The sequence below is a fragment of the Staurois parvus genome, unplaced genomic scaffold (assembly GCF_062004578.1).
Source record: "Staurois parvus isolate SC_StPar_1 unplaced genomic scaffold, SC_StPar_1.0 ptg000794l, whole genome shotgun sequence".
Lineage (NCBI taxonomy): Eukaryota > Metazoa > Chordata > Amphibia > Anura > Ranidae > Staurois > Staurois parvus.
In genome coordinates this window covers 701,899-773,987 of record NW_028318590.1, presented here as the reverse complement: position 1 = coordinate 773,987, position 72,089 = coordinate 701,899, and the positions used below count along the sequence as shown (strand labels likewise).

Below are 72,089 nucleotides of genomic sequence, written 5' to 3'. Positions count from 1 at the left end.
CTCCAGTATACACCTCACTTCCCAGTACTTGCGTCACCAGTGAGATCTGCACTCCAGTACACACAGCTCACTCTCCAGTACCCATGTCACAAGTGATATCTGCACTCCAGTACACAGAGCTCACTCTCCAGTACCCATGTCACAAGTGATATCTGCACTCCAGTACACAGAGCTCACTCTCCAGTACCCATGTCACCAGTGATATCTGCACTCCAGTACACAGAGCACAGAGCTCACCCTCCAGTACCCATGTCACCAGTGATATCTGCACTCCAGTACACAGAGCTCACCCTCCAGTACCCATGTCACCAGTGATATCTGCACTCCAGTACACACAGCTCACTCTCCAGTACCCATGTCACAAGTGATATCTGCACTCCAGTACACACAGCTCACTCTCCAGTACCCATGTCACAAGTGATATCTGCACTCCAGTACACACAGCACACTCTCCAGTACCCATCTTAAAAGTGATATCTGCACTCCAGTACCGAGATCTCACTCTCCAGTACCCATGTCACCAGTGATATCTGCACTCCAGTACACACAGCTCACTCTCCAGTACCCGTGTCGCCAGTGATATCTGCACTCCAGTACACACAGCACACTCTCCAGTACCCATGTCACAAGTGATATCTGCACTCCAGTACACACACCTCACTCTCCAGTACCCATGTCACAAGTGATATCTGCACTCCAGTACACACAGCACACTCTCCAGTACCCATGGTAAAAGTGATATCTGCACTCCAGTACCGAGATCTCACTCTCCAGTACCCATGTCACAAGCGATACCTGCACTCCAGTACACACAGCTCACTCTCCAGTACCCATGTCACTAGCGATATCTGCACTCCAGTACACAGAGCTCACTCTCCAGTACCCATGTCACAAGCGATACCTGCACTCCAGTACACAGAGCTCACTCTCCAGTACCCATGTCACCAGTGATATCTGCACTCCAGTACCGAGATCTCACTCTCCAGTACCCATGTCACTAGCGATACCTGCACTCCAGTACACACAGCTCACTCTCCAGTACCCATGTCACAAGTGATATCTGCACTCCAGTACACACAGCTCACTCTCCAGTACCCATGTCACCAGTGATATCTGCACTCCAGTACCGAGATCTCACTCTCCAGTACCCATGTCACCAGTGATATCTGCACTTCAGTACACACAGCTCACTCTCCAGTACCCGTGTCGCCAGTGATATCTGCACTTCAGTACCCAGATCTCACTCTCCAGTACCCATGTCACCAGTGATATCTGCACTCCAGTACACACAGCACACTCTCCAGTACCCATGTTACAAGTGATATCTGCACTCCAGTACACACAGCACACTCTCCAGTACCCATGTTAAAAGTGATATCTGCACTCCAGTACCGAGATCTCACTCTCCAGTACCCATGTCACTAGCGATACCTGCACTCCAGTACACAGAGCTCACTCTCCAGTACCCATGTCACCAGCGATATCTGCACTCCAGTACACACAGCTCACTCTCCAGTACCCATGTCACTAGCGATACCTGCACTCCAGTACACAGAGCTCACTCTCCAGTACCCATGTGTAGCACCACGCTGAAAACTTTATTCATTATTATATTTTAAGCAATCTACAGTTGCAGGAAAAAGTATGTGAGGCCCTAGCTTAATGACTTCTCCCAGAGCTAATTGGAGCCAGGAGTGAGCCAACCTTGACTCCAATCAGTGTGATGATATTGTATGTGTTGCTGACAGCTGTCCTGCCCTTAAAACACACACCTGTTTTGGGTTTACTGGTTTGAAGAAGCACTGTCTGATGTGAACCATGCCTCGCAGAAAAGAGCTCTCAGAAGACCTACGATCAAGAACTGTTGACTTGCATGAAGCTGGAAAGGGTTACAAAATATCTCCAAAAGCCTTGATGTTCATGTGTCCACGGTAAGACAGACTGTCTACAAATGGAGAAAGTTTAGCACTGTTGCTACTCTCCCTAGGCGTGGTTGTCCTGTAAAAATGACTGCAAGAGCACAGCGCAGAATGCTGCATGAGGTAAAGAAGAATCCCAGAGTGTCAGCTAAAGACCTACAGAAATCTCTGGCACATGCTAACATTTTTGTTGACACATCTACAATAAGGAAAACATTAAACAAGAATGGAGTACATGGGAGGACACCACGGAGGAAGCCATTGCTGTCCAAAAAGAAGATTGTAGCACCTTTGAAGTTTGCAAAAGAGCACCTGGATGTTCCACAGCGCTACTGGCAAAATATACTGTGGACAGATGAAACCAAGATTGAGTTGTTTGGGAAGAACACACAACACTATGTGTGGAGAAAAAAAGGCACAGCACACCAACATCAAAACCTCATCCCCACTGTGAAACATGGCGGAGGGAGCATCATGGTTTGGGGCTGCTTTGCTGCCTCAGGGCCTGGACGGATTGTTGTCATTGATGGGAAAATGAATTCCAGAGTTTATCCAAACATTTTGCAGGAAAACGTACGACCATCTGTCCGCCAACTGAGGCTCCGCAGAGGATGGGTGATGCAACAGGACAATGACCCAAAGCATACAAGTAATTCAACAAAACAATGGCTGCAACAGCACAGAATACGCCTTCTGGAGTGGCCCAGTCAGAGTCCTGACCTCAACCCGATTGAAATGCTGTGGCATGACCTTAAGAGAGCGATTCACACCAGACATCCCAAGAATATTGCTACACTGAAACAGTTTTGTGGAGAGGAGGGTCCAAAATGACTCCAGATCGTTGTGCAGGTCTGATCTGCAACTACAGGAAACGTTTGGTTGAGGTTATTGCTGCCAAAGGAGGGTCAATCAGTTATTAAGTCCAAAGGTTCACATACTTTTTCCTCCCTGCACTGTGAATGTTTACATGTTATGTGCAATTAAACCATGGCAACATCTAATGTTTGTGTAGTATTATGTTCAGCAGACTGTGTTCTTCTATTGTTGTGACTTAGATGACGTTCAGAGCACATTTTATGCCCAATTCATGCAAAACTCCACGTAATCCCAAGGGGTTCACATACTTTTTCTTGCAACTGTATATATAATATACTTTCCCCAAAATTATTAAAAATATACATTTAAACTCTAAATATTTAGGACAAAACAATCCAGAGTACCTGGGGTCTACCTGTCCCATGTGATTTGGCTCCCAAGAGTCAATATATACTACTTCAAGGACAGATTTCATCTATCAGCACAAGTGACACATTGCGTTGATAGGAAGTCCTCAACCTTGACTCATTTTAGGCTTCAACTCCCCCCCATTCTGCCATGTCTGGTTGCCAGGATGAAGCAGGGCAGAGAATGGAGCCTTTTTACTGTACCATAGAATTTTTCACACTTTGCCGTCTGCCTGTCTGCTAGATGTCCCTGTCAGAGGAAACGTCTCCCTGCCCTGGCTGTGTGCAGCCTGCCTGATACAGATCTGCGTGTTGGGTGTTTGTGAAGGACGATGAAAAAGTTTCCAAGTAGGCGATGAGAAGAGATTCTCCATATACAGACAACCATTTCGCTTCCAACCACAAAGGCGTCTCGCCTGCCGGTATGGAAAAAAAAAAACATTTATTAGAGACTTCATAATACATTGACTTTTTCCTAAATACATTAACTTACAATAAAAAAAAAATAGTTGCTACATTTATTTCTAGAGATATTTGGCCTTTGAGGGAACTCGCACCTATAACCGTGGGGCACATCGCTCAGGACGTTGTATTAGAAGATCTTAGTACTTAAAGTGGAACGAAACGGAATCTGAGCACCACAAACCGAAAATACTTTTTATTAATTTTTAATATTCAAAGCAAACTCCCCCATCCATCCCTGTCTCCATGCTTTATTTTGCTGAGAAATCACCTCCCTAGCATTTCTAGTTGCGGCCATCTTGAGTAAGGGCAGATGACTTGTGTAGCATTTACAGTTGTGGCCAAAATTATTCAACCCCCACTGAAATTGAGTGTTTTGGCCAGTTTGACATTGCTTTTGATCATTCAGTCATCTTGCTTACATTTACATTAAAGAGGCACTTGTAGGTCAGACAAATATAACATAACAGTTATAATGAAATAACCACAAATGTCTTTTCTGTGCTCACAGCATTATCAGTTTTATTCAACCCCCAAGTGACATTCAATCTTAGTACTTAGTACAGCATCCTTTTACAGTTATAACAGCTTTTAAACGTGAAGCATAGCTTGACACAAGTGTCTTGCAGCGATCTACGGGTATCTTCGCCCATTCTTCATGGGCAAAGGCCTCCAGTTCAGTCACATTCTTAGGCTTGCGCACTGCAACTGCTTTCTTTAAGTCCCACCAGAGGTTCTCAATCGGATTTAAGTCTGGTGACTGCGATGGCCACTCCAAAATGTTCCAGCCTTTCCTCTGCAACCATGCTCTAGTGGACTTGGAGGTATGCTTGGGATCATTGTCCTGTTGAAAGGTCCAACGTCTCCCAAGCCTCAGGTGTGTGACGGACTGCATCACGTTTCCATCCAATATCTCCTGGTACTGAAGAGAATTCATGGTACCTTGCACACGCTGAAGCTTCCCTGTACCTGCAGAAGCAAAACAGCCCCAAAGCATGATTGACCCTCCACCATGCTTCACAGTAGGCAAGGTGTTCTTTTCATCATAGGCCTTGTTCTTCCTCCTCCAAACATAGCGTTGATCCATGGGCCCAAACAGTTCTAATTTTGTTTCATCAGTCCACAGAACACTATCCCACAACTTTTGTGGTTTGTCCACATGGCTTTTGGCATACTGCAGTCGACTCTTCTTATTCTTTGGAGACAGCAAGGGGGTACGCCTGGGAGTTCTGGCACGGAGGCCTTCATTACGCAGTGTGCGTCTTATTGTCTGGGCTGAAACTTCTGTACCCACATCTGACAAATCTTTTCTCAGTTCCTCAGCAGTCACACGGGGACTTCTCTCCACTCTACGCTTCAGGTAGCGCACAGCAGTCGAAGTCAGCATCTTCTTTCTGCCACGACCAGGTAGCGTTTCAACAGTGCCCTTTGCCTTGAATTTGCGAATGATGCTTCCTAAGGTGTCTCTTGGTATGTTTAACATCTTTGCAATCTTCTTATAGCCATTGCCCTTCCTGTGAAGAGAAATCACCTCTTCTCTTGTCTTCCTGGACCATTCTCTTGCCTTCACCATGTTTGTAACCACACCAGTAAATGTCTAGAAGGAGCTGAGTATCACAGTCATTTTAAAGCTGCCTAATTGGTGCTTATTATGCTTGATTGCTGCTCGGTGACATCCACAGGTGTTTTCAATACCTGATGGAAAGCACCTGTATGAACCTCTGTTCTTCAGAGTGGTAGTCTTTAAGGGGTTGAATAATTGTGGCAATGAAGAAACCACATAAGAACCATTTACTACTGTATTACATAAACAATTGATGTCATTTTAGTTGCATTTGGGTAGTTACAACGTCCTTGTAGGATTTGATTCTGAATACAATTCCAAATGTACACTATAGTCCCTAAACCCCTTTACAGCATTGGGGGTTGAATAATTTTGGCCACAACTGTAGTTCCTGGAATCCATCTGCTCTTAGCTCAGGCACGCAGGTAGGAGGGTGTATTCTCCAACAGCAGGCAAAAACAAACAATAAGTTTAGTGACACAGATCTCACTCTCCAGTACCCAGGTCACTAGTGATATCTGCACTCCAGTACACACAGCTCACTCTCCAGTACCCATGTCACCAGTGATATCTGCACTCCAGTACACACAGCTCACTCTCCAGTACCCATGTCACAAGTGATATCTGCACTTCAGTACTTAGATCTCACTCTCCAGTACCCATGTCACTAGTGATATCTGCACTTCAGTACTTAGATCTCACTCTCCAGTACCCATGTCAGTGATATCTACACTCCAGTTTCCTGATCTCACTCTCCAGTTCTCCAGTACCCATGTCACAAGTGATATCTGCACTTCAGTACTTTGATCTCACTCTCCAGTACTCATGTCACAAGTGATATCTGCACTTCAGTGCCCAGATCTCACTCTCCAGTACCCATGTCACTAGTGATATCTACACTCCAGTACCCCCATCTCACTCTCCAGTACCCATGTCACCAGTGATATCTGCACTCCAGTACACAAAGCTCACTCTCCAGTACCCATGTCACCAGTGATATCTGCTCTCCAGTACACACAGCTCACTCTCCAGTACCCATGTCACTAGTGATACCTGCACTCCAGTACCCAGATCTCACTCTCCAGTACCCATGTCACTAGTGATATCTGCACTCCAGTACCGAGATCTCACTCTCCAGTACCCATGTCACTAGTGATATCTGCACTCCAGTACCGAGATCTCACTCTCCAGTACCCATGTCACCAGTGATATCTGCACTCCAGTACACACAGATCACTCTCCAGTACCCATGTCACTAGTGATATCTGCACTCCAGTACACACAGATCACTCTCCAGTACCCATGTCACCAGTGATATCTGCACTCCAGTACCCAGATCTCACTCTCCAGTACCCATGTCACTAGTGATATCTGCACTCCAGTACCGAGATCTCACTCTCCAGTACCCATGTCACTAGTGATATCTGCACTCCAGTACACACAGATCACTCTCCAGTACCCATGTCACCAGTGATATCTGCACTCCAGTACTCAGATCTCACTCTCCAGTACCCATGTCACTAGTGATATCTGCACTCCAGTACACACACCTCACTCTCCAGCAAGAGTCGGGCTCTGCATACACCATCAAGCAGCCCACAGCCTCTCTCAGATCCCACCTGGTCCCTGTGGTGCATGTGTTCCTTCTTCCATCCTTTTTTCAGGGGGTAGTGCTACCCCCCTGAAAAATGCTGCTGCCCCCCTGCAAAATGCCACCCTAGGCAAATGTCTTGTTTGCCTTGTGGTAAATACACCCCTGACCATGACCTAGTTCTAGCTTGCTGCAAGTCCATCGCCACCATCAGGGGCCCTGGTGAAGAAGCAGGCTGGGGCTTAGACTCCACGCTCTGGGGAACCCCAGGCTGACATTCTGCAAGGGTTCACTACCACAGAAACCTGAAACTCTGAAACAATTGGTCACAGACCTTTGGAGTAAGAGGCAAACATTCAAAAACAAAATGCCCCGGGTACCATGATGGAGCCCCAGATAGGAGTAAAACCCTACAACAGTTCTTATCTCTCTAAGCTCTATCCCAAACTAGAAAATATTTATTTTTTGCCTTGATTTAGACCTATATTTACAAATGGAAGATTTACTAACTTTTAGAACACATCCAGAAATTTACCTGAACAGCACCCTGAATAAATGTGAACTCTGAGAATTAGATAATACCCTTAGGTAGCACCCTCTAGTATTGTAGAGTATTATAGGCAAAATCATTGTATGTGACTCTTGGTAGTTGTGTGAGTCTGTGACTGAGGTCGGGTTAGTGCAGATCAGCTGGATGACTCAACAGGTTGTGGCTCTATCGCCTCCTCCTGACTCTGGAGGACCATAGAACCTTCCAGAAGTCAGTAAGAAGGAAGGGGTGGAGGCCTAATCTGCATATTCATTAGGGGTCCTGCCAATCCCAGGTTTGGAGGCCCTGGTAGTGTGGTGGACTGGCCTATAAATATGGGAGAGTCAGGCTGACAGAGGAGTTGGGTGGAAGATGTAGTGCGGAGGAGACTGTCTAGGAGGGGTCCCCTAGGTCTGGGGGGGCAGCCTCTGGGCTGGGCTCAGGCTGGTTCAGCAGGATACATTCTGTGGAGAAGCACGGATGGGATCAAGGCCTGGAGCAGTAGGGAGCAAGAGGACAGAGTGAGTACAGCAGCACTCCCTGGGAGCTACAAGGGGAAAGACTGCCAAACGTAGCAAGCTTTCTAAGGGCAGCATTGAGCTCAATCCTTAATCCTTGTCCCGGGAGATCTTCGGAGAAGCCAGGAGGGCTGGTAGTACTTGCAGGTTGTGGAGCTGGGAGCAGTTCTGTAAGGAGGAGAAAGAAGACGTCTCTGCATGTAGCTACTAGAAGTAAAGTGATTTTTGGGGGGCTGCTAGTTCCTCCCCCTGTAAAGGGCAGCTGCTACTGATCTGCAACGACTGACGGCTTTCAGGAAGAGAACAGCCCAGGATCTCATTGGTACATAGAAGGGAAGTGTCCCCCTTCCATTGTTTCAAGTCAAATTGGGCATTCCATGATCCCTATTTCCCCACCCAAGTTGAATTTCCTTAATAAAACAAAAAAAACCAAGCTCATGGACTGGTCATTATCTCTGGATGCAAGTCTTTGTGAAAAATGCCTGATGCCTGGCTGTGCAGAGGGAAGCTCAGGGATACCCACAAAACAGTGTCCCTCACGAGGGTATCGCTACACTTATTTAGTATAGGGGTGCAGGGATGAGATGTATGACCTACCTTACTCCAGGTCTCCTCCATCCATGCAATTGTTTCCTATAGCATCCTGCAGGCCATGGCAGAGGTGTAACTAGAACCTTCTAGACCAGGGGTGGGCAAACTTTTTGACTTGAGGGCCGCAATGGGTTCATATATTGGACCCGGGGGCCGGACCAAGAGTAGATGAATGATGTGTATGTGTCATCCATAGTAAGCATAGTAATTAATCCCCCATATAGTAATTCATCCCCCATAGTAATTCATCCCCCATATAGTAATTCATCCCCCATAGTAATTCGTCCCCCATAGTAATTTGTCCCCCATATAGTAATTCGTCCCCCATATAGTAATTCGTCCCCCATATAGTAATTCATCCCCCATATAGCAATTCATCCCCCATATAGTAATTCATCCCCCACATAGTAATTCATCCCCCATAGTAATTCATCCCCCATATAGTAAGTCCCCCATATAGTAATTCATTCCCCATATAGTAAGTCCCCCATATAGTAATTCATTCCCCATATAGTAAGTCCCCCATATAGTAAGTCCCCCATATAGTAATTCATTCCCCATATAGTAAGTCCCCCATATAGTAATTATATCACTTATCCTGGGGCCCTTTAATCTTTAAATCTTTTAAAGACCCTTTAATTGACAAAAGTTGCAAACAAGTCTCAAGGAGATCGAAAGCAAGTCACAAAGAAGTTGCAAGTATGAGCCGAGCCTTACAGTCCCACAGCAGGCCCCTTTCCTGCCGCCTTAGGGCCACCACACAGTGGCGGAACGTGAGGGCTCAGTCACAAGTGTGACCTTTGCAACCCCGGTAGATCCGCCACTGGGACATGGTCATATTCCTGTCTCCTCATATACAATGCAGGGTTAGTAGTCCTGTACTTCACATCATGACACACTCCATGGTCCCACTGTGTGTAGGAAGGTTGCCACCCTCCCAAAGCTCACATTACATTGTAAGGCACACAATTAACCCCTTGATTGCCCCTAATTGTTAACCCCTTCCCATCCAGTGTCACTAGTACAGTGTACAGTATTAGCACTGATTACTGTATTAGTGTCACTGTTGATGTCATTGTCAGTTAGTGTACCTTTCAGCCAGTATCTGTTAGTACGAGATTGCCCCCCACACTATCACAGTCCCACTATAAGTCACTGAGTGCCACCTGTAATGTCAGTATAGCTGCGTAACGTCCAGGGGCGGACTGACCATTGGGGAACTCGGGCACTGCCCGAGGGCCCGGGGTCAGTAAGGGGCCCCATGAGATGTCCCTGGTACCTTTCATAGGCTTTTTTTGGTGTGGTTTGAGTGTGGGCGAGGACACAGGGGCCCCATGATCCCCTATTGCTCGGGGGCCCCATGAGTTCTCAGTCTGCCCCTGGTAACGTCTATAGCTGCGTACATTTCAGTACATATAACAGTTTGTAGACGCTACAACTTTCACACAAACCGATTAATATACACTTATTGTTTTGTTTTTTTACCAAAGACTGAATACATTTTGGCCTAAATTTATGAACAAATTTGATGTTTTGACTTTTTTTTTATTGGATATATTTTCTAATTGAAAGTAGAGAATATTTTTTTTTTCCAGAATGTTTTGGTGGTTTTTATATACGCTGCTCAAAAAATAAAAGCAACACTTTTTAATCAACATCAAGCCAATGAAACTCCTGGGATATGGATCTGGTCAGGTAAGTAGCAGAGGGGGTTGTTAATCAGTTTTAGCTGCTTTGGTGTTAATGAAATTAACAACAGGTGCACTAGATGGGCAATAATGAGATGACCCCCAAAACAGGAATGGGTTCACAGGTGGAGGCCACTGACATTTTTTTCCCTACTCATCTTTTCTGACTGTTTTTCAGTAGTTTTGCATTTGGTTAGGGTCAGTGTCACTATTGGTAGCCTGAGGCCATACCTGGACCCTACAGAGGTTGCACAGGCAGTCCAACTCCTCCAGGATGGCACATCAATACGTACCATTGCCAGAAGGTTTGCTGTGTCTCCCAGCACAGTCTCAAGAGCATGGAGGAGATTCCAGGAGACAGGCAGTTCCTCTAGGAGAGCTGGACAGGGCCGTAGAAGGTCCTTAACCCATCAGCAGGACCAGTATCTGCTCCTTTGTGCAAGGAGGAACAGGATGAGCCCTGCCAGAGCCCTACAAAATGACCTCCAGCAGGCCACTGGTGTGAATGTCTCTGACCAAACAATCAGAAACAGACTTCATGAGGGTGGCCTGAGGGCCCGACGTCCTCCAGTGGGCCCTGCGCTCACTGCCCGGCATCATAGAACTGGATTGGCATTTGCCATTGAACCCCAGAATTGGCAGGTCCACCACTGGCACCCTGTGCTTTTCACAGATGAGAGCAGGTTCCCCCTGAGCACATGTGACAGACGTGAAAGGGTCTGGAGAAGCCGTGGAGAACGTTCTGCTGCCTGGAACATCGTTCACCATGATGGTTTTGGTGGTGGGTCAGTGATGGTCTGGCACTCTGTTGGGGACCCTGATGTAAGGGGGTACTCTGAAGGGGACCCTTCTCTAACGAGAAGAGAAAAAAGGTGACGGGGGAGAGAGCTTCAGCACATTGACAGCCTCAGCTCTGCTCCTGTGTGCTGTATGAAGGCGGGGGGGTTCTGTCCCTCCAATCAGCTCTCACTGAGCTCTGCAGTGTGTAATTTCCAGGACTGGATCTAGCCTGATGTGGGGGTGCAGTAAAAAAAAAAGACAGGGGGCACAATGTCAACACTGTGGGAGTCACTGACTGTCTGTTACAGAATGTCACAACCTTGTATGAATTAGGCTGTCATTAGATTACGATGATTAAACAGAACCGGTGCCCCCTTAAATCAGGGCCCCCATCAGAGTACCCTCTTACATCAGGGCCCCCATCAGAGTGCCCTCTTACATCAGGGTCCACTTCAGAGTACCCCCTTTCATCAAGGTCCCCATCAGAGTCCCCCTTACATCAGGAAACCCATCAGAGTACCCTAGCAGAGTACCCCTTTACATCAGGGTCCCCATCAGAGTGCCCCCTTACATCAGGGTCCCCATCAGAGTACCCCCATACATCAAGGTCCCCATCAGAGTTCCCCCTTACATCAGGATCCCCATCAGAGTGCCCCCTTACATCAGGGTCCCCTTCAGTGTACCCCTTTCATCAGGGTCCACAACAGAGTGCCCCCTTACATCAGGGTCCTCATCAGAGCACCCCCTTACATCAGGGTCCCCAACAGAGTGTCCCCTTGCATCAGGGTCCCCATCAGAGTGTCCCCCTACATCAGGGTCCCCAACAGAGTTCCCCTTTACATCAATTGAACCTGTGCCCCCTTATATCAGATGTCCCTATTAGAGTGCCCCTTTACATCAGGGCCCCCATCAGAGTACCCCTTTACATCAGGGTCCCCATCAGTGCCCTCTTTCATCAAGGTCCCCATCAGTGTCCCCCTTACATCAGGGACCCCATCACTGCCCCCTTACATCAGGGTCCCCATCAGAGCACTCCCTTACTTCCGGGTCCCCTTCAGAGTACCCCCTTACATCAAGGTCCCCATCAGAGTGCCCCCTTATATCAGGGTCCCCATCAGATCACCCCCTAACATCAGGGTCCCCATCAGAGTGCCCCCTTACATCAGGGTCCCATGAGAGTTCCCCCCTATATCAAGGTCCCCATCAGATCACCCCCTAACATCAGGGTCCCACATCAGAGTGCCCCCTTACATCAGGGTCCCATCAGAGTTCCCCCCTATATCAAGGTCCCCATCAGATCACCCCCTAACATCAGGGTCCCCAACAGAGTTCCCCTTTACATCAATTGCCACTATGCGAGTGCCCCCTTACATATGATCAGTTATCCCCATGATAGTGCCCATCACAGTGCCCCCTTACATGCACTGTCCCCATCAGTACTGTCCCACCTGAGGGTGGTATGACTAAAATCTGGGGGGGGGGGGGGGGCAGAGCCCACCCCAGCACCCCCCTAGATCCGACCCTGGTAATTTCAGCAATCACCCCTCCCTGCTTTTCAGAGCTGAGAGATTCTGTGTAAATTCTGTTCTTTCAATGGATGTACAGGGCAGATGGCTACAGATAAACAGGTACAACTCATGTTGGAGGATTGGTTTCGTCTCTGTGTATCACCTGAGGCCAGTCACTTCGCTGGGTATATGTGAGAGATTTCAACCATGGTACGTAAAAAGGTAATTATACTTGTAACTGCCACTTATACTGGACAGCTTGGTCTGCGACAAGCAAGTGGGAAAATAACGGGCCTGCTGGCAGGATCAATAAATAATAAAAAGAGGTAACAAGGAGGAAGGTAAGCAAAATCTGTCCTCGTGTTATTAGAATCATTTTATTTTGCCCATTGTTCTAATTTAAGGTGATATATATGGACTCGACCCAACACACTGGGGCACCTGTGCTTGAGTCTTTAGTGAACGCGTTTCGTCCAGCCAGACTGGAAGCCAAACCAGCCGCACTCTGACCATCAATTGTAATTCTGCTACATTTCGGCCAACAAGCATGTGACGCCGTTTTTGGCAATTCTTTTAAAAGCTTTACCGTGCTTTTATTGGATTATTCACATTATTTACATGACGCAAATTCTATTCACATTATACGACATATGACTTTATATCGACTACAGATCTTCATCCGTCATTCCATTATGGTCTCCATCCATCCAGGATCCATTGGTGGAAAGTCCAGTTCTCTGCAAGACTCAGAATTCTCCGGAGTGTCTTTGAGGTATTTCTCCATTTATGGTATTAAAATAGTTGTAGTACCGGTGCCGAGGAGAACGCCACTGCAGCTATAAGAAAGCCATTGGCGAGGATTGTAGCGCCAACATTCCGTCCTCCATCCTCATTGGCTGTTCTGGTCTTTATAGGCGGGAAAGTTTGGTTGGTGTGTATCCTCAGCTCACACACTGCTTTGCATCGTCCTACCGACGGGTAAGCCATCGTAGAGCGTGTTAAAGCGAAGGCAGTAATTCTGATCGGCATTATCGTATATCGGCTGCGGAGAAATGAAATAAAATGAAGGCAAATTATGTAAAATTCAATTCTGGAATTTACAAAATTAACAAAATAATTTTAAACATTTGCCTTTACAGGTTAGAACCTCTGTTGCAGAGGCATAACCAAAACCTTCGGAGCTCCAGTGGAAAAAACCACGAAGGTCCCCCCTGACCCCATCCCAAGGACCCTGCCGCTGGGTCTGAGGCCCTTGTCACTGGTCCAGGGTCCTTCCCCATTAATCCGAGGGCCTTTTCCATTGGTCCCAGGGCCCTTCCCTCCAAGCCTGGGGCCCTTCCCTTTGTGTCTAGGGCTCTTCCTACTGATCCTGAAGCCCTTTACTCCCTTTGTGGGGGCCCTTTATTATGGTTCTACAGTGGGACTCCTTCACATGTTCTGCAGTGGGCCCCCTCCTGTTGTCTTGGGCCCCCCCAAGGGGCCTGGTCACAAGTGCGACTTTGGTAGTTCCACCACTTCTCCATTGGGTTTCCAAAGCCAGCAATGCAACTATTGACTGCTTGCTTAGGTCAAGGGCAGGGGTGGACTGACCATTTGAGCACACTGCCCGAGGGCCCGGGGTCAGTAGGGGGCCCCATGAGATGCTCCAGGTACCTTTCATTGGCTTTTTCATAGGTTTTTTTAAGTGTGGGCGAGGACACAGGGGCCCCATAATCCCCTATTGCCCGGGGACCCCATGACTTGTCAGTCCACCCCTGGTCAACGGTTTACTTATATAATCCTCCGCTCTCCCATGTGCCGGAGGCAGACTGTCCTTCAGTGTCCTCATGTCTAGTGCAATGCTATGGACCTGTCATCGGTCTTTATGATGTCAGGACCTTAGACTGTTGGAGCATGGGAGATAAGACACTTAGAGAACTGGTCTAGCAGCATGGAGGAGGGGAGGATCAGATAAGTAAATCAACTTTTTCATTGTTCGGTTTCAAGTGCAACTTTATGATTGACATACTTAGACCCAGCCTGTCTGGAAAGTATGGTCACCTGCTGACTTGGCACCACCCACAGGCAGCTTAACTCTTTAGCAAGACACAGAAATTGAATTCATTGCAATTTGATCATTTCAGTACAGAGGATGTTTTTAAAGTGTTTAAAGGTTAAGAAGACACAGACTTTCCTAAGCCCAGTCTCTGAGAAGCACCAATACTGAAGGAACATGGAAAAAAATGAGGATGGTCTGGCTAAGACTGAACTAACTTGCAGCAAACAAGAGAGGAGGACAAAAGGAAAAACCAAAATCCCATAGTAAACAAGTTGTAGTGGCTCAAAACAATCACTAGATCTCAGCATAATACCGGACATTAATAACGCGATGCAGTTAAATGGAAAACAGAAAAAAATCCAGAGAAGTAGGACAGAACATCCAGTCCTGAACAAGCAGATACCCTTGCAGTGTGGGCACAGACCCACAGGAAGGGAGAATTTTCAAGTTTCCTGGAGTCCAGCTTTAAGACTGTCTTGGGCTCCATTGGAACATTTCCTCCCCTTTCCTGTCCTCATGACATCCTGTATTTTTCTGTCCTTGTTTCAAGGGAGTTGAAGGACTTCTTCAACATAGGCAGCAGCAGCAGAATACTGGAAGGCTACAACATATTGGTTTCTACGTTTCTGCATATAGTCTCCCCCAAAATACATACCAGACCCTTGGTCTACAGAGGTCCACCTAAAGAAACCCATATCAGACCCTTAATCCAAGCATGCAGCCTGGCTGGACAGAAAATGGGCGGGGGGATGAGCATGCAATCCCACTTTCTCATGGACCATACCATGCCAAATGTATTTTTAAAAATATTTTTAATATATTTTGTAATAAAATGACATTTCAACATACATTATATATATATATTGAATACGGCCAAGATTGTATTTCAAACATATGTCAATATATTTTTTAAAATACCTTTCATATATTTTGTAATAAAAACGCATTTCAACATGCAGTGTATATATATATATATTTTTTTTTTTTTTTTTTTTTTTAATATGTTGAATACGTCCAAAATTGTAGTATTTCATACATGTCAATATATTTTTTAAAATATTTTTCATATATTTTGTAATAAAAATGCATTTCAACATACTACCCTGTTTCCCCTAAAATAAGACCTACCCCCAAAATAAGACCTAGTTGTGATCAGGGCTTTTTTTCACGCGGAACGCCATTCTGCCACCTCCGGCACTGGCCTTGCACACACCCATATCTACTGCCTCTTATAAACACAGAAGCGTGGCTGAAGTGAAAGCACCATCCGCTCCCACAGAACCTCCCTACCTCTGTACTCATTGTGGGACAGGGAAGGAAAAGATATCTGCGGGTGCAGTGGTGAAGAGGCGGAGCGGTAAGTGTGCTTGGTGCACTGTTTGGGAAGATAGGACCCGAAACGGGAGTTACTATAGAGAGGGGCCGGCTGCTGACAGCTGTGTTTTGCAAAGCTAACTAACCATATGAGGGCAGTGGAGGGGGAATGTGCAAAGGTGAGCTGCAGTCAGGTGTTGCAGAGGTAAATTGAGTTTGGCGAGTTGCAGACAGTGTGCATAGGTGAGCTGCAGCTGGGGGGGGGGGTGCAGAGGTGAGCTGAGTTGCAACCCACCTTGGCACCCCCCAGCCACAACTCAGCTCTGCACCCCCTGGCTAATGATCGCCTCTGCATTTCACGTCTGCAACTTACCCCTTCACCCTGTCTGTGGCTCATATCTGCACCCTGTCTGAAACTCACCTGTCAAGTCACCCCTGCAACACCTGACTGCAGCTCACAACTGTCATCAACCGGCCCTCTCCATAGTAACCCTCATCCACAACTGCCTGCAGCTCACCTCTGCACCCCGCCACACCTGGATATTTAAAAAATAAGACCTACCCCAAAAATAAGACCTAGTGTGTTTTCTTGAGCCAAAAAGAATATAAGACAGTGTCTTATTTTCGGGGAAACAAGGTATATATACATACATATATATATATATATACACAGTATATATATACTGCATGTTGAAATGCATGTTGTATATTTTACAAAATATATGAAAAATATTTTTAAAGATATATATTTTTTTAATATATAAAAAAGTCATTTTAACATATATTTTTACATATATTTGTAAATGTATTCCAAAAATGTAGATTAAATGTATTCCTAAAGCCATACAGTATATTTGAAAATGTATTTTGAAAAATATTTTTTGTCATATAAAAACGCATTTCAACATACAGTATATATATATATATATATATATATATATATATTTTTTTTTTTTTTTTTTTTTTTTTTTTTGAAATATATTGAATACGTCCAAAATTTTAGTATTTCAAACATATGTCAATATATTTAATATATGTTTTAACATATTTTTCATATATTTTGTAATAAAAATGCATTTCAACATACAGTATATATATATATATATATATATATATATATAAATATAAATATAGTTTGAAATACATTGAATATGGCCCAAATTGTAGTATTTCAAACATATGTCTGTATATGTTTTAAAATATTTTTCATATATTTTGGAATAAAAACGCATTTCAACATACAGTGTATATATATATATACACATACATACATACATACATATACACATATATATACACATATATATACATACACACACACAGTATATATATACTGCATGTTGAAATGCATTTTTTATATTTCACAAAATATATGAAAAATATTTTTAAAAATATATATTTTTTTAACATATAAAAAAGTCATTTTAACATATATTTGTAAATGCATTCCAAAAATGTAGATTAAATGTATTTTTAAAGGCATAAAGTATATTTGAATATTTATTTTTAAAATTAATTTTCATACATGTTGTAATAAAAACGCATTTCAACATATAGTACATATACTGTATATAGTTTGAAACATTTTGAATGCGGCCAAAATTGTAGTATTTCAAACATATGTCAATATATTTTTGAAAATATTTTTCATATATTTTGTAATAAAAATGCATTTCAACATACAGTATGTATATATATATATAGTTTGAAATTTATTGAATACAGCCAAAATTGTAGTATTTCAAACATATGTCCATATATGGATTAAAAAAAAATATATATATATATCTATATATATATAGATATATATAATATAAAATATTTTTCTTCCATGTGGGCAACTTGTCCCTGTTTGAGGGGTCTAGAGGAGGATGATACCAGGTCAAGTCTCTTCCACAGTACCTGAGGTCAATAGTTGTATTGTGCGCACATCATAAGTTTTGCAAAATGTACACCATTGCCTCAATTCCTCAGATGTAATCTAAGAGTAGAGCAAACAGGAACCAGAATGATCCTTTTATCTTGTCTAAAGGAAGTGGTGAATTGCTCTGCCATAGTTCCTGGCTGTACACCCAACCATATGTTATACTTTTTGTGACAAAGAATAAATGAACACATCAAGTAAATCTCCACTGCACTCCAGACCAGAAAAAAATGAAACCCTCAGCAGGGTAGTAGATCCCTGTAATGCAAGGCTGGATACAAACACCGCAGGGGTACAATCACCAGCACTTTCACCATTATTCTACGCTTTGTGAGAGAAATGCAACCAAATGTACAGCTGCCGGCACATCACAGCATCCACTCGGCACCCCAAGAAATAACAGAATCCAACCGCAGTATTCCTGCACTGTCAAATCCTCCACTTATATTATCACACAACACACAGGAGGATATATCATACAGCAATCACAGTCTGCATGATAACACACCAATAGTAATGTGACAATGATAGCATGAAACAAGCACATCTTTTGACAGCGTCACAGCATACCGCGCTTCCCCGAAAACAAGACACTGCCTTATATTAATTGTAGGTTAGAAAAATGCACTAGTGTTTATTTTCCGGTAAGTCTTATTTTTATCGACACCCCCTCCGACGATCCCCGCAGGATGGATGGGATCCGCGGATTGAGCATAATGGATCGGAGTCCGATCCATTATCCTCCCCAATCCGCAGATCCGATCCATCCTGCGGGGATCGTCGGCTTGCAACCTAACTGATCTCTCCACCAGCTCCACAAAAAGGTACATTTTAAAGCAAGCCCCCCTCTCTCTCTCTGCCCCCTCCCTCTCCCCCTCTCTCTCCTCTCCCTCCCCCCTCTCCCCCCCTCTCTCTGCCTTCTCTCTCTGCCTTCTCTCTCTCTCTGCCCCCTCTCTCCCTCCTCTTTCTCTGCCCCCTATCTGTCCTCTCTCTCTCTGCTCTCTCTCTCTCCCTCTCTCTCTGCCCCCTCTCTCTGCCCCCCCCCCCTCTCTGCCCTCTCTCTCTGCCTTCTCTCCCCTCCTATCTCTCTCTGCCCTCTCTCTCTCTGCCTTCTCTCCCCTCCTATCTCTCTCTGCCCTCTCTCCCTGCCCTCTCTCTCTGCCCTCTCTCTCTTCCCCCTCTCCCTCCATCTCTGCTCCCTCTCTCCCTCTCTCTCTGCCCCCCCTCTCCCTCTCTGCCTTCTCTCTCTCTCTCTCTCTCTCTGCCCTCTCGCTCTGCCCTCTCGCTCTGCCCCCCCTCTCTCTGTCCTCTCTTTCTCTACCCTCTCTCTGCCCCCCCCCTCTCTCTGCCCTCTCTCTCCTCTCTCTCTGCCCTCTCTCTCTGCCTTCTCCCCCCTCTCTCCCTCTCTCTCTGTCCTCTCTCTCTCTCTACCCTATCTCTGCCCTCTTTCTCCTCTCTCTCTGCCCTCTCTCTCTCTGCCTCCCCCCTCTCTCTGCCCTCTCTCTGCCTTCTCTTGCTCTCTCCCCCCCTCTCTGCCCTCCCCCCTCTGCCGTCTCTCTATCCCCCCTCTCTCTCTGCCTTCTCCCACTCCTCTCTCTCTCTCTCTCTCTCTGCCCTCTCTCTCTCCCCTCTCTCTGCCTTCTCTCCCCCCCTCTCTGCCTTCTCTCTCTTCTCCCCCCTCTCTCTGCCCTCTCTCTCTTCCCCCTCTCCCCCCATCTCTGCCCCCTCTCTCCCTCTCTCTCTGCCCCCTCTCTCCCTCTCTGCCCTCTCTCTCTCTGCCCTCTCTCTCTGCCCCCTCGCTCTCTGTCCTCTCTTTCTCTACCCTCTCTCTGCCCCCCCTCTCTCTCTCTGCCCTCTCTCTCCTCTCTCTCTGCCCTCTCTCTCTGCCTTCTCCCACCCTCTCTCCCTCTCTCTCTGTCCTCTCTCTCTCTCTCTACCCTATCTCTGCCTCCCCCCTCTCTCTCTGCCCTCTTTCTCCTCTCTCTGCCCTCTCTCTCTCTGCCTTCCCCCGTCTCTCTCTCTGCCCTCTCTCTGCCTTCTCTTGCTCTCCCCCCCTCTCTGCCCTCCCCCTCTGCCGTCTCTCTCCCCCCTCTCTCTATCCCCCCTCTCTCTCTCTGCCTTCTCGCACTCCTCTCTCTCTCTCCGCCCTCTCTCTCTCCCCTCTCTCTGCCTTCTCTCCCCCCCCCCCTCTCTGCCTTCTCTCTCTTCTCCCCCCCTCTCCCCCCCTCTCTCTGCCTTCTCTCTCTTCTCTCCCCCTCTCCCCCCCCCCCCCCTCTGTCTTCTCTCTCTTCTCCCCCCCCTCTCTCTCTCTGCCGTCTCTCTCTTCTCTCCCCCCTCTTTCCCTCCCCTCTCTCTCTGCCTTCTCTCTCTTCTCTCTCCCCCCTCTCTCTCTTTCTCTCTACCGTCTCTCTCTTCTCTCCCCCCTCTTTCCCTCCCCTCTCTCTCTGCCTTCTCTCTCTTCTCTCCCCCCCCCCCCTCTCTCTCTCTCTCTGCCTTCTCTCTCTTCTCTCTCCCCCCCTCTTTCCCTCTTTCTCTCCCCCCTCCTCCTACATGAAGATGTAGTACTGTCACCAGGGTCGGGGGGATTACACTGACCTGCTGCATATTTTGCCCACCCATCCAGCACTCCGTCTTCAGCACCGTGGCAGGGATGTAGACTCGCCCCTCTTCTGAAACTCTGAGGAGGAGAGGTGTCCGAAGTGCCTGCTTCTCTGTCCATCCCCTCAATGCCTGCTTATTACAGAAGCGGCACATACAGGGACGGACTGAGAATCTCATGGGGCCCTGCAATGACCCTGGGTCCTCGGGCAATGCCTTAATGGTCAGTTCTCCCCTGGTGGAGGTAGGTCTTATTTTCGGGGGGCTTATATTAGCAGTATGTCAAAAAGTACCGCTAGGGCTTGCTTTTGGGGTAGGTCTTATTTTCGGGGAAACACGGTAGAATTAACCATTTCCAGACCGGACACTTTCACCCCCTTCCTGACCAGGGTAATTTTCAGCTTTCAGCACTATCACACTTTGAATGACAATTGCGCGGTCATGCAACACTGTACCCAAATTAATTTTTTACCATTTTTTTGAGGCAGATAAAGCTTTATTTTGGTGGTATTTATTCACCGCTTGGATTTTTATTTTTTTTACTATTTAAATGGAAAAGTCCAAAAATTTTGAAAAAAAGTGTTTTTTTTTATAAAATTTTGCAAATAAATAATATTTCATCATAAATCTTTGCCAAAATTTATTCCGTTATCTTTCTAGTAAAAAAAAAAATACAAATTAGTTTATAACTAAAAATTATAATTTTTAAACATTTTGTTTACATTTTTATTTTATTTTTTATATTATTATTATTTTTTTTTTTTTATACATACTGTCACCCTAGCAGTACAGTGTCACCATGGTGACACTGTACTACTTGTGGGGGGTGATGAAGATTTTTTTTTTTTTTTTTTTACACTGATTGCTTTTACATCCATATAGGATGTAAAAGCAATCATTTCTCTTTCTCTCTGTCTGCATTCTTGCACTCATTGAGAAGTACTGAGTGAGTTGTGATTGGTCACAGCTTGTCACATGGTACAAGGCTGTTGTGAATAGCCCTGTACCATGTGATCTCTGTGATCATTCACAGATTTCACACGTAGTAAGCAATGATGTCACAAGTGACATCTTGCTTACTGCTTTGCATGTGATCACTGATTGGCCAATCAGTGATCACATGATCGGGACCTTGTACAGAGGTCCCGTCCGATGATCGGTGTTTCACTGTGTCCGGAGGACACAGCGGGCACCGGATCGCGGTGCTGCGCGCACAAGCAGGGCCACCCGACCCTGCACTGCCACCGTGCGGCCGTTTATATGCAACGGCCGGTTGGGAAGTGGATAATACATTACCTAAGCTACGGGAAGACAGGAAGGAAGAGGCCATATCGGGACCATAATACACAGGGAATCATAGAGAAGCCTCGAAGCACGATTGACCGATGAGCCAATGTAGCCTTGGCAGGAGTCCCAGCATCAGAGCATCCCCTCTCGCATGGGAGGGCTTCTGCCTTTACCGTGTCCAGGCTTTGCTTTTAAATACCCTGTTAAGCACTTCTGGCACTTTCCCGAAATGGGCGGGCGCCATACCCACCTCATGAAGAGTTAGCAGAAAGGTCCCCTGTGGTAAGAGTCACACCCAGTCACTTTACGGGACAAACAACTTCTGATCTTCTCTTAATTTCTAACTTCTCATCTAAATTCACAAACAAGTTCTCAAACAATTCTTATCTATCTTAACCACTTCCAGTCCGGACACTTTCCCCCCCTTCCAGTCCGGACACTTTCCCCCCCTTCCAGTCCGGACACTTTCACCCCCTTCCAGTCCGGACACTTTCTCCCCCTTCCAGTCCGGACACTTTCACCCCCTTCCAGTCCGGACACTTTCACCCCCTTCCAGTCCGGACACTTTCACCCCCTTCCAGTCCAGACACTTTCACCCCCTTCCAGTCCAGACACTTTCACCCCCTTCCAGTCCAGACACTTTCACCCTCTTCCAGTCCGGACACTTTCTCCCCCTTCCAGTCCAGACACTTTCCCCCCCTTCCAGTCCGTACACTTTCCCCCCCTTCCAGTCCAGACACTTTCCCCCCCTTCCAGTCCAGACACTTTCACCCCCTTCCAGTCCGGACACTTTCTCCCCCTTCCAGTCCGGACACTTTCACCCCCTTCCAGTCCGGACACTTTCACCCCCTTCCAGTCCGGACACTTTCACCCTCTTCCAGTCCGGACACTTTCACCCCCTTCCAGTCCAGACACTTTCACCCTCTTCCAGTCCGGACACTTTCACCCCCTTCCTGCCCAGGCCAAATTTCAGCTTTCAGCGCTATCACACTTTGAACGACAATTGCGCGGTCATGCAACACTGCACCCATAGGAAATTTTTACCATTTTTTTGAGACAGATAAAACTTTATTTTGGTGGTGTTTATTCACCACTGGGATTTTTTTTTTTTTTTTGCTATATAAGTGAAAAAGTCCAAACATTTTAAAAAAAAAGTGTTTTTCTTATAAAATTTTGCAAATAAATAATCCTTCATAAATCTTGGCCAAAATGTATTCAGCTATCTTTTTATTAAAAAAACAAAAACAAATTAGTTTAAAACAAAAAATTATAATTTTTCAAAAACATTTTTAAAATTTTTATTTTATTTTTTTATATTATTATTTTATGTTTTTTTTGGGGGGGGGTTTCTGTTAAAATACCATCACCCTAGCAGTACAGTGTCACCATGTAAAAAAAAAAATAACCAAAATTAGTTTATAACCAAAAATTATAATTTTTTAGAAATCTTTTTACATTATTAGTTAATTTTTTTATATTATTATTTGTGTATTTTTTTTTTAGCATACTGTCACCCTAGCAGTACAGTGTCACCATAGTGACACTTTACTACTTGTGGGGGGTGATGAAGATTTTTCTCTCTTTTTTTACACTGATTGCTTTTACACACATAAAGGCTGTAAAAGCAATAATTTCTCCTTCTCTCTGGCTGAATTCTTGCAGTCATTGAGAAATACTGTGAGAGCTGCGATTGGTCACAGCTTGTCACATGTGAATAGCCCTTTACCATGTGACCTCTGTGATCATTCACAGATTTCACAAGTAGTAAGCAATGATGTCAGAAAGTGACAGCTTGTTTACTACTACTATTCATCTGATCACTGATTGGCCAATCAGGGATCACATGAATCAGGACCTCACACAAAGGTCCCATACAGTGATCGGTGTTCTGCTGTATCCTCCGGACACAGCCCGCACTGGATCGCGGTGCCGGCGCGCACAGGCAATGAATGCGGGGACGGTTTATAAACAGCGACCAGCTTCGGCACTGCTCCCGCCTGGCCGTTTATGTACATGGGTCGGACGGGAAGTGGTTAAGCACTCTAATGTAACATTTCTAAATCTCACAAACACTTCTTATCTGCTTTAAGCCGTCTAATGTCTTGTGACTCTGTTCCTTCAGCCTAGAGAAATGACATCAATGTCCTTTCTTGTACTTCTGGCATATGGCCAACGATGCTTTATTGTAAAAATTCCCCAAGAAACAAAAGGTCCAAGGCCAACACATTTCTTAGGCATTACAAAACCTTTACAGTGGCAGTGAACTTGGAGCTCAAGAATCAAGCCTCCATCAGAGACCCTGGGAAATAGAAGAAGCTACCATGCTAATTTTACATGGACCAACCCTTTAAATCAAATATGCTCTATACAGAGATGTTGCATGGACATGACTACAAGAATATGGACACACTTCAAAAAAATTGGAGTTCAGGTGTTTCCAGTGAAGGGTATTGTTAATACTACAGCATACTGTACAAAGAGATTATGAACAATTGTAACCTTCCAACCTTGTAGTAACAATTTGGGGAGGACCCTTTTCTGTTCCAACATGACTGTGTCTCTGTGTATGAGGCCAGTTCCATAAAGACATAGTTTGACCAGTTGGGTGTGGAGGAACTCAGGTGTTCTACACAGAGCCCAGAACCTCAATCCTACTGAACACCGTTCATAGAGACATAGTTTGACCAGTTGGGTGTGGAGGAACTCGGGTGTTCTACAACCTTGTAGTAACAATTTGGGGAGGACCCTTTTCTGTTCCAACATGACTGTGTCTCTGTGTATGAGGCCAGTTCCATAAAGACATAGTTTGACCAGTTGGGTGTGGAGGAACTCGGGTGTTCTGCACAGAGCCCAGAACCTCAATCCTACTGAACACCATTCATAAAGACATAGTTTGACCAGTTGGGTGTGGAGGAACTTGGGTGTTCTGCACAGAGCCCAGAACCTCAATCCTATTGAACACCGTACATAAAGACATAGTTTGACCAGTTGGGTGTGGAGGAACTCGGGTGTCCTGCACAGAGCCCAGAACCTCAATCCTACTGAACACTGTTCATAAAGACATAGTTTGACCAGTTGGGTGTGGAGGAACTCGGGTGTTCTGCACAGAGCCCAGAACCTCAATCCTACTGAACACCGTTCATAAAGACATAGTTTGACCAGTTGGGTGTGGAGGAACTTGTGTGTTCTGCACAGAGCCCAGAACCTCAACCCTACTGAACTCATTCATAAAGACATGGTTTGGTGAGTTTGGCATGGAGCAACATTTCTGCCCTGACCTCAACCCTACTGATTAAATTTGAGATGACTTGGAACACTGATAGCTTTCCAGGTCTTCTCATCCAACCTCAACACCCACCCTCACCAATGTTCTTTTGGTTGAAAGAGCACAAATTCCCACAGACACCCTCCAAAATCTTGCGAAGAGTCTTCCCGGAAGAGTGGAGGTTATCACAGTCACAAAGGGTGGCCAACTCCATATTAACGGCCATGGTTTTGGCATGGCATGTCCAACAAGCTCTATATGTTTGGGCATATAGTGTATGGCCTGTGTTAAAACTCATTCCAGGGGTTGAATAAGTTGTAAACACGGTGCAGCGTGGTGTGGTGGGTAGTAGACACACAGAGTTCAAGTCAGGCAATGGAGTTATATTGTAGAAAAGGTACAAACACAACTCAGGCCTGGCAGGTAGCCACTTCCAAACAGAGACAGCAGTCTGATGATTTGAAAATACCAGCAGTGTTTGCAATGAGGAGTTGAATGCGGCCTTGCCAGCCCACCCTCAAAAAGAAGGCTTTCTGAACAGAGGTAGACATAGTCCCTGCAGTGCCCCTACTCTTCTGGAACCTCTAGGCACTTTCCCTTCCAAAAGGGAATCCTGTCCCTATGCTAGCCACTCACATAATTTGTGCCAAAACCAGGAGCCAGAGTATTAAATTGACTCTGTCTGACCCAAGATGGCTGCTGAAGTCACATGAGGCACTAGCATCCAATCAGACAGATGTCTCCCCAGGACCATAGGAAGTCATAGAGAAACTAAGTTCCTCACAACTTCTTTCCTTTTCTGTATTTCTGCTTTGGTTGAGCGCCACCTGCAGTAGAAAGTACAGACTGCACCTGCCTGCAAAGTGAAATTGTTAAAATATACAGCACCAAGAAAAGCTTCTCTGTTTGATCCAGTGAACACAGGCAGCAGCGTTTCCTTAAAAAATGGAAAATTAACCATTAAAAACACACTGATCCGGGTGCTAAACAAAGATGAGGACAAACATGTTGCACCAACTTGGTAACTTCCCCCCCCCCCCACCCCGTACACAATTAGGATCAGTTAATAAATTAGTGGAAATTAAAGCATATCTAAACCCAAAATGTATTATACCACATCAAAAGGACTGTCAAGTTGCAATATACACTCACCGGCCACTTTATTAGGTACACCTGTTTAATTGCCTGGTAACACAAATTGCTAATCAGTATTTCAAAACCTGCCGATCTACTAGGATGTACAGAGAATGGTCTGAAAAAGAGAAAATATCTAGTGATCCTCAGTTGTGTGGACAAAAATGCTTTGTTGAGGTCAGAGGTCAGAGGAGAATGGGCAGACTGGTTGGAGATGATAGAAAGGCAACAGTAACTCCAATAACCACTCGTTACAACCAAGGTATGCAGAATACCATCTCTGAATGCACCACACGTCCAACCTTGAAGCAGATGAGCTACAGCAGCAGAAGACCACACCGGGTGCCACTCCTGTCAGCTAAGGCCAGAGAACAAAGGCTACAATTCGTACAGGCTCACCAAAATTGGACAAAAGAAGGTTGGAAAAATGTTGCCCGGTCTGATGAGTCTCCATTTCAGCTGCAACATTCAGATGGTAGGGTCAGAGCTGACGTAAATTACATGAATGCATGGATCCATCCTGCTTTGTATCAACAGTTCAGGATGGTGGCGGTGGTGTCATGGTGTGGTGGATCCATCCTGCCTTGTATCAACAGTTCAGACTGGTGGTGGTGGCGTCATGGTGTGGTGGATCCATTCTGCCTTGTATCAACAGTTATGGCTAGTGGTGGTGGTGTCATGGTGTGGTGGATCCATCCTGCCTTCTATCAACAGTTATGGCTAGTGGTGGTGGTGTCATGGTGTGGTGGATCCATCCTGCCTTGTATCAACAGTTCAGACTGGTGGTGGTGGTGTCATGGTGTGGTGGATCCATCTTGCCTTGTATCAACAGTTCAGGCTGGTGGTGGTGGTGTCATGGTGTGGTGGATCCATCCTGCCTTGTATCAACAGTTCAGACTGGTGGTGTCATGGTGTGGTGGATCCATCTTGCCTTGTATCAACAGTTCAGGCTGGTGGTGCTGGTGTCATGGTGTAGTGGATCCACCCTGACTTGTATCAACAGTTCGGACTGGTGGTGGTGGTGCCATGGTGTGGGGGATATTTTCTTGGCACACATTAGGCCCCTTAGTACCAGTTGACCAATGTTTAAATGCCATGGCCTACCTGAGTACCATGTCCATCCCTTTATGACTCCAGTGTCCCCATCTTCTGATGGCTCCTTCCAGCAGGATAATGCACCATGTCACAAAGCTCAATCATCCCCAACTGGTTTCTTGAACATGACAATGAGGTCACTGTACTCCAATGGCCTCCACAGTCACCAGATCTCCATCCAATAGAGCACCTTTGGGATGTGGTGGAACAGGAGATTCTCATCATGGATGTGCAGCCAATAAATCTGCAGCAACTGCGTGATGCCATCATGTCAATATGGACCAAAATCTCTGAGGAATGAAGGCAGTTCTGAGGGCAGAAGGGGTCCAACCAAGGTGGACCTAATCAAGTGGCTGGTGAGTGTATTATATTTTTGTTTTATGGTTTAAATACGCTTTAACTGAAGTCCTGAGGCTGTGGTCAGCCGACAGCATGGAAGGAACAACCTCAACCTCAACCCCAACCACTGACGGGTACCGACATAGAGCTCAGTAATCTGAACCATCTTATAAAGTGATGAAGTCTCACCTCTTCTCTCTGCTGGGTCTCTGTGCTGGTTTGGTGGATTTTATCTGGTGGTTTTCTAAAGTTATAATAAGAGATGTGAGAAAGGTCAGCTTCCGTTCATATACACATATCCTGTCTCTTGTATAAACAATACTTTGCCAAAAAATATCTAAAATTCGTATTTTTTTGTGCTTTTGTACAACCAGCAAATTGACAGTTTGCAATAATATATGTACGGGTGACAGAAGACGTCACTGGATAATGCCAGCAGTCACATCTGCTCTACTCTGCACACTATATTCAGCTCCGCCTTTAGGTATATTTTGTTTTGTGAACTAATTACTTTGCTCCTGTTGGTACATCTGTTGTATTACTTTATAGGTGCAAAGATAATAAATCACTGATCTTGCCTGAAATTCTAACATTTGCTATTAATCAGCTGTGCAAGTTCCTGCTGCTTTCCTACATAGCAACAGGTGAAGGGAGCAGGAGTATGAGCAGGAGCAGGGGGAGGATACAGGAGGATAAGCAGAAGAAGGTAGGGGGGGAAGGAGTATGAGCAGGAGTAGGGGGAGGATGCAGGAGCATAAGCAGCGGGAGAGGGGGCGGGAGTATGAGCAGGGGGAGGATGCAGGAGCATAAGCAGAAGAAGGTAGAGGGGGCAGGAGTATGAGCAGGAGTAGGGGGAGGATGCAGGAGCATAAGCAGAAGGGAGAGGGGGCAGGAGTATGAGTAGGGAGAGGATGCAGGAGCATAAGCAGAAGAAGGTAGAGGGGGCAGGAGTATGAGCAGGAGCAGGGGGAGGATACAGGAGCATAAGCAGAAGTAGGGCACAAGGAGGCAGGAGTATGAGCAGGAGCAGGGGGAGGATGCAGGAGCATAAGCAGAAGTAGGGAGAGGGGGCAGGAGTATGAGCAGGAGCAGGGGGAGGATGCAGGAGCATAAGCAGAAGTAGGGAGAGGGGGGAGGAGTATGAGCAGGAGTAGGAGGAGGCTGCAGGAGCATAGACAGAAGCATGGAGAAGAGGCAGCAGTATGAGCAGGAGCAGGGGGAGGATCTAGGAGCATAAGCAGAAGTAAGGAGATGAGGCAGGAGTATGAGCAGGAGTAGTTGGAGGATGCAGGAACATAGACAGGAATATGGGGAGGGGGCAGGAGTACGAGCAGGAGTATGGGGAGGTTGCAGGAGCATAGACAAAAGTAGGGAGATGGGGCAGGAGTAGGAGCAGGAGTAGGCGGAGGATGCAGGAGCATAGACAGACATAGGGAGAAGGGGCAGGAGTAGGGGGAGGTTGCAGGAGCATAGACAGAAGTAAGGAGAGGGGACAAGAGTAGGAGCAGGGGGAGGATGCAGGAGCATAAGCAGAAGTAGGGAGAGGGGGCAGGAGTATGAGCAGGAGTAGGGAGAGGGGGCAGGAGTATGAGCGGGAGTAGGGGGAGGTTGCAGGAGCATAGACAGAAGAAGGGAGAGGGGGCAGGAGTAGGAGCAGGGGGAGGATGCAGGATCATAAGCAGAAGTAGGGAGAGGGGGCAGGAGTATGAGCAGGAGTAGGGAGAGGGGGCAGGAGTATGAGCAGGAGTAGGGGGAGGCTGCAGGAGCATAGACAGAAGCATGGAGAAGAGGCAGCAGTATGAGCAGGAGCAGGGGGAGGATCTAGGAGCATAAGCAGAAGTAAGGAGATGAGGCAGGAGTATGAGCAGGAGTAGTTGGAGGATGCAGGAACATAGACAGGAATATGGGGAGGGGGCAGGAGTACGAGCAGGAGTATGGGGAGGTTGCAGGAGCATAGACAAAAGTAGGGAGATGGGGCAGGAGTAGGAGCAGGAGTAGGCGGAGGATGCAGGAGCATAGACAGACATAGGGAGAAGGGGCAGGAGTAGGGGGAGGTTGCAGGAGCATAGACAGAAGAAGGGAGAGGGGGCAGGAGTAGGAGCAGGGGGAGGATGCAGGATCATAAGCAGAAGTAGGGAGAGGGGGCAGGAGTATGAGCAGGAGTAGGGAGAGGGGGCAGGAGTATGAGCAGGAGTAGGGGGAGGTTGCAGGAGCATAGACAGAAGAAGGGAGAGGGGGCAGGAGTAGGAGCAGGGGGAGCATACAGGAGCATTTAGTTTTGGACTCTTTAGTCTGAAGAGCAGAGTTTGATTACTTTTGGCTGTTCTGGCCCTGCTGATTCCAGGCTCATATACTTCCCCCTACCTCCTACTGACTTCTAGAATGTGAAGGGCTGGAAGACCCTGGGCCTGAATATTTATACAGCCTCAGCCAATTCCTAGGGAAGAGAATGACCAGTAGGGAGCTGAGGGGAAGTAAAAATAGTCTGGTGCCAGAAACAGCAGGGTTCTTGTCCTGTCGGAGAAGGCCCAGCCTGAGGGGCTCCTGCCCTTCTGGGCAGATTAGCTGAAGCTTGCAGGTGTTTCACCAAAGTCCAAGCTCTGGGATAGCTGGGGGACCTGTTTTTCTCAAAGGAGATCATCGAGGTCTCAGCTCAGGGAAAGCTGGGGGGGGCCTATCCCTAAAGTTGCTGAAATCAGTTTGGAGGGTGTCCATGGAGGATCTGGTCTGGATCAGGGGTGTATTTACCACAAGGCAAACAAGGCACTTGCCTAGGGTGGCATTTTTCAGGGGGGCAGAACTCACCCCAGAAGAAGGGATGAAAGAACAGACACTCACACCATGGGAACCAGATGGGATCCGAGAGAGACTGCGGCTGCTTGATGGCATAATGAGTTATGTAGAGTCTAGTTCTCGCTGAGATGTCCGGAGCTGTGAAGATGAGTGTCTGTCTATCGCTGGTGGGGGGGGGGAAGTGGAAGGCTCTATTGGGTGGGGGACAGGGGTTCTGTTGGTCAATGTCAGGCTCTCTCTGCAGGAGGGGGAAGGGGGGTTTGTGTTGGTCGGTGTCTGTGGGGGCAGACGATTTTTGTGTTGCCTAGGGCAGCACAAAACCTACAGTGAAGGAAATGCGTATTTGCTCCCCGGCTGATGTTGAAGGTTCGCCCCTCACAAAGAAATGATCGGTCTAACAATGGAATGTTCGGTGTAACACTGAGAGACAGAATAGCAACAACAAATTCAGCAGAAATGCGTCTAACAAATGATGACTGATCTGCATGTTCATGAGGGAAAGAAGGATTTGATCCCCTTCACAAAACATGACAAATCCCTTGTTGGCAAAGGTCAGATGTTTCCTGTCGTCAGCCACCAGGTTTGCACATATCTCTTGGCCCACTCCTCTTGGCACTCCTTTGTTGCCTTGGCCGTGTGTTTTGGGTCATTGTCATGCTGGAACACCCATCCATGACCCATTTTCAATGCCCTGGCTGAGGGAAGAAGGTTCTTACCCAAGATTTGCCCCGTCCATCATCCCTTTGATGCGGTGCAGTTGTCCTGTCCCGTTAGCAGAATGTTTCCACCACCATGTTTCACAGTTGGGTTGGTATTCTTGGGGTCATGGGTAGCATTCCTCCTCCTCCAAACACGGCGAGTTGAGTTGATGCCAAAGAGCTGGATTTTGGTCTCATCTGACCACAACACTTCCCACCAGTCCTCCTCTGCATCATTCAGATGTTCAGTGGCAGACTTCAGACGGGCCTGGACATGTGCTTTCTTGAGCAGAGGGACCGTGCGGGCACTGCAGGATTTCAGTCCTTGTCGACGTAGTGTGTTACCAATTGTTTTCTTGGTGACTGTGGTCCCAGCTGCCTGTAGATCATTGACAAGATCCTCACGTGTAGTTCTGGGATGATTCCTCACTGTTCTCATGATCATTGACACTCCACGAGGTGAGATCTTGCATGGTGCATCAGACCTAGGGAGACTGACACTTGTTTTCTGTTTCTTCCATTTGTGAATGATTGCACCAACTGTTGTCACCTTCTCACCAAGCTGCTTGGCCATAGTTTGGTAGCCCAGTCCAGCCTTGTGTAGGTCTACCATCTTGTCCCTGACATCCTTGGACAGCTCTTTGGTCTTTGCCATGGTGGAGAGTTTGGAATCTGATGGTTTGATGGCTCCTGTGGACAGGTGTCTTTTATACAGGTAACACAATGAGATTAGCAGCACTCCCTTTAAGAGACTGCTTCTAATCTCAGCTTGTTACCTGTATGAAAGACACCTGGGAGCCAGAAATCCTGCTGAATGATAGGGGATCAAATCCTTCTTTCCCTCATGAACATGCAGATCAGTCATCATTTGTTAGACGCATTTCTGCTGAATTTGTTGTTGTATTCTGTCTCTCAGTGTTACACCGAACATTCAATGTTTAGACCGATCATTTCTTTGTGAGGGGCGAACATTCAAAATCAGCCGGGGAGGAAATACGCATTTCCTTCACTGTAAATATACCACTGGTCTGGAGGCTCACGGTACTGGATCTGGCTGGTATGGAAAGGAGGCATCCAAGTACACAGGGACACAGAAAGTAAAGGCCTGAGAGAGAGAGAGATCCTAGTGACTGTTGCTGTTAACCCTTTGAGTGACTGTTCCAGAGTTTCTGGCTTAGGACTGCTCCTCTTCTTGGAGTCCCCATGGGCCGTGTGGGCATTTATTGCTAGTCCTAAAGGGGCCCACCCCCGAAGAGTCTACTTATTACCAGAGCGTGTCCTCTGCTACTCTTTGCACTAAAATTGGAGAATCCCAAGGCTCACCCTACTCCCCAAGCAAGTTTAACCAGCCTTGCACCCAATTGGCAACAAAACCTGGGACAAGGCCCAATTGGGGGGTCTGTGCTACTAAAACGAACACAAGATACAGTGGGGTGGGGATTGTACAAGAGGACGCCATCATTCAAGGGCACCTATGACAGCAAGATATCTAAAGAAGACCCTGAATGACACAAAAACGAAGTATGTTGTCTGCAGATGTCCACTTACTCAGTCTTCAGACGTGTCCTCCAATATACGACCCCAATGATGATACTTATTATAATGACAGCTCCGGCCGCTGCGCTTGATGCATAAACCTTGATGAGACTCTCCGCAGTCAAATTTTTTTCTAAAAGAAAATATTAAAATGAGAAGATTTATTTCTATACAGATAGTACTAAAGGCAGCTGCATATTACTGTTGTCTGAGGAGTCATGTGACTGCCCATCGGGTTGGATTGCCCAAAATAACCACCACCCCGTTGCCTGCCATATGACATCATTGAACATGGCTCCTCCTGTTATAGGGAAGTCCCTCCCGCGGCGCCCGACCCCTGCCCTTCTCACCAACTCGTGACAAAGGACCAGCTGAACTCACACCGAGCTGGCATAACAATGTCACTCTCAGCTGCACCCTGCACAAAGATTTTCCAGCTCACAGGACCACAATCTATGTGCCAGCAGCCTGAGAGCGATTGTTACTGAGTCAGGTTAATTACGCAATTAACCCTTCACACTGCCACCACCTCCTTTTTACAGAGAAGGAGGAAACTCACAAATCCAAGAAATAACACTATGCTATTAGCATAAGCGTCTGCAACACAAACTGTCACCACAGACAGGAATATTCAGAGGATTATTACACACTGTAACCACAGACAGGAATATTCAGAGGATTATTACACACCGTCACCACAGACAGGGATATTCAGAGGATTATTACGCACCGTCACCACAGACAGGGATATTCAGAGGATTATTACGCACCGTGACCACAGACAGGGATATTCAGAGGATTATTACACACTGTAACCACAGACAGGAATATTCAGAGGATTATTACACACTGTAACCACAGACAGGGATATTCAGAGGATTATTACACACCGTCACCACAGACAGGGATATTCAGAGGATTATTACGCACCGTCACCACAGACAGGGATATTCAGAGGGGATTATTGAGCACTGTCACCACAGACAGGGATATTCAGAGGATTGTTACACATGGTCACCACAGACAGGGATATTCAGAGGATTATTACGCACCGTCACCACAGACAGGGATATTCAGAGGATTATTACGCACCGTCACCACAGACAGGGATATTCAGAGGATTATTACGCACCGTCACCACAGACAGGGATATTCAGAGGATTATTACGCACCGTCACCACAGACAGGGATATTCAGAGGATTATTACGCACCGTCACCACAGACAGGGATATTCAGAGGATTATTACGCACCGTCACCACAGACAGGGATATTCAGAGGGTTATTACGCACCGTCACCACAGACAGGGATATTCAGAGGATTATTACGCACCGTCACCACAGACAGGGATATTCAGAGGATTATTACGCACCGTCACCACAGACAGGGATATTCAGAGGATTATTACGCACCGTCACCACAGACAGGGATATTCAGAGGATTATTACGCACCGTCACCGCAGACAGGGATATTCAGAGGATTATTACGCACCGTCACCGCAGACAGGGATATTCAGAGGATTATTACGCACCGTCACCACAGACAGGGATATTCAGAGGATTATTACGCACCGTCACCACAGACAGGGATATTCAGAGGATTATTACGCACCGTCACCACAGACAGGGATATTTAGAGGATTATTACGCACCGTCACCACAGACAGGGATATTCAGAGGGTTATTACGCACAGTCACCACAGACAGGGATATTCAGAGGATTATTACGCACCGTCACCACAGACAGGGATATTCAGAGGATTATTACGCACCGTCACCACAGACAGGGATATTCAGAGGATTATTACGCACCGTCACCACAGACAGGGATATTCAGAGGATTATTACGCACCGTCACCGCAGACAGGGATATTCAGAGGATTATTACGCACCGTCACCGCAGACAGGGATATTCAGAGGATTATTACGCACCGTCACCGCAGACAGGGATATTTAGAGGATTATTACGCACCGTCACCACAGACAGGGATATTCAGAGGATTATTACGCACCGTCACCACAGACAGGGATATTCAGAGGGTTATTACGCACCGTTAACACAGACAGGGATATTCAGAGGATTATTACGCACCGTCACCAAAGACAGGGATATTCAGAGGGTTATTACGCACCGTCACCACAGACAGGGATATTCAGAGGGTTATTACGCACCGTCACCACAGACAGGGATATTCAGAGGGTTATTACGCACCGTCACCACAGACAGGGATATTCAGAGGGTTATTACGCACCGTCACCACAGACAGGGATATTCAGAGGATTATTACGCACCGTCACCACAGACAGGGATATTCAGAGGGGATTATTATGCACTGTCACCACAGACAGGGATATTCAGAGGATTATTACACATGGTCACCACAGACAGGGATATTCAGAGGATTATTACACACTGTCACCACAGACAGGGATATCAGAGGATTATTACATACAGTAGCACTCTTCATGAGACAGGGATTCTTTAGTTTGCATTACAAGCTTTAGAGACAGTTTCAACACTTTTCAAAATAGGGTTTATTACTGAAAATGTCAAAATGGTGCAATAAAAATATTTACAGAAAAAGTTATTACAAAGACATAAAGAGAACAATAAAGCAACAGAGAAATAAAAGAAAGGCATTCAGAAGGCAGAATACTTGCAATGTCCTTGGTTTTAACAGTGTCCTGCTGTCCGAGTAAAAAGGTTGCCTCGGCTCTCAAGTCCGTTAGATGTTTCCTGTTTGATGTTAAACGAGTGCTCCCCTTCTCCAGACCTGTCAGTCCTTTTCTATGATATTAAAGTGGTGTCATCTGAGAACAACTGACCAATCATCCAGTTTGGGGATGGGTTCTATGAGGTCACCAAGTTTATGACCAAGTCACACTACAATTTCATACTGATATTAATAACTTCCAATACATGCAGGTGGTATTCTAGCAACTGGCAGATTAATATTCAGAATTATATTTCAAACCCAGGGATACCAAACACAGCGTAGCCTTGTCACCCAGGAGGGAAGAGACTGCTTTCTTCTCTCTCCTAGGTGCTAACATAGTCATGTAAGGTCTTGTTTGGCTTGGCATGAAATGATCTTTCCAAATATATACCTAATATTAATGTGCCCAGTTCCTGTTGAATGCTATGAACTGTATGTGAAATGGTTACATGTGGAAAAGACGTTTTATGGCACGCTCTGCATTCCGCATTCCTAGAGCCCTAATGGCCTAACAGGTCATGTGTGATGGATGACTGAGTTATTGTTTTACGATAGGGCAGAGGAAAGTGGTTGGAAACAGACATCCCGCCAAGCCTAATTAGCGGTTTACAGCTCTGGAGCTCATCTATTTGTGTTTTTTATTTAAGATAAGAAGCTCTTTTGAAGTTTTATTACAACTTACAGCCACAAATTCCATTTCAAGAGGAGGGAGGAGGAGAGAAGGTGATTGTTCATAAGAAAGAAAATGGCTGAGACCTTAATAAGATGGCTGTCACGTACAGCTTCCATGTCTCTATTGCGCATAATTGTTACACCTCCCACATGTGTAAATGTTGTCTTAACCCAGTGGTGGCCATAGATGTAGTGATTTATGATCGATCTAGGTACGAGTTACGCACACAAGCAATTCATCTTTTATTAAAGTATGGGATAGCATAAAGTCTACCTAGGGCATCATAGCCCTCATCCTGACATTGAGATACATACACTCACTGGCCACTTTATTAGGTACACCTTGCTACCCGGTGTGGTCTTCTGCTGCTGTAGCCCATCTTCTTCAAGATTTGATGTACTGTGCATTCAGAGATGGTATTCTGCATACTTTGGTTGTAATGAGGGGTTAATCGAATTACTGTTGCTTTTCTATCATAAGGAACCAGTTTGCCCATTCTCCTCTGACATCAACAAGGCATTTTTGTCCACACAACTCCCACTCACTGGATATTTTCTCTTTTTGGACCATTCTCTGTAAACCCTAGAGATGGGTGTGTGTGAAAATCCCAGGAGATCAGCAGTTTTTGAAATTCTCAGACCAGCCCGTCTGGCACCAACAACCATACTATGTTCAAAAGTCAAATAAATCCCCTTTCTTCCCTATTCTGATGCTCAGTTCGAACGTCTTCACCACGTCCAGATCCCTTAACCGAGTTGCTGCCATGTGATTGGCTGATTAGCAATTTGTGTTACCAAGTAATTGAGCAGGTGGACCTAATAAAGTGGCCGGTGGGTGTTCATCGCAGTCACGAATGTCCTTGCTCTACCTCAGAAGAAGTGCGTGCGCACGAAACGCGTCAGAGGGAGCCTGTGGACGTCGTTGACACTACGCCGCTGGTGCCATGTGGAGGCCCGGCGGCCACCTTTAATTTTAAGAGGCCACAGAGTGATTTCAATCCCAGCCCTGGTTCCATTGAAGAGGAATATCCTATCCTGGGAGCTTCCTGGCCTGCAGGATTTCGCTTTTCCACAAGAGGGCGTTATCATCCATTTCAGCACATATCCATTTTCTGACCAGAGGGAGAGAGGGGAATCTCCAGGATTTCTTACACACATGCGTACTTTAAATGCGCTTCTGGTTAGTTTGCATTCTTTCTATTGACACTGGGAATTAATGAGCACCTTTTCAGGACTATTATTGTGTTGATTTGCATGATTTGATCATTTTACAGCGCTGCATTTTATATGTATATGTTTTATTGAGGATTTTTATATGCGTTTATCCTGGATGTTCAGCTGCTGTTTCTTTGAGAGCGCTCACTGTGTGTCTTTTACCTATACAGCTTTGAAATAAAAACCTACTGACAAAAGTGTGCAAAACTACCAGGGTTGCAAAGGTTGTTGTTACGACCGGGCCCTGGTATTCCGCCACAAGGAAAGGATCCTTGGGCTTGGGCTGCTCAGGCAAAATGCCCGGGCCTATTTTTTGTCCCAGCCCGGGCCTGCCGGTGGGTGTATTTAATATAAGGAGCTAATGTAGAAGGGAAGCAGGTTAAGGTGTACAAAATACCTGTAAAATGGGCTTCTTGAGTGTGGGGAGAAGGCCACTTAGTATGAATATGTAGCAGCATAGATCCCCTCACTGTTAAGCCTACCCCAAATCAAGCAGGCATATATTAAAAGATACAAAGAAGTCACAAAGAAGGGAGAATGAATAACTCCCCACCTGTACAAATAAAAAGAGCTCCTAATTGTAATATCCAGTATGCAAAAATCACAAAAATTGATAGAAAAGGGAATAAATATTGTGTTAAGGAAACACACCAAACGACCAAACATGGGGGCCCTTCACGATTTCTTGCACCGGGGCCCTGAAGGTTCTACTTACGCCTCTGTATACACTCACCAGATACAATGACTGGGAACGTTTTCTCACAGATTCCGGTGTTTGTTGTTAAATGACAGGTGTAATTCCCGGAGTCGCTGGGCTGAGTGTTCGATATCCGGAGTGTTCGCTGATCCTGGAAGGAGAATCTGGACTCGGAGAAGTTGGAGAATGTCTCAGGTGGTCTTTGTGATTTAGCAAACAGCAGAATGTGAGAATTGTTGACCTTTTTCCAGGTAATCTGAGTTATGTTGCCTCTGGTCACTGATGTATCACATCCCTCCAGGCAGTTTATGGTCTCTGTGCTGCCCACATAAAGTCCCACAACAATGGATGACACCAAATCTGTAAAGGTGAGAGACAACATTATCAGCAGAAGGACATTTTAGCAATTAAAGAGGAAGTGCAGTAAAAACTTTGCTTATTGTCCCAGAGGAACAACACAATGTAAAAATCTGCCAAAGTGAGGGGAAAGCCCACCTTTGAGAGCTATCACACTGAAATGGTGTCCCCATTGGGAGAGTCACCTTGCTATAGGGGCACGCACGTGTGCTCACTCCCAAGCCAGCTCTGTGTTTCCAGAGGACACACCCCCTGCTCCCTCCTCACTGGCTATGATTGACAGCAGCGGGAGCCAATGACTCCCGGTTCTGTGTCAGAGCCAATGACTCCCGCTTCTGTGTCAGAGCCAATGACCCCCGCTTCTGTGTCAGAGCCAATGGCTCCCGCTTCTGTGTCAGAGCCAATGGCTCCCGCTGCTGTGTCAGAGCCAATGGCTCCTGCTTCTGTGTCAGAGCTAGTGACTCCCGCTGCTGTGTCAGAGCCAATGACTCCCACTGCTGTGTCAGAGCCAATGACTCCTGCTTCTGTGTCAGAGACAATGACTCCCACTTCTACCAATGACTCCCACTGCTGTGTCAGAGCCAATGACTCCTGCTTCTGTGTCAGAGACAATGACTCCCACTTCTACCAATGACTCCCGCTTCTGTGTCAGAGACAATGACTCCCGCTTCTGTGTCAGAGCCAATGACTCCCACTTCTACCAATGACTCCTGCTTCTGTGTCAGAGACAATGACTCCCGCTCCTGTGTCAGAGCCAATGACTCCCGCTGCTGTGCCAGAACCAATGACTCCTGCTCCTGTGTCAGAGCCAATGACTCCCGCTCCTGTGTCAGAGCCAATGACTCCCGCTGCTGTGTCAAAGCCAATGCCTCCCGCTCCTGTGTCAGAGCCAATGACTCCCGCTGCTGTACCAGAGCCAATGACTCCCGCTCCTGTGTCAGAGCCAATGACTCCTGTTGCTGTGCCAGAGCCAATGACTCCCGCTCCTGTGTCAGAGCCATTGACTCCCGCTGCTATGTCAGAGTCAATGAGGAGGGAGAGACCCAGGAAATCAAGATCAGGCTCAGGTATGTATTAAGGGGCTGGGGGGGGGAGGTAAAATACAAAAGATGAGGTTGCATTGAGTAAATAGATATTAAACATGTCAAGCCTCAAGACTGCCGGCTCGTGAAACAGCAAACGACCTAACACAGATGATCGAGCCTGAACTCCATGAAAATGAAAAACTTCACTCTTGCCATAGGACTTTATGCCAAGAGTGGATTTTTTTAGTGAAATTAAGCTTTGAAATGGCTGTAAGGGTACAAGGTTTTTCCTTCTGCAATCAGCTTGTCTTTGTACTCCTCACCTGGTTGCCGCCACACACGCTTGACACCATCTGAACCAAATCAGTTGATCTTGGTGTCATCAGACAGTGTACAGCTTGTATAACATGTAAATTTGCTGTCCCCTGATAATAACTCAACACACCGCCATTAATGTCTACACCACTGGCAACAAAAGTGAGTCCACCCCTAAGTGACAAGGTCCAAATTGGGCCCAAAGTGTCAATATTTTGTGTGGCCACCAGTATTTTCCAGCACTGCCTTAACCCTCTTGGGCATGGAGGTCACCAGAGCTTCACAGGTTGCCACTGGTGTCCTCTTCCACTCCTCCATAATGACGACATCACGGAGCTGGTGGATGTTAGAGACCTTGTGCTCCTCCACCTTCCATTTGAGGATGCCCCACAGGTGCTCAATAGGGTTTAGGCCTGGAGACAAGCTTGGCCAGTCCATCACCTTTACCCTCAACTTCTTTAGCAAGGCAGTGGTGGTCTTGGAGGTGTGTTTGGGGTCGTTATGTTGGAATACTGCCCTGCTGCCCAGTCTCTGAAGGGAGGGGATCATGCTCTGCTTCAGTATGTCACAGTACATGTCGGCATTCATGGTTCCCTCAATGATCTGTAGCTCCCCAGTGCCGGCAGCACTCACGTAGCCCCAGACCATGACACTCCCACCACCATGGGGCCCCAGACCATGACACTCCCACCACCATGCTTGACTGTAGGCAAGACACACTTGTCTTTGTCCTCCTCACCTGGTTGCTGCCACACACGCTTGACACCATCTGAACTCAATCAGTTAATCTTGGTGTCATCAGAGCACAGGACACGGTTCCAGTAATCCATGTCCTTAGTCTGCTTGTAAACTGTTTGCGGCTTTCTTGGTCATCATCTTTAGAAGAGGCTTCCTTCTGGGACGACAGCCATGCAGACCAATTTGATGCAGTGTGCGGCGTATGGTCTGAGCACTGACAGGCTGACTCCCCCCCACCCCTTCACCCTCTGCAGCAATGCTGGCAGCACTCATATATCTATTTCTCAAAGACAACCTCTGGATATGACTCTGAGCACGTGCACTCAACTTCTTTGGATGACCATGGCGAGGCCTGTTCTGAGTGGAACCTGTCCTGTTAAACCGCTGTATGGTCTTGGCCACCATGCTGCAGCTCAGCTTCAGGGTCTTGGCAATCTTCTTATAGCCTCGGCCATCTTTATGTAGAGCAACAATTCTTTTTTTCAGATCCTCAGAGAGTTCTGTGCCATGAGGTGCCATGTTGAACTTCCAGTGACCAGTATGAGAGAGTGAGAGCGATAACACCAAATGTAACCCACCCGCTCCCCATTCACACCTGAGACCTTTTAACATTAACGAGTCACATGACCCCGGGGAGGGAAAATGGCACATTGGGCCCAATTTGGACCTTGTCACTTAGGGGTGGACTCACTTTTGCTGCCAGCGGATTAGACATTAATGGCGGTGTGTTGAGTGATTTTGAGGGGACAGCAAATTTCCATGTTATACAAGCTGTACACTGACTACATCACATTGTAGCAAAGTGTCATTTCTTCAGTGTTGTCACATGAAAAGAGAGAATCAAATATTTACAAAAATGTGAGGGGGGGGGCTCACTTCTGGGAGATACTATATATATAACTATATATATATATATATATTTATTTTTTTTTCATTTTGCCCACAGTTCTACTTTATTACTGACAAAACATTCCTAGGTTGGATAACCCCCCCCCCCCAAAAAAAAAAACCTACTACCATTCTACAACCCTCTTTGTTACATGATGCTTGATTTGGCCACGTTGAGGGGCTGTAGCTGACCATACACACGTAAATATGTTCATCCAGCTTGCAAGCTGGCCAAAAAAATATCTAACAGATTCCCCCATCCACACTAAAGAGCATGGATGGGAGAATCTCCTCCTGCGACTGTTGTATCCTGACAGCCGGCGCCGACCTACTGTCAAATGACCTAAACAGCAGCTGCATCTGATTGGAAGCAGACGCTGTTCCGCTGACGATTTTACCGCCTGGCTCCTTTGATTTTTCAAACAAGCATGTCTGGTGGGAAGGTACTGAAATGTCTACCCACTAAACACATTGTCAGTAGTTTCCTGTTTTACACTTTCATCCTCGCTGCCCGGATCACACTTCTTTTACAGCTAGAGGAGTGAGACCTGTTAGTTTGCTTTTCTGCCTAGGCACCCCCTCAATGAGAAAAACTTTTTTTCAATTTGCATAGACTGTGTAATTCAGGTAAAATATATATGTGTTAAAAATGTTACCATGTATCACCCTTGATTTTGTTTTTTGTTTCTTTAATTGTGGTTTATCATTTCCCCTCCTGTGGTTACATGTTCAGACTCAAAGAGGGTAGCACAAGAATGACACTGTACACTGGGCTGCTGTTAGAAACCACAGGGCCCCATACAGCCAACCTGACAGCCCCCCCCCTCCCCCCCCCCAAAAAAAACCCAGTTTACTATGCTTCAGTTATGAATGAACACAGTGAGTGATTGGTACCAATTACTCATTGCTTTCATTCAGGAAAAGAAGGGCTAGTAAATGGGACATATTTATCGGACCCTTCTCCCACTCTTCATCCTAAAGCATCCTATTGTGTGCTTGCAGCTGCCGGTAGGAAGCAGAGGGGCAGCACTGCGGGGCGGGGGTACACAGGGGGGCCTGGGAAACAAGGGGAAATGTATGGTGTACAGGGATGGTCATGGGTACAGCAGGGGGGGCAATTACTGGAACCGGTCCCTTGTATGGCTCTCTCTACAGCGGCTGAAAGCCAGCAGGAAGGAGAGGAGAAGAAGCCAGCTTTCAGCTGCTGCAGAGAGAGCCAAACAGGGGATCGGTTTCAGTAATTGCCCCCCTCCACTGTGCTAATCACCCTCCCTGCCCACATCCAATTCTCCCAGCTGCCTGGGCCCCCTGCTGGCCTTGGGCCCCATACAGGAGGACAGGTGGTACCCCCTTATCCACAGCCTTGAATGTACACCACCAATCTCCAAACTGTACACTTCCAATTGTACATCGAAAAACCAGAGTTTGGGGACAGGCATTTCTAATAGCAGAGGTCAAGTCTAGGAGCAGAGGAGCAATTCAAGGACAGTCCTGGTTTCTAATAGCAGATCTCAGGTCTAGGAGCAGAGAAGCAATTTAAGGACAGTCCTGGTTTCTAATAGCAGACGTCAAGTCTAGGAGTGGAGGTCTGATGTACGATGTATGATGTCCAGACACTCATGGCTTCTTTAGCAGATCTCAGGTCTAGGAGTGAAGGTACTATGTAGGAACAGTCATGGCTTCTAATAGCAGATCCCAGGTCTAGGAGTGAAGGTACTATGTAGGAACAGTCATGGTTTCTAATAGTAGTGGTCAGGTCTAGGAGTGGAGGTACTATGGAGGAACAGTCATGGCTTCTAATAGCAGATCCCAGGTCTAGGAGTGAAGGTACTATGTAGGAACAGTCATGGTTTCTAATAGTAGAGGTCAGGTCTAGGAGTGAAGGTACTATGTAGGAACAGTCATGGCTTCTAATAGTAGAGGTCAGGTCTAGGAGTGAAGGTACTATGTAGGAACAGTCATGGCTTCTAATAGTAGAGGTCAGGTCTAGGAGTGAAGGTACTATGTAGGAACAGTCATGGCTTCTAACAGTAGAGGTCAGGTCTAGGAGTGGAGGTATGATGTAGGATGTATGATGTCCAGATACGCATGGCTTCTTTAGCATATCTCAGGTCTAGGAGTGAAGGTACTATGTAGGAACAGTCATGGCTTCTAATAGCAGATCTCAGGTCTAAGAGTGGAAGTCTGATGTAGGAACAGTCATGGCTTCTAATAGCAGATCCCAGGTCTAGGAGTGGAGGTACTAAGGAGGAACAGTCATGGCTTCTAATAGCAGATCCCAGGTCTAGGAGTGAAGGTACTATGTAGGAACAGTCATGGCTTCTAATAGTAGAGGTCAGGTCTAGGAGTGAAGGTATTATGTAGGAACAGTCATGGTTTCTAATAGTAGAGGTCAGGTCTAGGAGTGAAGGTACTATGTAGGAACAGTCATGGTTTCTAATAGTAGAGGTCAGGTCTAGGAGTGAAGGTACTATGTAGGAACAGTCATGGCTTCTAATAGTAGAGGTCATGTCTAGGAGTGAAGGTATTATGTAGGAACAGTCATGGTTTCTAATAGTAGAGGTCAGGTCTAGGAGTGAAGGTACTATGTAGGAACAGTCATGGCTTCTAATAGTAGAGGTCAGGTCTAGGAGTGAAAGTATTATGTAGGAACAGTCATGGCTTCTAACAGTAGAGGTCAGGTCTAGGAGTGGAGGTCTGATGTAGGATGTATGATGTCCAGATACGCATGGCTTCTTTAGCATATCTCAGGTCTAGGAGTGAAGGTACTATGTAGGAACAGTCATGGCTTCTAATAGCAGATCTCAGGTCTAAGAGTGGAAGTCTGATGTAGGAACAGTCATGGCTTCTAATAGCAGATCCCAGGTCTAGGAGTGAAGGTACTATGTAGGAACAGTCATGGCTTCTAATAGTAGTGGTCAGGTCTAGGAGTGGAGGTACTATGGAGGAACAGTCATGGCTTCTAATAGCAGATCCCAGGTCTAGGAGTGACGGTACTATGTAGGAACAATCATGGCTTCTAATAGTAGAGGTCAGGTCTAGGAGTGAAGGTATTATGTAGGAACAGTCATGGATTCTAACAGTAGAGGTCAGGTCTAGGAGTGGAGGTATGATGTAGGATGTATGATGTCCAGACACGCATGGCTTCTTTAGCAGATCCCAGGTCTAGGAGTGAAGGTACTATGTAGGAACAGTCATGGTTTCTAATAGCAGAGGTCAGGTCTAGGAGTGAAGGAACTATGTAGGAACAGTCATGGCTTCTAACAGCAGAGGTCAGGTCTAGGAGTGAAGGTACTATGTAGGAACAGTCATGGCTTCTAATAGTAGAGGTCAGGTCTAGGAGTGAAGGTACTATGTAGGAACAGTCATGGCTTCTTTAGCAGATCCCAGGTCTAGGAGTGAAGGTACTATGTAGGAACAGTCATGGCTTCTAATAGCAGATCCGAGGTCTAGGAGTGAAGGTACTATGTAGGAACAGTCATGGCTTCTAATAGTAGAGGTCAGGTCTAGGAGTGAAGGTACTATGTAGGAACAGTCATGGCTTCTTTAGCAGATCCCAGGTCTAGGAGTGAAGGTGTTATGGAGGAACCGTCATGGTTTCTAATAGCAGAGGTCAGGTCCAAGAGTGGAGGTACAATATAGGGACAAATAATCCTAAAATAATCCCGCTCTCACCACATTTTTTCGAAACAGATAAACCACCAAAAAAATGGAAAAACACCCAAATATATTAAAAAAATTACTACAATGCTGCTTCAAGCATCTGACGTGTTCCCACATAAAAAAAAATCTTACAATACCCAAAAAGTGCTGCACAACCGAAAAACATGAATGCATAAATAATGAATAGATTAAAATTGTGATCCAACATATATCTCATGATAATATTATCCAAAAATCCAGTGAATTATGCTAATTCAGAGAGTACAAGTTCAGAAGGTGCAAAAATCTTGATTCACAACAATCCTCAAAGTCCACTGTAATACACAGTTACATAGTTAGTCTGGCTGAAAAAAGACAAAAGTCCATCCAGTTCAACCATAGAAAAAAAAAGTTATAATTCTACACCCACAGCTGATCCAGAGGAAGGCAAAAAATAATAATAATAAATTTAAATCTTCCCGCACTCCAACTCAATGGGATATCCACTCAACAAACTCAAACGTGGTCCCAGTGTCTACTTGCTGTTACACCTCAGTGCACATCCACCAGTTAATACTGCCCCCCACCTCCACTCATTGACCGACTATTGGGCTGGATTCACACGCGATTTGTAGCTTGAAGATCAAAAATGCTTAAGGAGAAAAAAATCAATTATCCTCAATGGAGACGGTTCACATCTCCCCTCCAAGTCGCCTGAAGCCAAACACCTGAAGCTCAAACAAGTTCTGGAGCTTTTTTTGTTGCTCAATTCAAGCAGATTTTCGCATTTTTAGTTCCATAAAAAGTAATGGAAACGCACATTTTTGTGTGCGCTTGTGTGCAATTTTCCACTCAAACAAAAAAACCCCCCAAAAAATAGCAATATCATACTGTATGCATAATTAAATGTAACATAAATACACAAATTTAAAATCATCAATCAATCAATAAATAAAATAAATTAATAATATGGAATAATAAAAAAATAAATAGTAATTCCCCCCCCCCAAACTTAACCCCCTAACCCTAAAATAATATATATTATAATAAATACATTATTATTATTATTATTATTATTATTACTAATAATGGTTATTATTATTTTTTATTTTGTGTTAGAGTTAGGTTGTTTTTTATTATTATTCTTATTAATAATAATGGTTATTATTATTATTATTTATTTTGTGTTAGGGTTGGGTTGTTTTATTATTATCATCATCATCATCATCATCATCATCATCATCATCATCAATAATAATAATATTTTTTTAAGGATTAGGGGGTTAATTATTATTTATCTATTATTTTTTTTTTAAATAGCAATAACATATGCATAAATAAATGTAAAATAAATACACAAATAATTTAAAATCATCATCAATAAAATACATTAATAATATGTAATAATAAACAGTAATTAACCCCCAAACTTAACCCCCTAACCCTAAAATAATATATATATTAAATAAATTATTATTAATAATAATGATAATTTATTATTAATAATAATAATAATAATAATAATAGTTATGATAATTATTTATTTTGTGTTAGAGTTGGGTTGTTTTATTATTATTATTATTATTATTATTATTATTATCATCATCAATAATAATAATTTTTTTTAAGGATTAGGGGGTTAATTATTATTTATCTATTATTTTTTTTAAAAATAGCAATAACATATGCATAAATAAATGTAAAATAAATACACAAATAATTTAAAATCATCATCAATCAATCAATAAATAAATAAAATATATTAATAATATGTAATAATAAATAAATAGTAATTAACCCCACAAACTTAACCCCCTAACCCTAAAATAATATATATATTAAATAAATTATTATCATTAATAATGATAATTTATTATTATTGTTATTATTATTATTAGTAATAATAATAATTTTTATTATTATTATTTATTTTGTGTTAGGGTTGGTTTGTTTTATTATTATTATTATTATTATTATTATTATTATTATTATCATCATCAATAATAATAATAATTTTTTTAAGGATTAGGGGGTTAATTATTATTTATCTATTATTTAAATAAATTATTATTATTATTATTATTATTAATAATGACAATGTATTATTATTATTATTAATAATAATGGTTATTATTATTATTTATTTTGTGTTAGGGTTGGGTTGGGTTTTTTTATTATTATTATCATCAATAATAATAATATTTTTTAAAGATTAGGGGGTTAATAATTATTTATCTATTATTTTTTTTAAAAAAATAGCAATAACATATACATAAATAAATGTAAAATAAATACACAAATAATTTAAAATCATCATCAATCAATAAATAAAATACATTAATAATATGTAATAATAAATTAATAAATAGTAATTAACCCCCCAACTTAACCCCCTTACCCTAAAAGAAAATATATATTAATAAATTATTAATATTAATAATGATAATAATTAATTTATATTATTAATAATAATATTAATGGTTATTAATATTATTTTTATTTATTTTGTGTTAGGGTTGGGTTGTTTTATTATTGTTATTATTATTATTATTATCATCATCAATAATAATAATATTTTTTAAGGATCAGGGGGCTAAGTATTATTTATCTATTATTTAAAAAAAAATAGCAATAACATATGCATAAATAAATGTAAAATAAATACACAAATAACTTAAAATCATCATCAATCAATAAATAAAATACATTAATAATATGTAATACAAAATAAATTAATTAATAAATACATAAATTGTAATTAACCCCCCAAACTTAACCCCCTAACCCTAAAATAATATATATATTAAATAAATTATTATTAATAATGATAATTATTTATTATTATTAGTAATAATAATAATAATAATGGTTATTATTATTATTTATTTTGTGTTAGGGTTGGGTTGTTTTATCATTATATTATCATCATCAATAATATAAATTAGGATTAGGGGGTTATTATTTATCTATTTAAAAAAAAAATAGCAATAACATATGCATATATAAATGTAAAATAAATTCACAAATAATTTAAAATCATCATCAATCAATAAATAAAATACATTAAAATACATTAATAATATGTAATAATAAATAAATAGTAATTAACCCCCCAAACGTAACCCCCTAACCCTAAAATAATATATATATTAAATAAATTATTATTATTATTATAATTAATTTAATTTTTTATTGTTATTAATAATAATATTAATAATAATAATTGTTTATATTATTATTATTATTATTATTATTATTTATTTTGTGTTAGGGTTAGGTTGTTTAATTATTATTATTATCATCATCATCAATAATAATAATATTTTTAAGGATTAGGGAGTTAATTATTTATCTATTATTACAAATTGTTCATTCATTGTATATATTTACTATTTATTTATGATTATTTAGATTTATTCTACATTTATTTATGTATTATTATTATTATCACCCTAACCAAAAATAAATAAATAAATAAGAAGAAAACAATACATAAAATATTAACCCCATTCTACCCTACTCTAACAAACAAAAAAAGTTGTAATAAATGAATAATAATAAAAAAAAGAAAGAAAAGCTGATGGAAAAGCTAAAGAAGCTGTGAAACCTATCAACAAACAATGCAATAGATGATATTTTTCCCTATTGGCTAATAAAAAATGCCAAAGCTCAAAAACGCCTGAAAAACGCTGTATGGAAACACGCATAAACGCTCAAAAGTTGGGCAAAATAAGTGTGAAAATTGCTCAAAGACGCTACGCTCCGGCGTGAATCCAGACACTCCTACCAGCGGTTTTGATGACTCTCATATATGCCAGAGAGATGGCGCCGCCATCTTGACTAAGGGAAGCCAGAAGTGAAGCCTTGCATCTTCACAACCGGTTTCCTACTGCGTATGCGCAAAGCAGGCTGCGCTTTGTGAATGGTTTGAAGTCCTCAGGGAGCTGTGAAATGTGGGTGGGGGGGAGTTTCTGGCTCAGTACGCCGCAAACTGAGCTGGAAGTGGGAGCGGGTACCTGTCAAAACCAGGTACTCGCTCCCCCCAAAAGGTGCCAAAGGTGGCAGCAGAGAGAGGGCAAGTAAAATGGGCGACCCAGTACCTCCGGCTTAATGATGTCACATAACCACGCCCCTACAAACGTGACAACGCACGTACACAGAATAGCACCAGTTGCACAGCTCCCAATATACACAACATCTTTTGGCACACTGGCTTATGACAGTCGGTGCTCCCTGTGACTGTGCGTGCAGCCTTGTGCTGCCATCTCTTGGCGTGTTACAAAGCTGGTCTCAAAACATTTTGATACCAACTCGTATAATTTAGTCTATCATTTACAATAACACCGCAGTTTTGTTTTTTGAGTCCCCTCCGTGATGTAGTTTTATCCTGCCATTATTTTTTTTGCATTTACTGTCACCGTCCAAATTGTAAAAAAAAAAAAATGGCAGTTACGGGAGTTGGGGCAAACCATATTACACTAAGAGGGGTGCTCAGAATGGTCAGCTATTATCCATAGAGCTTAAACATATGAGAAGAAAAATCATTTATCGTTGGCACCCCACCCATATGGAAGAAATATATATTTCTAATATATTTTAAAATATTCTTCCCAAATATATTGATATATATTTGAAATGCTACAATTTTGGCCGTATTCAATATATTTCAAAATATATTTCAATAAATGAATATATATATATATATATATATATATATATATGTGTATTATTATACAGGATTTATATTATTATACAGGATTTATAATATTATTATACAGGATTTATTATTATTATTATTATTATTATTATTATTATACAGGATTTATATTATTATTATTATTATTATTATACAGGATTTATATTATTATTATTATTATACAGGATTTATATTATTATTATTATTATTATTATTATTATACAGGATTTATATTATTACAGGATTTATAATATGATTATACAGGATTTATTATTATTATTATTATTATTATACAGGATTTATATTATTATTATTATTATTATACAGGATTTATGGCGCCAACAGTTTGCTCAGCACTTTACAATATAACGGGAGACAATACAGCAACAATACAGTTCAATACAAGAGGGATAGGAGGGCCCTGATCCTGGGAGCTTACAATCTAGGATACATACTGCATGTTGAAATTTTATTACAAAATATATGAAAAAATATTTTTAAAAATAAATTTCAAATATATTGTATGTCTTTAAAAAATACAAATCTACATTTTTGGAATGCATTTAAAATAAAAAAAATAAAAAATATGTCAAATGACTTTTTTTTATATGTTAAATAAATTCTGAAGAATATATTTAAAAAAATATATATTTTTAAAAATATATTTCCTTTAAATATATTGTTCAGATTTTTTTTTAACATATAAAAAAGTAATTTTAGCATATATTTTTTACATATATCTGTAAATGCATTCCAAAAATGTGGATTTGCATTTTTAAAGACATACAGTATATTTGCAATTTATTTTTAAAAATATCTTTCATACATTTTGTAATAAAAATGCATTTCAACATGCAATATACATATTTGAAAATATATATATATATATATATATATATATATATATATATATATATATATATATTTATTTTTTTTTTTTTTTAATTTATATAACAAAATATATGAAAAATACTTTTAAAAATACATTTTCAAATATACTGTAAGTCTTTAAAAATACAATTAATCTACATTTTTAGAATTAATTTACAAATATATGTAAAAATATATGTTAAAGTGACTTTTTTATATGTTAAATTAAAAAAAAAAAATATATATATATATATATATATATTTTTTTTTTTTTTTTTTTTTTTTTTTTTTTTTTAAGTATACTGAATACGGCCATTGTAAATGCATTCCAAAAATGTAGATTTTATTTTTAAAGATATACAGTATATTTGCAATTTATTTTTAAAAATACCTGTCATACATTTTGTAATATATACTGTATATACTCGATTATAAGCCGACCCGAATATAAGCCGAGGTACCTAATTTTACCACAAAAAACTGGGAAAAACTATTGACTCGAGTATAAGCCGAGGGTGGGAACACCAGTGGGAAGAATCGTGCCTCATCATTGGTGTCAGTGGGAGGAATAGTGCCTCATCATTGGTGTCAGTGGGAGGAATAATGCCCCATCATTGGTGTCAGTGGGAGGAATAGTGCCCCATCATTGGTGTCAGTGGGAGGAATAGTGCCCCATCGTTGGTGTCAGTGGGAGGAATAGTGCCCCATCGTTGGTGTCAGTGGGAGGAATAGTGCCCCATCGTTGGTGTCAGTGGGAGGAATAGTGCCCCATCGTTGGTGTCAGTGGGAGGAATAGTGCCCCATCGTTGGTGTCAGTGGCAGGAATAGTGCCCCATCATTGGTGTCAGTGGGAGGAATAGTGCCCCATCATTGGTGTCAGTGGGAGGAATAGTGCCCCATCATTGGTGTCAGTGGGAGGAATAGCGCCCCATCATTGGTGTCAGTGGGAGGAATAGTGCCCCATCATTGGTATCAGTGGGAGGAATAGTGCCCCATCATTGGTATCAGTGGGAGGAATAGCGCCCCATCATTGGTGTCAGTGGGAGGAATAGTGCCCCATCATTGGTGTCAGTGGGAGGAATAGTGCCCCATCATTGGTGTCAGTGGGAGGAATAGTGCCCCATCATTGGTGTCAGTGGGAGGAATAGTGCCCCATCATTGGTGTCAGTGGGAGGAATAGCGCCCCATCATTGGTGTCAGTGGGAGGAATAGTGCCCCATCATTGGTATCAGTGGCAGGAATAGCGCCCCATCATTGGTATCAGTGGGAGGAATAGTGCCCCATCATTGGTATCAGTGGGAGGAATAGTGCCCCATCATTGGTGTCAGTGGCAGGAATAGTGCCCCATCATTGGTATCAGTGGGAGGAATAGTGCCCCATCATTGGTATCAGTGGGAGGAATAGTGCCCCATCATTGGTGTCAGTGGGAGGAATAGTGCCCCATCATTGGTGTCAGTGGGAGGAATAGCGCCCCATCATTGGTGTCAGTGGGAGGAATAGTGCCCCATCATTGGTATCAGTGGCAGGAATAGCGTCCCATCATTGGTGTCAGTGTAAGGAATAGCGCCCCATCATTGGTGTCAGTGGGAGGAATAGTGCCCCATCATTGGTGTCAGTGGCAGGAATAGCGCCCCATCATTGGTATCAGTGGGAGGAATAGTGTCCCATCATTGGTGTCAGTGGAGGAATAGTGCCCCATCATTGGTGTCAGTGGGAGGAATAGTGCCCCATCATTGGTGTCAGTGGGAGGAATAGTACCCCATCATTGGTATCAGTGGCAGGAATAGTGCCCCATCATTAGTTTCAGTGGGGGGAATAGCACCCCATTATTGGTGTCAGTGGAATAGTGCCCCATCTTTGGTGTCAGTGGGAGGAATAGTGTCCCATCATTGGTGTCAGTGGGAGGAATAGTGTCCCAACATTGGTGTCAGTGGGGGGGTGGAGGAATAGTGCCCCATCGTTGGTGTCAGTGGGGGGGAGGAATAGTATCCCATGATTGGTGTCAGTGGGGGGTGGAATAGTGCTCCATGATTGGTGTCAGTGGGGGGTGGAATAGTGCCCCATCATTGGTGTCAGTGGGGGGTGGAATAGTGCCCAATCGTTGGTGTCAGTGGGGGGTAGGAAAAGTGCCCCATCGTTGGTGTCAGTGGGAGGAATAATGCCCCATCATTGGTATCAGTGACACCAATGATGGGGCACTATTCCTCCCACTGACACTTGCTGGCCCCTGTTCCAGTATGGTGCTGCTGCAGCCAGCATATGTGGTTGCAGCAGCACCTAAGCACGGCACACTTACCTGCATCTCCTTCACTCGATTTTCGCGGGGCCGCTCAGCTCCGCCTCCTCGCCGGTGATTGGCATCCTGTGTGCCTTTCCTGAGCTACAGTTCTGGCGGCCAATCACCGGTGAGAATGCGGAGCCGAGCAGCCGCGCGAACATATAGTGGACGAACCGAATGAAGGAGCAGCCGCGCTTCCTGGACCGGATCGTCGTGGGACCGGAGCCAGGTAAGAGACAGCAGCCCCCTGCCCACCCCTGTACTTACCGTAGTTTCCCTTCTGTTGGAAGGGGGGGGAGCCATCTATAGACATTGACTCGAGTATAAGCCGAGGGGGCCGTTTTTCAGCACAAAAAATGTGCTGAAAAACTCGGCTTATACTCGAGTATATACGGTATTTAAAAAATATATATATATTTTTTTTTATTATTTATATAACAAAATATGAAAATATTTTTAAAAATAAATTTTCAAGTATACTATAAGTCTTTAAAAATACATTTAATCTACATTTTTAGAATGTATTTACAAATATATGTAAAAATATATGTTAAAATTACTTTTTTATATGTTAAATAAAATATATATATATATATATATATATATATATATATATATAAATATATTTTGAAGTATACTGAATACGGCCATTGTAAATGCATTCCAAAAAGGTAGATTTGTATTTTTAAAGACATACAGTATATTTGCAACTTATTTTTAAAAATACCTGTCATACATTTTGTAATATATATATTAAAAAAATATATATATATATATATATATTTATTTATTTATATAACAAAATATATGAAACATATTTTTAAAAATACATTTTCAAGTATACTGTAAGTCTTTAAAAATACATTTAATCTACATTTTTAGAATGTATTTACAATTATATGTAAAAATATATCTTAAAATGACTTTTTTATATGTTAAATAAAAAAAAAAAAAATTATTTATATATATATATATATATATACAGTTGCAAGAAAAAGTATGTGAACCCCTTGGGATTACGTGGAGTTTTGCATGAATTGGGCATAAAATGTGCTCTGAATGTCATCTAAGTCACAACAATAGAAGAACACAGTCTGCTGAACATAATACTACACAAACATTAGATGTTGCCATGGTTTAATTGCACATAACATGTAAACATTCACAGTGCAGGGAGGAAAACATATGTGAACCTTTGGACTTAATAACTGGTTGACCCTCCTTTGGCAGCAATAACCTCAACCAAACGTTTCCTGTAGTTGCAGATCAGACCTGCACAACGATCTGGAGTCATTTTGGACCACTCCTCTTCACAAAACTGTTTCAGTGTAGCAATATTCTTGGGATGTCTGGTGTGAATCGCTCTCTTAAGGTCATGCCACAGCATTTCAATCGGGTTGAGGTCAGGACTCTGACTGGGCCACTCCAGAAGGCGTATTCTGTGCTGTTGCAGCCATTGTTTTGTTGAATTACTTGTATGCTTTGGGTCATTGTCCTGTTGCATCACCCATCCTCTGCGGAGCTTCAGTTGGCAGACAGATGGTCGTACGTTTTCCTGCAAAATGTCTTGATAAACTCTGGAATTCATTTCCCATCAATGACAACAATCCGTCCAGGCCCTGAGGCAGCAAAGCAGCCCCAAACCATGATGCTCCCTCCGCCATGCTTTACAGTGGGGATGAGGTTTTGATGTTGGTGTGCTGTGCCTTTTTTTCTCCACACATAGTGTTGTGTGTTCTTCCCAAACAACTCAATCTTGGTTTCATCTGCCCACAGTATATTTTGCCAGTAGTGCTGTGGAACATCCAGGTGCTCTTTTGCATACTTCAGACGTGCTGCAATATTCTTTTTGGACAGCAATGGCTTCCTCCGTGGTGTCCTCCCATGTACTCCATTCTTGTTTAATGTTTTCCTTATTGTAGATGTGTCAACAAAAATGTTAGCATGTGCCAGAGATTTCTGTAGGTCTTTAGCTGACACTCTGGGATTCTTCTTTACCTCATGCAGCATTCTGCGCTGTGCTCTTGCAGTCATTTTTACAGGACGACCACGCCTAGGGAGAGTAGCAACAGTGCTAAACTTTCTCCATTTGTAGACAGTCTGTCTTACCGTGGACACATGAACATCAAGGCTTTTGGAGATACTTTTGTAACCCTTTCCAGCTTCATGCAAGTCAACAATTCTTGATCGTAGGTCTTCTGAGAGCTCTTTTCTGCGAGGCATGGTTCACATCAGACAGTTCTTCTTGAAACCAGTAAACCCAAAACAGGTGTGTGTTTTTTAAGGGCAGGACAGCTGTCAGCAACACATCCAATATCATCACACTGATTGCAGTCAAGGTTGGCTCACTCCTGGCTCCAATTAGCTCTGGGAGAAGTCATTAAGCTAGGGCCTCACATACTTTTTCCTCCCTGCACTGTGAATGTTTACATGTTATGTGCAATTAAACCATGGCAACATCTAATGTTTGTGTAGTATTATGTTCAGCAGACTGTGTTCTTCTATTGTTGTGACTTAGATGACATTCAGAGCACATTTTATGCCCAATTCATGCAAAACTCCACGTAATCCCAAGGGGTTCACATACTTTTTCTTGCAACTGTATATATATATATATATAAATATATTTTGAAATATAGTGAATACAGCCAAAATTGTAGCATTTCAAATATATTTGTCTTCCATGTGGGCGGTAGGGACAGATACAGCAGTAAGCACCCAACTGGACCATCAAGCTTTTCACATTCCATCAAAAAAGGAAACAGAAAGTTCCGTCTGCAGTTACACGGTAAAACACGGGGGAATTTCTCCCACAATATCTTGTGATAATCACACGGCAGAACTTACAACATCCATATACTGGAACTGTTTGTGAAAAAAAAAAAAAACAGAGTTCTTCAGAACGATGGAGGAACCTGACTAATGCAGGCCATACATGTTTCGAATTCTGAATGATTTTTCATCCGAAAATTGTAAATGTCATTCGCTCGGTAATCCGACGGCGCCATCAATGATTTTGAAAATTGGCCGACCGAGCCATAAAGTTCTCCCCATATAACAGGCTAAACTTGTGTTCCTTGCAGATCACGTCTCGTGCGCGTATTCTTTTCGGAAAAACGATCGTGCGATTTGACCATCATTGAGTCGGTCGTTTTTCAGGAATTTTCCAACACATCCGATCACCGAAAAGGGGAGGAACCACGAAAATCGGCCGGTGCCATTGACCCCACTAACAGAGCGAAAATCGGCTGATTATTCTTAGGTTCAATTTTTGGATGAAAAATCGGTCGAATTTTGACCCATGTATGGCCAGCCTAATGCATCGTACAAGTTCACTAGTGTCTGGTAAACCACCATCATCCTGCAACCCGACCGACTGACCATCTACTAATATGGAACAATGTTCCCACCAATGGGTCAAAGTGCCAAAATAAATGTCAGGAAAGGTCGTCCCCCTGTTGAGTTCGGCTCTCCTTCAGGGTGTTGCTGGAGGACATGAGGCTGAGATGACCGAGAGACGCCTTGATGAAGAACGGAAGCCATTGCCAGGATGACCCGCCATCCCTGTGCTGAGTTCCCGGGTCTGTACGCCCGCTGTGCCCATTATGAGGGGTTCCCGCCATCCCTGTGCTGAGTTCCCGGGTCTGTACGCCCGCTGTGCCCATTATGAGGGGTTCCCGCCATCCCTGTGCTGAGTTCCCGGGTCTGTACGCCCGCTGTGCCCATTATGAGGGGTTCCCGCCATCCCTGTGCTGAGTTCCCGGGTCTGTACGCCCGCTGTGCCCATTATGAGGGGTTCCCGCCATCCCTGTGCTGAGTTCCCGGGTCTGTACGCCCGCTGTGCCCATTATGAGGGGTTCCCACCATCCCTGTTCTGAGTTCCCGGGTCTGTACGCCCGCTGTGCCCATTATGAGGGGTTCCCACCATCCCTGTGCTGAGTTCCCGGGTCTGTACGCCCGCTGTGCCCATTATGAGGGGTTCCCACCATCCCTGTGCTGAGTTCCCGGGTCTGTACGCCCGCTGTGCCCATTATGAGGGGTTCCCACCATCCCTGTGCTGAGTTCCCGGGTCTGTACACCCGCTGTGCCCATTATGATTATAAATAAAAGTGCAGGCAGGGGACACAGAGGGAGGACATTGGGGGATCGCAGCGACAAGGTAGGTTAGACCACAGTGTAGTCCTGAGTGTAGCTCGGGGTTACCGCTTTAGGTACTGAAAATTAACCCCGAGCTACACTCAGGATTACCACCAGGGAGGTTAAAGCAGGGTCAGGGGCGGACTGACAACTCATGGGGCCCCCGGGCAATAGGGGATCATGGGGCCCCTGTGTCCTTGCCCAAACTCAAAAAAGCCTATGAAAAAGGTACCAGGGGCATCTCATGGGGCCCCCTACTGACCCCGGGCCCTCAGGCAGTGCCCGAGTTTCCAAATGGTCAGTCCGCCCCTGAGCAGGGGTCTCCAAACTTTCCAAGCGAAGGGCCAGTTTACTGTGCTTCAGGCTTTAGGGGGCCAGACTATGGCAAGACGGGGGGAAGAGAATGAACCGGCATCAGTGCCCCATCATTGGTTTAAATGGGAGAAATAGTGCCCCATTGTTGATATCAATGAGAAGAATAGTGTCCCATTGAAGGTGTCAGTGGGGAAATGGTGCTCCATCATTGAAGTCAGTAGGTGGAATAGTACCAGATAAAGGCAAGCAAAGGGCCACATCCGGCCCCTGGGCTGCAGTTTGGAGACCGCTATATTAAAGCTTCAAAAAAGCATCAAAAACGCATCAATGTGTGTAGGGCTTGTTCACACTTGCTTCCAAATGTGACATTGGACACGCTTTTTTTTTAAAGAGCCCTGAATGCCAGTCAAAGCCCCGTCACTAAATAAAAGGGTTACCTTACAGTCCTGGTCACATGTTGCGTTTGCTATGCTTCGCTTCAAAAAATTATACCTCATCTCGCTTTCTTGGTGCTTCAAAGCATCTCTGAAGCCTCCTAAGAGGTCTATGACAACGCTTGCTAACAGCACCTGCAGCAATTGAGGGCCTTTTGTTCAGAGGTATGAGATATCCCAGGATGCACTGGGAAACCAACAAGCGAACCAGAAAGACGTCATGAGTAGTTACTTCCGGTTGTTGTGTACTCTATATGTAGCGCCCTCCTAGACAGGGGCGGACTGACCATTTGGAAACTCGGGCACTGCCCGAGGGCCCGGGGTCAGTAGGGGGCCCCATGAGATGCCCCTGGTACCTTTTTCATAGGCTTTTTTTAGTTTGGGCAAGGACACAGGGGCCCCATGATCCTCTGTTGCCCGGGGGCCCCATGAGTTGTCAGTCCGCCCCTGCTCCTAGAATAGGCTGCTAGAGGGGTTCAGGCAAACCTAGTTCTTTAGCTCCTCTGTAATCATTGGAGCGGTGCGTGATTATTTTTGGCTGTTCTGGGCAGGGACGGACTGACAACTCATGGTGCCACCGGGAAACAGGAAATCATGGGGCCCCTGTGTCCTTGCCCACACTCAAACCACACCCAAAAAAGCCTATGAAAGGTACCAGGGGCATCTCATGGGGCCCCCTACTGACCCCGGGCCCTCGGGCAGTGCCCGGGTGCCCAAATGGTCAGTCCGTCCCTGGTTCTCTCTACCTTCTAGTGGATTCTGGAATGCAGTGGGTTGGAATAGGCAGAACCTTGGCCTAAATATTTATGTGGTCCTAGCCAATAGCAGGGGTATTACTGAGCTGGGGATCTGCTGAGCAGGGGTATTACTGAGCTGGGGATCTGCTGAGCAGGGGTATTACTGAGCTGGGGATCTGCTGAGCAGGGGTATTACTGAGCTGGGGATCTGCTGAGCAGGGGTATTACTGAGCTGGGGATCGGCTGAGCAGGGGTATTACTGAGCTGGGGATCGGCTGAGCAGGGGTATTACTGAGCTGGGGATCTGCTGAGCAGGGGTATTACTGAGCTGGGGATCGGCTGAGCAGGGGTATTACTGAGCTGGGGATCTGCTGAGCAGGGGTATTACTGAGCTGGGGATCGGCTGAGCAGGGGTATTACTGAGCTGGGGATCGGCTGAGCAGGGGTATTACTGAGCTGGGGATCGGCTGAGCAGGGGTATTACTGAGCTGGGGATCTGCTGAGCAGGGGTATTACTGAGCTGGGGATCTGCTGAGCAGGGGTATTACTGAGCTGGGGATCTGCTGAGCAGGGGTATTACTGAGCTGGGGATCTGCTGAGCAGGGGTATTACTGAGTTGGGGATCTGCTGAGCAGGGGTATTACTGAGCTGGGGATCGGCTGAGCAGGGGTATTACTGAGCTGGGGATCTGCTGAGCAGGGGTATTACTGAGCTGGGGATCTGCTGAGCAGGGGTATTACTGAGCTGGGGATCGGCTGAGCAGGGGTATTACTGAGCTGGGGATCGGCTGAGCAGGGGTATTACTGAGCTGGGGATCTGCTGAGCAGGGGTATTACTGAGCTGGGGATCGGCTGAGCAGGGGTATTACTGAGCTGGGGATCGGCTGAGCAGGGGTATTACTGAGCTGGGGATCTGCTGAGCAGGGGTATTACTGAGTTGGGGATCGGCTGAGCAGGGGTATTACTGAGCTGGGGATCTGCTGAGCAGGGGTATTACTGAGTTGGGGATCGGCTGAGCAGGGGTATTACTGAGCTGGGGATCGGCTGAGCAGGGGTATTACTGAGCTGGGGATCGGCTGAGCAGGGGTATTACTGAGCTGGGGATCGGCTGAGCAGGGGTATTACTGAGCTGGGGATCGGCTGAGCAGGGGTATTACTGAGCTGGGGATCGGCTGAGCAGGGGTATTACTGAGCTGGGGATCTGCTGAGCAGGGGTATTACTGAGCTGGGGATCGGCTGAGCAGGGGTATTACTGGCTTTTAAACAGATAGAAGGTCAACACATACAGGGCTTTCATCAAGCTTCATTAAACCCATAACAAATGCATGTTGAAGTTGTGGGCCCTTTAAGGTGTTTTAAAATCAAAGCAGCTGTAAACGGGCCCTTAAAGGGTTTTTTTGTCCTTGTCAGGATCATATGACGGAGGTTCTTACAACACGTATAACACAATGTTTGTTACTAAATCCAGAGTTCCCCAGAACGGCAGAGGAAACTGACAAATTTGTCATCAAGTTCACGGCTGGCAGTCAGCAAACCACCATCATTCCACAACCTTCCTACTTACCTCGGGGTTCAAATTCATGGAAAGAGTGCAAACTTAACAAAAGTTCAGCTGCCAAATCTGAACACCACTGAAGTAAAAGGGAGGTGAATGTGAAAAAAACAGTAACGGCCATTTTCTAGGCCAGGGGTCGGCAACCTTTGAGAGGTGGGGATCTACCTGGACAATATAGACAACATGGAAGAGATCAAAGATCACCGGGGATTGGTGTCCCTTTTTGTTTTTTAAAGAAATTGACTAGCAACCAATAAAAAGTAAAGACGGCATAAAGAAACGTAGAAAGATTTTATAAATCTAATGTCACTGTGGAAATATAAACTTAGCCTACCTTAAAATTTAGCTTCCGTGAGAAACTCGGCATTCAAGGGGTCAAGAGGGGAGAGTGCAGGGAGATCAGGAGGGTATGGTACTTGGGGGTCAGGAGGGTACAGTACTGGGGGATCAGGAGGGTATGGTATAGGGAGGTTAGGACAGTACAGTACTGAGGGGTCAGAAGGGCATGGTGCAGGAGAGGTTAGGAGGGGAGAGTGCAGGGAGGTCAGGATGGTATGGTACTTGGAGGTCAAGAGGGTACAGTACTGGGGGATCATGAGGGTATGTTACAGGGAGATCAGGAGGGCACGGTGCAGGGAGATCAGTAGGGCATGGTGTAGGGAGGTCAGGAGGGCACGGTGCAGGGAGGTCAGTAGGGCATGGTGTAGGGAGGTCAGTAGGGCATGGTGTAGGGAGGTCAGTAGGGCATGGTGTAGGGAGGTCAGTAGGGCACGGTGCAGGGAGATCAGGAGGGTATGGTGTAGGGAGGTCAGTAGGGCAAGGTGCAGCAAGGTTAGTACAGTACAGTACTGAGGGGTAAGGAGGGCATAGAGCAGTGAGGGGTTAGGAGGGTATGGTTCAGGGAGGTCAGGAGGGCATGGTGTGGGGAGTTCAGGACAGCACGGTGCAGGGGGCATAAGACGGTACAGTACTGAGGGGTTAGGAGGGTATGGTGCAAGAAGGTCAGGAGGGCATGGTACTAGGGGGTCAGGAGGTCACAGTGCAGGGAGGTCATGAGGGCACAGTACTAGGAGGTAGGGAGGGGACAGTGCAGGGGGTTAGGAAGGTACAGTACTGAGGGGTCAGAGGTGCATGGTGCAGGGGGGGTTAGGAGGAGAGAGTGCAGGGTGGTCAGGACTGTATGGTACTTGGAGGTCAAGAGGGTACGGTACTGGGGGATCATGAGGGCATGGTACAGGGAGGTCAGGAGGGCACGGTGTAGGGAGGTCAGGAGGGCACAGTGCAGGAAGGTTAGGACTGTACAGTACTGAGGGGTAAGGAGGACATGGTGCACGGAGGGGTTAGGAGGGTATGGTTCAGGGAGGTCAGGAGGGCACGGTGCAAGAAGGTTAGGATGGTACAGTACTGAAGGGTCAGGAGGGCATGGTACTAGGAAGTCAGGAGGTCACAGTGCAGGTAGGTCATGAGGGGACAGTGCAGGGAGGTCAGGTGGGGACAGGGCAGGGAGGTCAGAAGGTCACAGAGCAGAAAGGTCATGAGGGCACGGTGCAGGGAGGTCAGGAGGGGAAAGCACAGGGAGGTCAGAAGGTCACAGTGCAGGGAGGTCATGAGGGCACGGTGCAGGGAGGTCAGAAGGTCACAGTGCAGGGAGGTCAGAAGGTCACAGTGCAGGGAGGTCATGAGGGCACGGTGCAGGGAGGTCAGAAGGTCACAGTGCAGGGAGGTCAGAAGGTCACAGTGCAGGGAGGTCAGGTAGGCACAAAAGTTCTTTCCTTATGCAGAGTGGCGCAGGGAAACTGGCGTGGCAGAGCTGCATGTTCTGGGGCTGGTGGAATGATTTAGCACCGGGTTTCAGAGATAACAATGACAATACAAGCAGGTGTCTCCTTGAGGCGATGCAGATGTAAGTAATTGCAGCAGCTGCGGGAGTCCCAGGGAAGGGGCAGCCTGAAGGCCGGGAGTGACTCAGACGGTGAGCAGGAAATGACTTCACAGTGCGGGAGGAAGATGCCGGTGGGAGCTCTAGGATGGAACTCTAACATTTCCTTGCTACCAAATATTATAACAAAGTGGAAGCAATTGGGAACAACAGCCACTCAGCCACCAAGTGGTAGGCCACGTCACATGACAGGGCGGGGTCAGCGTATGCTGAAGCGCACAGTGCGCAGAAGTCACCAACTGTCTGCAGAGTCAATAGCTAAAGACCTCCAAACTTGGTGTGGCCTTCAGATGAGCCCAACAACAGTGTGTAGAGAGCTTCATGGAATGGGTTTCCATGGCCGAGCAGCTGCATCCAAGCCTTATATCACCAAGTACAATGCAAAGCGTCGGATGCCGTGGTGTAAAGCACGCCGCCACTGGACTCTAGAGCAGAGGAGACAAGTTCTCTGGAGTATAATAACATAAAATGGTGTACAGCTAACACATCATACTTAAATACATAAAATATATACAGGTGAAACTTGAAAAATTAGAATATCGTGCAAAGGTTCATTTATTTCAGTGCAGCAACTTAAAAGGTGAAACTAATATATGAGACTCATTACATGCAAAGCAAGATAGTTCAAGCCGTGATTTGTCATCATTGTGATGATTATGGCTTACAGCTCATGAAAACCCCAAATCCACAATCTCAGAAAATGAGAATATTGTGAAAAGGTGGAATATTCTCGGCTCAAAGTGTCCCACTCTAATCAGCTCATTCAGCCATAACACCTGCAAAGGGTTCCTGAGCCTTTAAATGGTCTCTCAGTCTGGTTCAGTAGGAATCACAATCATGGGAAAGACTGCTGACCTGACACCATCACTGACACCCTCCATAAGGAGGGAAAGCCTCAAAAGGTAATTGCAAAGAAGTTGGATGTTCCCAAAGTGCTGTATCAAAGCACATTAATAGAAAGTTATGTGGAAGGGAAAAGTGTGGAAGAAAAAGGTACACAAGCAGCAGGGATGACCGCAGCCTGGAGAGGATTGTCAGGAAAAGGCCATTCAAAAGTGTTGGGGACTTTCACAAGAAGTGGACTGAGGCTGGAGTCAGTGCATCAAGAGCCACCACACACAGGCGGATCCTGGACATGGGCTTCAAATGTCGTATTCCTCTTGTCAAGCCGCTCCTGAACAACAAACAACATCAGAAGCATCTTACCTGGGCTAAAGAAAAACAGACCTGGTCTGTGGCTCAGTGGTCCAAAGTCCTCTTTTCTGATGAGAGCAACTTTTGCATCTCATTTGGAAACCAAGGACCCCGAGTATGGAGGAAGAATGGGGAGGCCCAAGGACCCCGAGTATGGAGGAAGAATGGAGAGGCACAAGGACCCCGAGTATGGAGGAAGAATGGAGAGGCACAAGGAGCCCGAGTATGGAGGAAGAATGGAGATGCACAAGGACCCTGAGTATGGAGGAAGAATGGAGAGGCCCAAGGACCCCGAGTATGGAGGAAGAATGGAGAGGCCCAAGGACCCCCAGTATGGAGGAAGAATGGAGAGGCCCAAGGACCCCGAGTATGGAGGAAGAATGGAGAGGCCCAAGAACCCCGAGTATGGAGGAAGAATGGAGAGGCCCAAGTACCCCGAGTATGGAGGAAGAATGGAGAGGCCCAAGGACCCCGAGTATGGAGGAAGAATGGAGAGGCCCAAGGACCCCGAGTATGGAGGAAGAATGGAGAGGCCCAAGGACCCCGAGTATGGAGGAAGAATGGAGAGGCCCAAGGGCCCCGAGTATGGAGGAAGAATGGAGAGGCACACAATGCAAGATGCTTGAAGTCCAGTGTGAAGTTTCCACAGTCTGTGTTGATTTGGGGAGCCATGTCATCTGCTGGTGTTGGTCCACTGTGCTTCATTAAGTCCAGGGTCAACGCAGCCGTCTACCAGGAGATTTTGGAGCACTTCATGCTTCCTTCCGCAGGCCAGCTTTATGGGGATGCTGACTTCATTTTCCAGCAGGACTTGGCACCGCCCACACTGCCAAAAGCACCAAAACCTGGTTCAATGACCGTGGGATTACTGTGCTTGATTGGCCAGCAAACTCGCCTGACCTGAACCCCATAGAGAATCTATGGGGCATTGCCAAGAGAAAGATGAGAGACATGAGACCGAACAATGCAGAAGAGCTGAAGGCCGCTATTGAAGCATCCTGGTCTTCCATAACACCTCAGCAGTGCCACAGGCTGATAGCTTCCATGCCACGCCGCATTGAGGAAGTAATTGCTGCAAAAGGGGCCCAAACCAAGTACTGAGTACATATGCAGCTTCTACTTTTCAGAGGTCCGATATTGTTCTATGTACAATCCGTGTTTTATTGATTGCATGGAATATTCTCATTTTCTGAGATTGTGGATTTGGGGTTTTCATGAGCTGTAAGCCATAATCATCACAATGATGACAAATCACGGCTTGAACTATCTTGCTTTGCATGTAATGAGTCTCATATATTAGTTTCACCTTTTAAGTTGCTGCTCTGAAATAAATCAACTTTCGCACCATATTCTCATTTTTCGAGTTTCACCTGTATATGTGCATAAATAACAAGGTCTCTGGTGATATGATCCTTACAGGATCCAATGGTGAAATTATATACAGTGAAATGTGAAAATCCTGTATGAGTGAGAACACAAATCCACAAGCCCCCTATCCCCAAATGAGGGATCTAAAAATCCAAACTACTGGAGTGTATGCTAAAGTGAATCCCCTGCCAGGGGGATAATTAACCTACCAAAAAGTGATAATTGCTAAACAAACACACTTAACCACATATAACCATCCATATAGATAAAAGTGAAAAAACAATACTCATAAAAACTCAATAATTCCACATTCAAATGTCCAATTTGAAGAAATAATATATGAATGTATAAACGTGATCCACAGATGAAAATCATGCAGGTGATAAAGTGAATAAGTGATCACAGCAATAGTGAAATATCCTCAAATGGCCAAAATGCCCCCTCACTTCCTTACAGTGACCCCCAAGGGCAGGGGCGGACTGACAACTCATGGGGCCCCCGGGCAATAGGGGATCATGGGGCCCCTGTGTCCTTGCCCAAACTCAAAAAAGCCTATGAAAAAGGTACCAGAGGCATCTCATGGGGCCCCCTACTGACCCCGGCCCTCGGGCAGTGCCCGAGTTTCCAAATGGTCAGTCCGCCCCTGCCCAAGGGCCAGCTCGCTTATAGGATCACACCACGATCCTTACAGGTAATAATTCGTCACAGGATAATAACCGCAAGAGATCCCAACAATGGTGGCCCTTACTCCTCTCAGGTCCCCTCCAGATACAGGTATCCGCAATGCCGCTCACACCCGTCCGTCCTCTCTGAAGTGTCGCACACACAGGCGATCAAATACCACCAAAAGAAAGCTCTATTCGTGGGGGGAAAATGACGTAAATTTCATTTGGGTGCAGCATTGCATGACCGCGCAATTGTCAGTTAAATTAACGCAGCGCCGTATCACAAAAAATGGCCTGGTCAGGAAGGAGAGGAAATCTTCTGGAGGGCAAGTGGCTAGTGGAAGCACCGGCCCTGCTCACCACCTGTCAGCAGGCTCTAGAGCGCGGTCCAAACACAGATTGGCTTCAGCGGCAAGGGGGATTTGGACGCGTGTCTAAGTCTACCCATATGCAGGCCATAGACGGGGAGAAAACCGGCCGAAAATTTGTCCAAAAAAATAATCGGCCGATTTTCGGATCGTTAGTGGCTGAATTGGTCGGCCGCTTTTCTTGATTTTGACACATTTTTTTAAGCGCATGCTGCCCAGCCACTGTACATATACGGCGGCAGGGCGGCACTCACAGGCAAAACCACGTTTTAAGACGTGTGTTTTGTAAAGAAATAGGGGGCGCGCGCTAGGCGCGCCGCCGCCCTATTTGTCCCGCGGTTCTCTGCCGCAGATGTCAGTCGCCGGGTCACAGCCGCTCCTTAGCGGCTATGTCCCGGCGATCGGCGGCAAACAGTGACAGAGAGCACAGCTGCAGTAGCTGTGCTGTCTGTCACTTCCCTGACAGCTCGAAGATGAGCTGATCGAGAAAGAACAGTTTTTCTTTCTCGATCAGCCTTGTCCCGCCCAGTACACACCCCGCCCCGCCCCCTAATAAAACACTCCCCTCACTCCTATAACCCTTCCCTGTAAAATAAAGTTAACCCCTTCCTCCCCAGTGCCATTAGTACAGTGTCAGTGGTTTTTTTTTTGCACTGATCACTGTATTAGTGTTTTTGGGGATGTCAGTGACCCCAAGTCAGTACCCCCCAATGTCAAAATGTCCGCCGCAGTCCCGCCATAAGTCGCTGGTCGCTGCCATATGTCCCTGATCGCCGCCATAATTCGCTGATCGCCGCCATTATTAGTATAAAAAAACCCCTAAAAATCCCAGTATCTTTCCCGCCATTTGTAAACGCTATAACTTTCACGTAAACCAATTAATTTACACGTATTGGGATTTTTTTTTAGCAAAGACATGTCGCAGAATACATTTTGGCAGATATTTATGACTAAATTAGATTTTTGCATTTTTTTTTTACTGGACATGTTTTATAGCAAAAAGTCCAAAATATTGTTTTTTTTTCCTCAAAATTGTCAGACTTTTTTTTTATAGCGCAAAAAATAAAAACCGCACAGGCGATCAAATATCACCGAAAGAAAGCTCAATTTGTGGGAAAAAAAGGATGTAAATTTCATTTATGTACCGTATTGCATGACCGCGCAATTGTCCGTTAAACTAGCGCAGCGCTGTATAGCAGAAAAATGGTGTAAATTGCAGTATCTATACCATAGTTTGTAGACGCTATAACTGTCACACAAAGCAATCAATATACACTTATTGGGATTTTTTTTACCAAAAACATGGAGCAGAATACATTTTGTCCTAAATTTATAACCAACTTTGAGTTTACTATATATTTTTTATAGCTGAAAATAAAAATATTGTTTTTCTTCAACATTTTTGGCCTTTTTTTGTTTATAGCGTGAAAAATAAGAAACGCACAGATGATCAAATACCACCGAAAGAAAGCTCTATTTGTGTGAAAAAAAGGACGTAAATTTCGTTTGGGTGCAGCATTGCATGACCGCGCAATTATCATTTGAATTAGTGCAGCGCCAAGTAGCAAAAAGAGGCGTGGTCATTAAGGGGGGTAAATCCTCTGGAGCTCAAGTGGTTAATCGTTTCATGTTGGGGAAAAAAATGGCCGATTTTCACGGCAATGATGGGCAAATCGGACGATCTTTTTCCCGATTAAAAAAATGCGCATGAGCCATGACCAAAGAAAAAGAACATCTGTATCTATTTGTATCCATACAAATAGATACAATGTTTGCAACCGCGATACTTAGAAATGTCAAATCTATTAGTGGTGTCCCTGCAGAGAGCTCCGTATGATATTTGACATTTAAAAGTATTGCGGTTGCAACATTGTATCTATTTGTATCAGAAAAGAAACATCTGTATCTGAAATGGATACAAATAGATACAATGTTGCAACTTTTTCTTCTTCTTAATATTATTATTATTCATGTTCTATTTCTTCTTCTTTTAAATGTCAAATATAGCGGAGCTCTATTTATATTAATTGCCGGCCGTAGACGGGACGAAAATCAGCCGACTTTTTTGTACCAATGGTGGTAACGTTGGCTGATTGAACGACCGATTTTTTGTTTTTCTAAAAAAAAAACGGCCGGTTTTCTCCCCGTCTATGGCCTGCATTAGAGTAATTATTTTAGGTCTGAGGAGGCAGGGCCATGGATAAGGGGGTACCACTGGTCCTCCTGTACGGGGCCCAGACCAGCGGGGGGCCCAGGCAGCAGGGTGAATCAGATGTGGGCAGGGAGGGTGATCGGCACAGCAGGGGTGGGGGGACAATTACTGGAACTGATCCCCTGTATGGCTCTCTCTACAACACCCTCCTGGTGCACCATACATTCCCCTATACTGCCCAAGCCCCAATGTGTGCCCCCCACCCCCGCAGTGCTGCCGGCTCCCCTTCTCTCCTTACAACCAGCGGCTGCAAGCACACAATAGGATCCATCGCATGGAGAGTGGGGGAAGGGTCAGTTAATATGTCACATTTACCAGCCCCTTTCCTTTCCCAAATGAACACAATGGTGATTGGTACCGATCACTCACTGTGTTCATTCAGAACTGAAACCTAGTAAACTGTGTTTATTTTGGGGCTCTGTTATGTTTGGTTGTACAGGGCCCCTTGGTTTCTATCAGCAGCCCTGCGGGGAGGATTACCCCAGCCTGACCCCCAGATTGAATACATGCTGCGGACGGGTCCTTTAGGGATTGCTTAGAGGGACTGGTGCATACCTTAGATTGGACGCCCCTTGAGGGTTAGGGACCTTAGATTGGACGCCCCTTGAGGGTTAGGGACCTTAGATTGTACACTCCTTGAGGGTTAGGGACCTTAGATTGGACGCCCCTTGAGGGTTAGGGACCTTAGATTGGACGCCCCTTGAGGGTTAGGGACCTTAGATTGTACGTCCCTTGAGGGTTAGGGACCTTAGATTGTATGCCCCTTGAGGGTTAGGGACCTTAGATTGTACGCCCCTTGAGGGTTAGGGACCTTAGATTGTACGCCCCTTGAGGGTATGGGACCTTAGATTGTACGCCCCTTGAGGGTTAGGGACCTTAGATTGTACGCCCCTTGAGGGTTAGGGACTGATGTGAATGTACAATATATATATGTAAAGCGCTGCGTAAATTGACAGCACTATATAAGTACCTGAAATAAATTAAAATATTATGTGTATATATATATTTTTTTTTTATTTGTTATTTTTGGCTTTTATTATAGCCACTAGGTTTAGTGGTTAAATCTTAATAAATCTTGGATTTTAACAGACTATATATTTGAAATGTATTTTAAAAATATTCATCCCAAATATATTGCCATATATTTGAAATGCTATAATTTTGGCCGTATTCAATATATTTAAAAATATATTTTCAATAAATAAATATATTTACTGCATGTTGAAATGCATTTCTATTACAAAATATATAAAAAATATTTTTAAAAATATATTTCAGATATACTGTATGTCTTTAAAAATACAAATCTACAATTGTTGGAATGCATTTACATTATAACTTTTTTTTTCTTTTTTTGCTATGGTTGAACTGGATGGACTTTTGTCTTTTTTCAGCCAGACTAACTATGTAACTAAATATATGTAAACATATATGTTAAAATTACTTTTTTATATGTTAAAAAAAATCTGGATTATAAATTTTAAAAAAAAGTCATTTAACATATATTTTTACAAAAATGTGGAAATGCGTTCCAAAAATGTAGATTTGTATTTTTAAAGCCATGCAGTATATTTGAAATGTATTTTTTTTTAAATTTTCATATATTTTGTAATAAAAACGCATTTCAACATGCAGTAGACAGACAGACAGACAGACAGACAGACAGACAGACAGACAGACAGACAGACAGACAGACAGACAGACAGACAGATAGATAGATAGATAGATAGATAGATAGATAGATAGATAGATAGATAGATAATAGATAGATAGATAATAGATAGATAGATATATAGATAGATATTGAAATATATTTTTAAATATATTGAATATGGCCAAAATTGTAGCATTTCAAATATATGTATATATATATATATATATATATATATACATATAAAACAGTCATTTTCACATATGTTTACATATATTTGTAAATGCATTCCAAAAATGTAGATTTGTGTTTTTAAAGACATACATTATAATTGAAATGTATTTTTAAAAATATTTTTCATATTTTTTGTAATAAAAATTTTTTATTTCAACATGCAGTGTGTATATATATATATTATACAGTTGTGTTCAAAATAATAGCAGTCAGACATCACTAGCCGGATCAATCACTGTTTTTGGTAGATAATAATTTAGTTTTTGGCAAATAATTTCCTAGCAGGTGTAGTAGAGTAATAGAAATCCAACAGACCCAACAGTCATGACATGCATGCTGCTGATTCTGTGTCATTGAATCACTCATTGAAAGGGGCGTGTTCAAAATAATAGCCGTGTGGAGTTCTATTAGTGAGGTCATTCATTCTTTGAGAAACAGGTGGCAATTATTGCCCTTATTTAAGGAAGGAAGGCAGCAAATGTTGGACATGCTGGTTACGGTGCATTTCTCTCTGAAATTCTGAGGAATATGGGTCGTTCCAGACATTGTTCAGAAGAACAGCGTACCTTGACTAAAAAGTTGATTGGAGAGGGGAAAACATATAAAGAAGTGCAGAAAATGATCGGCTGCTCAGCTAAAATGATCGCAAATGATTTAAAATGGCAACCAAAACCTGAAAGGCGTGGAAGAAAGCGAAAAACTACCATTGGAATGGATAGAAGAATAGCCAAAATGGCGCGGACTCAGCCAACAATCAGCTCCAGGAAGATGAAAGAAGGTGTGACGTTCCCTGTGAGGACTGTTACAATTAGAAGACGCCTATGTGAAGCCTTGAATACTTGAAGAGGTCATGCTGCCTTATGCTGAAGAGGAAATGCCCTTGAAATGGGTGTTCCAACAAGACAACGACCCCAAACACACCAGTAAACGTGCAACATCTTGGTTCCAGACCAACAAGATTGACGTTATGGAGTGGCCAGCCCAATCCCCGGATCTTAATCCAATAGAAAACTTGTGGGGTGACATCAAAAATGCCGTTTCTGAGGCCAAACCAAGAAATAGAGAAGAACTGTGGAATGTGGTCCAATCATCCTGGGCTGGAATACCTGATCACAGGGGCCAGAAGTTGGGTGACTCCATGCAACACAGATGTACAGCAGTTCTCAGAAACAGTGCGACTACAACCAAATATTCATGAAGTCATTCAAAGGAAAGCAAAATCTTCAAACATTTCTCAGTTTATATAGTAAATGTTTGAGTTTGTAAAGAAGAATACAAACACTGCGATTTTTTTGAACCGTCTAATATTCACTTTTCTTCAATTTTTTTAGAGGAACGACACAAATTTGATCTATTTTTCTTCATGTTGTGATTTGGAATAGAATGTGTCGTGTTCCCAATGCATTTGTGTGGATGGAAATAAAAGCTATTAGAAGGATTTTCAGCTTTATTCACTTTTTTCAACACACTGCTATTATTTTGAACACAACTGTGTATATATATATATATATATTTTTTATTTTTTTTCTAAATATATTGAATACGGCCAAAATTGTAGCATTTCAAATATATGGCATTATATTTGGGAAGAATATTTTTAAAATATATGTCAAATATATTTTTCTTCCATGGGGGAGTATACAGTATGTAGTGATATTTGGCAAGTGGTTCATTGTCCTAATTGACACATTTTAGCAAGTTACACCCACGGATCTTACGACTACTTCAATGTAATATGCATACCAGACCCGGCTGATTATCTTTCTCTTTCATCATATTTTGTGTATTTTTTTTTTTTTTTTAATAAGGTCCCTGTGACTTTCCTGCACGTCCTTTATTTGTATACCTTATATCAACGGGCATCCCTCCTTTCATATCTCAGAACGTTGGAGGTAGGTGTGAAGAACACTGTCTATGAACCCTCAAAGGTTTTTCAGCAACCAGTCTAACCCAAAGCCAGCAAAAAGCGCAGTGCGTCCAGACCTCGGCCCATTTGCCCCCCCCCCCCCCCCGTGCGCGGTTGGCCTTACCTGCCAGGAGTAGTAGCCGCAGGATGATGCTGATCCTCGGTGGAGGCAGAGCGCCGTGCACCATTGCTACCTCATCCTTGCATGGCTCGGTTGGCCTCTGGAACGTCACGCGGCGCGTCTCTTCTACAGCAATCTCAGGGAGGAAGTGGGCAGGTGTTTTTGTTTTTTTGTTTTTTTTTTCTGCGAAATTTCTCCACCACTGCTGTTATCATAGAATACATCTAAGGCGGCTCATCTCAGCTAGATTGTGCAACATTCCCGCAAAGGAGAAGTGAAATCATAAAAGTCTTCCATGGAACCGCATATGACTTAGCACCCCTGGCCAACTAGATGGCTCGGATTAACCATTTCCACGCCCTGTTCTTGCTTGAATTTTGAGTTTGAGAAACAAAAATTCTTGCTTGAGATACAGCAGATGGGCGAGTGATTTTTTTGTTTGACATTTTTCCACAGGCATCCATTAAAAAAAAAAATTCTGAAGATCCTTCGACGTTTACTAATATCATCCCGAAGGATTGAACCTGCAAGTCCAACCAACGTTGATTTCAGTTGAAGGGTTGGAATTTTCCTGTTGTCTTCTGTAGAGAGATTTCTCAACATTCCAACAGTAACACAGGTGAAAATGTGAAATCCAGCTTTTCTGGAATGGAGACATCAGACAACCTCCCAAATGGGGCCCCCTTCCCACCCTCGGGCCCCGTGGCAACTGCATGGGTTGCCATGGCTGTAGCTGTATCGGTATGACAC

General features: G+C 44.4%; 1 protein-coding gene across 2 annotated transcripts; it reads right to left on the bottom strand.

The window, feature by feature from the left end:
* Nucleotides 1-12,941: 12,941 nt before the first annotated feature.
* LOC149444270 (uncharacterized) lies at nucleotides 12,942-71,763 on the bottom strand. Of its 2 annotated transcripts, XM_089654720.1 has the most exons (5): nucleotides 71,343-71,748; nucleotides 37,732-38,055; nucleotides 32,407-32,527; nucleotides 27,557-27,611; nucleotides 13,179-13,415 (listed from the first exon to the last, which is right to left on the bottom strand). In XM_089654720.1, exons 1-5 carry the CDS (start codon nucleotides 71,404-71,406, stop codon nucleotides 13,320-13,322), a joined length of 660 nt encoding a protein of 219 aa, XP_089510846.1. In that variant the 5' UTR covers nucleotides 71,407-71,748; the 3' UTR covers nucleotides 13,179-13,319. The 2 variants fall into 2 exon arrangements, with proteins under 2 accessions (XP_089510845.1, XP_089510846.1); XM_089654719.1 differs by lacking the exon at nucleotides 27,557-27,611 and having other exon boundaries at nucleotides 12,942-13,415; nucleotides 71,343-71,763.
* Nucleotides 71,764-72,089: the final 326 nt, after the last annotated feature.

Coding starts and splice junctions, on each gene's coding strand:
- LOC149444270 (XM_089654719.1), bottom strand. CDS start 71,406: ATGGTGCACGGCGCTCTGCCTCCACCGAGGATCAGCATCATCCTGCGG. Junction 32,528..37,731: donor GTTCCCAGTCATTGTATCTG/GTGAGTGTATAC, acceptor ATTTTCTTTTAG/AAAAAAATTTGACTGCGGAG. Junction 13,416..32,406: donor AGGACACGTCTGAAGACTGA/GTAAGTGGACAT, acceptor ATTTCTCCGCAG/CCGATATACGATAATGCCGA.